Here is a 62,970-nt window from a genome sequence, read left to right on the forward strand (position 1 = left end):
TACCCTCAAGAAGAATTTGCACTTGTACTACAGTTGTCTGTTAACTATTAACTTTCTGGCTTACAAGGACAGCTTTTCAATTTTCTTTTTATTTATCAGCTTTTAGCTTGTATTGCATATGGTGTTTATATACATTATGTGTAGCGCTACTGGTGTCTGAGAGATGATTATCTGTTTGTGTTGTCGTATCAAAATCATAGTGTGAAGTATGAACTTCTAACAAATTAATATTTGAAACGGAGAGAATGCCAGCATCATTGGGACGTCCTGAGGTCTATACTAAGTTGCTGAAATTGATCTGTCATTGACAGCCATAAACTCATAATATGATTTGCACAATTAGATGTTTAAAGAGTTAGCGTCAGCGCATTCATGAAATCAGGACCACATTTCTCCTGTTGGAAGAACAGGGCTGGGCTCAAAAGCTATAGTGAATTTGCTAGCCTTCTTGGGTTTCTATCAGGTAAGGAAGCTTCTCACAGTAGAATGGTAAGTTGCAGAAATGATTGTATCTCTATTGTTCCATGTTTGCTTCATAATTGTAATCTATGTTGCAAGTTTGCAACCCATATCTGGTGTAAGATTGTTGTCAAAATTTTTGGCAAGACCTGCACTTTGCACTCACTCACTGTTGGACCGTTCCATTGGGCCCATCAAGCACGTTGGCCCGCCATGATCAACGAACGACGGGGGGGACGGACTGAATTCCAGCCAAAGTGGGCCGTTACCCGTTATTGTAATCCCCACCTAGGATTGATAGAGAGATTTGGGGTGTCGGGGGGCCGAAAGAACTTCGAACGGCTGCCACTGCCGCTGCACGCTGCCTGCTGCTGCTGCAGCTGCAGCTGCGCTGCTCTCACCCGAGCAGCAGCAAGCAGCTGCAAAGCAGCGCCCCGAACACGCTGCCGGTCAGCTTGGAAGTTGGAACTCTGCCAAAAGCACGACGTGGAAGTCTTGTGAAGGGATCAAGAACGACGGCACTTGCGTTGTGCGCGCGCAGCTTTCCAAGCGCGCGTCGCCGTCGCCGTAGACGACGCCAGTGGAAACGGAGCGCGGACTCGTGCACCCCCGCCCCCGCGGCAGCAGATGATGCGCATGAGGCTCGGAGCTCGCGGCGTGTTCGACCAGCAGGCAAACGATCGAGCGCGCAGCTAGCGTCCACGCACGCCCACACGGACAAACGAACAGTTCGCGCTCCGCCAGTAGGCACTGGCCAGTAGGACAGGACACGGAGGAAGCTAAGGGCGCCGGTACAGTCAGCGTCCGGGCCGGATCGGATTCGGATGGCTGCGCTACGACCGCGCGGCGGCAGCTCTGCTCGCCGAAGTTCTGGATCCGCCCGGGAGAGGGGAGACGTGGCGAGCTGGCAGCGGGGCATTGTGGACTGGCGCAGTGGCGCTGGTGTAATCTCGGGGAAACTTCCGAACCGCTTGGAGCGGCGAAGGCAAACGCGATGCCGCGGCCGATCTGAAGAAATTACCTGCTGGACGGGAGAAAAGTTCGCGTGGTCGCTCTTCGTGCCTTGCCGGAAGCAAAATTCTTACTTAGAGAGGCGGCAAGGGTACCAATCAAAAGCTATTAACGTACTCGGAAGATCTGCTTATTATGTGATAATACGGAGACGCGCGGCTCGACAAGCGGCTTAATCAAATCAGTTCCGTGGCGATGGCGTTCTAGACAACGCCCTGGCCGCCGCCTCCAACGGTAGAACGTCAGCTAGCTCAGAGCTAGCTGACGTCGGATTCCTACCGACGTGGAGGAGAGAAGTGAAAAAATACAAGCGCTAGCGTGGGATGAAGCGGCAATCTCGCACGGATTCCCACATGCATCCTCTGGGTCCACCACGTCAAGCGTCCTCAGCTGCACGCCGGAGGCAGCGAGTGCACAGCTGCGCGCCGGAAGGTGCGGTTCGCTCACGGCGGGCTAGCCCCCCGGCGGCCGGGCGGCGACGAGGCCGCGGCGCTGCGGGCAGCCGGCGTCGGAGCGGCCCGGGGTCGTGGTCGAATGCCGGAGGAGGGGACCGTGCTCGCGGCACCGCCAGAGGAGAGGAGCCCAAGCTCGCGGTGCCACCGGAGGAGAGGTGCCCCAGTCTCGCGCCGTCGGAGCAGAAAAGAGAGAGCGGCGCTGAGCGCTCCAGGCAAGAGGATGGCCCGGATGGGCACTCTCCACTCTGTTCGTGCGGCAGGAAACGAACGAGAGGACTCAAGATGAAAGGGATAGATGTAATAAAAAAAATCTTACATGCGGGTCCCACGAAAAAAATTGCGTGGGAACGGTCCCATAGTCATCGCTGCGCGGCCCCTCTCAGGATTTCTGTCACGTGTTCACTCCAGCGATCGTGCGTGTGGGACTCCGCCTTGGAACAATCGTGCACTCAGCAGCTCAGCTGCCAGCTGCGCTCAGGCTCTCAGCTCAGCTCCAGGCATTCTCGGCTCGCCTCCATCTTCTCATCCGTCGCAACTTCACTTCCAGAAATGCCTTATCCATTCGTCCGCCGCCACCGTCCTCTATCGTCCGTCGCCTCCCTCTCAAGACCACGCTTGAAACCCTTGCGCCCCCGCCTCGGCCACCGCCTCCCCCGACCTGAATCCACCCCGCCGGTTCGTCTTTCCTCTCGATTGCTGCCTCGTTCCTGCGTAGATCACTACCCCCAACTGGATTCCTCGGCTGGTTAGAGTTTTTCCCCGGTGAAAATCGGTCTTGCGTTTGATCTGCATCTGCACGCTTGTAGTTGAGGAGTGTTGCTGCTGCTGCCATGAACACCGATTGACCAGGGCGACATGTAAGTTTTGAATTCCTTGGGCCATAATTATCGGTGCGAGTTTCGTCCGTAGGGGCTTTTGTACCCCATAAATAGTGTCGGTGGTGCTCTAATCTTAAACTTGGTCTGTGTTGTATTAGTTTTGCGGTTGGATGACTGGTAGACTTATGCTAACCATGTGATGATTTATGCATCATATCAGGTGAAGGTTGTGGGTTTAGGGGTCTAGAAGGTAGTTGATTGAATGCATATGCTTGCCTGAATTTTGGGTTCCGAGTTAGAAGGTCAGTTTTCAACCTAATGGGTGTTTTCGGCAGTTGGAAGTCATGACTCTGTTGGGGCATTGCGTGCTCATGCTGATCACACACCTATAGAGCAAAATTGATGAGAAATCGAGGCTGTATGAGGATGAGGCACTGCCGAACATATTTTTTATGAACAATATGCTGTACATTGTGCAGAAGGTGAAGGATTCAGAGCTGAAGATATTGCTTGGTGATAACTGGATTCGCAAGCACCGTGGTCAGATAAGGCAATACTCTACAGGGTATCTTAAGATACTTAGATCCTGACCACTCAGTATTGTTGCAAATATTCAAACTTTTCCCTTAATGCCTCTGAACTAATTTTGTTTGTTGTTCTCTATTCAACTGCAGGAGAACCTTGATGTGATGAAAGCTGCCATCGAGGGTATAAACAGGAGGAAAGTTGTCATCGAGGTCCTCGACGAGATCGAGCTCACCACCTAGTTGGAAGTCATGTTCTTGGAGAAGTCCGGAGTGTAAATATTTGATGTTGTAGTTTGTACTTTATAGTAATCACAGATGTACAGAGATTTTTTGTTGACAACATCAATTGTCCATGTAGGATCTGTGCAATGACATGTAGATGGCTTGACATGATTAATGTATCACCTTTTCTTTTGATATGAAATATATATGGATGTTTCAAATTCTAGAATATGATAGCTATGTTAAAAAAATGATCTCTGACTTCTTGCACAATATAAACACGCATGATAGATTCAAAACAAAGTGCAATATGTTAATCTGGAAAAAAAATAGAAATTGCTAATTCGTTTATGACAAAAGAACAACAATGCAAATGATTGGTTCACGACAAAAATTAATAAATGGCAAATGATATAGATTATATAGTCCCATAAATGGCTGGTTCTTCTAAAACAATATAGATAAGTTCACATGTCCCAACCGACATAGCTTAGATGAAAAATAAGCATTAGTGAAAATAAATTTCTGTTGTAACACAACAAGGTTACATATTTTGTTTATTTGTCGGTCCATCAAAATTTAATTTCCTAGCAGGCAGCTGGAGTGTGGCAGCTTGATCAACCCCAAGTAAGAGACTTGTGTATCCTCCTCTAATATATGGAACACTCATGACAGAATAATTCCCGTGCATATTGAAGTGTGGCATTGTGGCATTAGCAAATCCGTCTTCGATCAATGGAGCAGGCACAGTCCAAGAAATTAGCTATCAGACCATCTTTCTTGTCTATTTGCATGGCATAAAAAATGTTGGATCCTCTATCTGCTTACACTTCAAGTATTCTAGTAGTATTTCTGCGTCATTGGATTCTAAGTACTTCTTGCGCTCACAGCCAATTTCATTGTTGCAATCTATCCGTGAGAATGGTACTTTGTCGGCTCCTCCATAAAACTCCTTCATAAACTCAAAAACCTGGGTTGGCTTCATCCCAGATTCCTTCATCGCCCAATTAGCTTCCTGTCTGCTTCTTGAACATTTCGTTGGGACTTCAGCTTCTCCCTTTTATTTGAACTAGCAAGGTAATGGTTGTGATCAAGTACAACCTTTTGCACCATCCAAATTCCCTCTTTACTAACACTAAAATGAACACGAGCATCGCAATCTGTCCTTGTAGTGTGCCTTGATGACTCAGTTTCTTGATGACCTTTGTTGCTGCAAACCAAATATTCTGATGTAGAGTCCCATCTCCTCGTTGTTTTGTATGGCTCTTTCTCATACTAAACCCAATCTTGCAAGCATAGGTATTGTACATCTCATAAGCTTTATCCTCTGATTCGAAAGCCATTCCAACTTCTGGAACAATCATAGGTTGCACAACTTGATTAGCCATTTTGTTGTGTAACACAGTCAAACATGAAAACTCATGATGATCAAAGAATGTGAAAAAAAATATGTACCTGCGTTGGCTGCATTCCGTTGTGTGCTATGGCAGGCACAGACGACACCATAGGCAACGAGTCGAGAACATTGTTCTTCTCCTAGCTTCCTACCGCCATTGCAGCTGCGATATCTGGGAAGGCTTCTCCTGCCGTGGAGTGCAGACTGCTATCCTCCTAGCCTCCTTCCATAACGGCTGCTACGGCTGCGATGCTCGTTAAAGATTTCTATGACGGCTGTCCTTCCTTACGGCGGCGGACGACGGAGGCGACAGAACGGATACAAGCGTGTTTCTCCGAGCTGCGGTGCTCATCTAGGGGTTCTGGGAACCGAGCCACGCGTTGGGCTGTTAGGCCTGAGCGCACGAATACCGTAGCTGAGCAGGCCATTCCCACGCGCACGATCGCCTGGAGCTTAGCTGAGAGCCTGAGCGCAGCTAGCAGCCGAGCTGCTAAGCGCACGATCGTTCCCAGACGGAGTCCAACGCGCACGATCACTGGAGTGATCACGCGGCAGAAATCCAGAGAGGGGCCGCACAGCGATGACTATGGGCCGTTCCCACGTAATTTTTTTCCGGTCCCACGGGCATCTCGAGAAACGTGCAAAGAGTTAAACCGATGGGCGTGCTATCTCTCGTACCTACGTGGAAGCGCCACGTCTGGCTTAAGAGCCAGCTGCTGGTTCAACCTTTGGACAAGGCCTTATTCAACTCAACGGAAGGGAACCGTACCCATCATTTGAGAATGCTGGATTTCAACCATCCATCACGTAAGCCCCTGTAGACTCGACACAGACGTGCGAGGCGTCATCTCAGGACCTCCAGTTTAGTATATTTGCTTACCAGAGTTGCTAGATAATTAAGACCGGAATGTAACGTCTGCGATGATATACACATATACAACCGGCCCTAGTCAAACCCTGCGCGTAAGCTGATGCTCCGGCTACATCACTTTGTCAAAGGATTCTACAACTTTCTTCATTGTTTTTCTCATGCTTCGATCGATATTCCAGAACGTACAATCCTGTCAAGCTGAAAGCTCGTACTCCTAGCCCGCTATGCGATGAAAAAACAGCTATGCGTGCCTTTGTCAAAGGCTGAAAGCTGCAAGCATTCATCGATCTCGGGATCACGGCAGCGATGACCAGAGAAAACACGCGACGAATACTGTACGCTGCGGTCAAGCTGGCCCGTCTTGAAAAGGGTTAGCAGCCGTGCCCGTGCGCGTGATCTGAATTCCGGAATCCAGTCCTGTTCAGGATCGGAGGAGAAACGGCATAATCATTGGCATCTTCCACGGATCGGCTTCTTCTTTTCGGCACCCAGCACGTCGTCTGATTCCATTTTTTTTCTCCATGCGTGCGTGGGTTCCCAAGTCAATCGGTACGGTTTGAACAACGAAAGGCCATCGGCCAATGGCGTGCACCCGAACCGCACCCTGCGTCGCTCTCACGCGACAGGGACCAGCTGGCAGCAGGCCCGTCAAGGTAATAAGCCGTCAGGCACGGGGCATGACATGTAGTCCAACTTATAAGATTATAAATCGCTTATCTAGCTTTACCTGGTCCACGTTTCTTTCAAACTTGTACAGCTAGAATGGAGAAGCTGGGCGTTGGAATTCTCTAGTGACTTGCATCGATACGCACATCAGTAGTGCATGTTATGTTTGTTGACGGTGTTTTTTCCTTGCGGAATTATGGGTGGTCCGTGCTTTGTCGGGTTGAGCGAGATTGATCGCTGAATCGCAGCGAGCTGACGATTCAGCCACTATGCTGCAAGAACGTAGTCCTACCATCAGATTTCTTCTTGCTACGGTAGCATCAACTTGAAATGTGTGGCCAGTTCATTCGCAAGGCGCTGGAGGAATCATGGATGATCTCAGAGGTGTAAAGGTATCAACTATCAAGGCAGGGTTCCTGTCTGCAAATCTTTCCTAGTTGATAATTGTTCGGAGATCACAAAACTAGAATTAAATATCAGAGTCATTAAGATATAAAATATAGAGACAGCATCTGCTTCTGCCAGCTACTAGTGCCAAACAATAGCAGAACTAATTTAAGCTCCATCTATAAATACAACTGTAATTGCAAGCTTGCTCAGCTCCTTTTGTCTGCTTGTATATTTTCGATAGAACCAAAGCTACTTGTATCATTTGTTCTTTTTTTTTTTGAGAAGAAGCTACTTGTATCATTTAGTATTAGACGTTGCCGAGGAATCCTGCAGCAGAAACCACCATGCCTTGCCGAGGAACAGCACCTACAAAAGCTAAACAACTCCTCTTAACTCTCACTATCCCTACTGCAAGGACCCCTAAAATAGAAATGAAAAGGGAATCAAACACTAGGCCAAATCATGGGACGGGGCTTGGCGTAAACAAATCGAGGCGCCGTATATGTGACACAGTTATAGGTCAAGTTGAGATAGTATGAAATAGTAGGAGCACTAGGCATTATTAGGCCTTGACAGAGTGCTCCTCCACTCCCACTCGCTTAATAATCAAACCATATCCCGCCGTACGGGCCACAAACCTAACCCCCAAAACCAAAACCAAAACCGGACACTGTCACACGGCGCGATAGCCGGATCGGCGGCCACGCACGTACGGCACGGCCTATACAGCTATAGCCACGTCCACAGATCAAACGTCCGGGCTCGCCGTCCCCTTCCGTCCCGTCACCGTCGTGAAAAGCACGGGGACGGGGCCGCTGCCAGCCACAGGGGCGAGGTGGTCATTTCCGTGGCCGCGGGCCGGGCGCGCCGCGCTGCGCCCCCGCGATTAGCCGTGCGCTGCCGGGGACAGCCACGCGCTGCTCCCCGATTGGTGGACGCGCGCGGCCGTACTTTGGCCGTCCGGAAAGGCCCCTGGGGGCCGAAGCGCTCTCCGAAGAGGCGTTAAAGGGACGTTAAGTTTGGCGGGGCTCAGGGCGGGGCTCAGGGCGCGGCTGCTTATCACGGGCCGACGGAATTGAAAGGCCGTCTGCGTCGAGGTGGCGTCCGTGATGCGCGCCCCCCATCATGCACCGCGACTGATTGAGAAGGGCTACAGATCAGACTACGATCAAGTGGCTGATAAACAGGCTTGCTTTTTGTTAGCAGAGAACAATGTCTTTAGCTACCTAATCGGGTTATTTCCAGCTCTAAAGCTAACGGCTCATGGGCTCCTCCAGTCCATAGGATATCCTTATCCTCAGAAGGCCGCGATACTTGTTTAGAGCCAGAGGTCTTGATATTTTGTTGCTTCATTTTTTAAATAAAAAAAGAGCTATAGAAAATAATATTTCAATGAAAATGCTATACGGTTACAGTTTCGTTGCATTATTATCGAGCTGGTAATTTGGTAAGTACACCTATTAAGTTTCATGGGATGAAACTCCTATCTCATCTGATGAAACTCCCTCTCATAATGATCCTGCCAAATCAGCAATTTAGCTGATATGGTTATGCTCATAAAACTTTTATGAAACCCCTATTAAAACTAATTTAAGTTATGGCATCGCTTTGAATCGTTGAGAATACATGGAGATGAGCTGCTTTTTGCTGGGATGTGAATGTATTTCCACGCACCGCAACGATGTTTGGTCTTTATTCACGGAATCGTCTTTTTGTGAATCAGACGGCACCGGGTTATTTGGAAACCCCCGATTACTTTGCGTTATCCGAACTTATGGGGGATGCATAATTGGTGCTAGTGGTTGCCCACAAATCAGAGAAAACACTGGCTGTCCATCGAATTCCTCCGTTGGAGCATCAGCACTCGATAGCCTCCCATTGATGAAAGCAGCCCCACAAACAAATGGTGATATTGCTACTAGTGACAAGGGACGTTGGGCCACTTGTTTAATTATTTTTCGTGCCGCATAATCTATTTTTTCCCGTCCATAAACCTCACTTCCAGCCAAAAAGAGGGTCCAGAGGGTCCTAAACTCCTAATTGCAATATTATGTTTTTGTTTTTTTTTCTGGCTATGAAAGAAACAGAGTAAAAAATCTATTCGCGGAACATGGAATCCAGCCTAACTAAAACCACCTCGGTCCAACCAAAGTTAACAATCCACCCCCCCGCCCCCCTTCCCCCAAAAAGAGCACGCATTCCAAAGCAAACGCTCTTGAGAATAATTCCCATCGTACCCCCAATTCGGAATATGCGAGCATCGGGTAGTCAGGTCATCGTGTAAGTACAGTACAAACCTTTTTTTTTTCTTTTGGAGACCAGGTCATCCTCTGCAAACTTGGAGGTACTCGTTTATAGAAATCTAACGATAGTCTTTTGCGTGATAAATCTCTTAATCTGCTTATATCAAAGAGGGAAATTGTTTACACTGAAAACTCATTGTTTTGCGATGTCTTCCCAAAATTGAAATTGATTAATTGCAGCTGCTAATCTCATCATTTCCTAGCATTTTAGATATCCCTTTCGAGGTGTGTAATTTCTTCTCTAAATTATTTCTGGGTATGAAACTTGACCCATCTGTATAAGATATATAAAAATAACTAAATTTTCGTAAAGCCATTCGTGCTGAAAACTTTTTGCTAAGGTGCCCACATGAGGGCATAATCGGAAGAGAGAAAACCCCTGTTCCCTCCGGGCCCCGGTCGGGCAGGATCCGAATATTCCGCGCGGCCGTAGCTCCCGCTCTGTCTTTAAATAGGCCACCGTCGTCCTCCCATCGAGGTAACCCGAAAAATCAGAGAAATTACTGGAGTATCAAGCATGAGTGCAGAGCTGAAGAGGGACTACGAGATCGGCGAGGAGCTCGGTCGCGGCCGCTTCGGTGTGGTCCACCGCTGCACGTCCCGCGCCACCGGCGAGGCCTTCGCCGTCAAGTCCGTGGACCGTTCGCAGCTGGCCGACGACCTCGACCGCGAGCTCGCGCAGGTGGAGCCCAAGCTGGCCCAGCTCGCCGGCGCGGGCAACCCCGGCGTGGTGCAGGTGCACGCGGTGTACGAGGACGAGGCGTGGACGCACACGGTGATGGACCTGTGCACGGGCCCGGACCTGCTCGGCTGGATGGGCCTCCGCCGCGGCGCGCCCGTGCCGGAGCCCGTGGCGGCCGCCATCGTCGCGCAGCTCGCCCAGGCGCTGGCGCTCTGCCACCGCCGCGGGGTGGCGCACCGCGACGTCAAGCCCGACAACATCCTCATCGACGCCGCCGAGGAGGACGACGAGGAGGACGGCGCCGAGGGCGAGGGCGAGGGCGAGGCGGCGCCGCGCGCACGCCTGGCGGACTTCGGGTCCGCGGCGTGGGTGGGCGTGGGGGGCCTTGGCCGCGCGGAGGGGCTGGTGGGGACGCCCCACTACGTGGCGCCCGAGGTGGTGTCCGGCGGCGAGTACGGCGCCAAGGCCGACGTGTGGAGCGCCGGGGTGGTGATGTACACGCTGCTCTCCGGCGGCGCGCTCCCCTTCGGCGGCGAGAGCGGCGCGGAGGTGCTGGCGGCCGTGATGCGGGGCAGCGTGCGGTTCCCGCCCAGGCTGTTCGGCGGCGTGTCCCCGGCCGCCAAGGACCTGATGAGGCGCATGATCTGCCGTGACGAGTGGAGGAGGTTCACCGCTGAGCAAGTCCTCGGTGAGTAATCCCCTCAAATCCCCTCTCTCTGCTGCTCGGTTTCCCCATCAATCTCCGCTTGTTTTTTGCGTCGACCCCGAGTTCGATCCAGGAATCTAACAAATCTTCCGTTGTTAATAATGCAGCTCACCCGTGGATCGTGAGCGGCGGCGGAGCCCGCGCTGTGGGGCAGCCAACCTGAAGCGACACACACCAGCAGACCATGGCGAACGGGGCGTGTATCGCCGTAGAGATACGGCCACGAACACCGACGTTGTGTATACGGTTTTGTAAGTACGGAGCAGGGACCAAGGAGAGTGACGAAAGAGTTTGTAGCGGTAGAATTGTACGCTGCTGCCGGCTGCAGCGTAGCATCGAGCGGTGCCGTCGCAGCAGAGCAGGTCGATCGGCGACGAAGCTTTTAGCCGGTTTCAGGGATGCTCTTTACCTAACAGAGCGCCCTTTCGGCTTTCTTTTTTTTTTTTTTGAGGTGCCGGTAGCTGGTTGTATATACACCGAGTCACTGACCGTCTTGTACAAATGGAGCTCAATGATAAATAAATCCGGCCTTCGTGCATCCTTTATGTTACAATCCTGTTGACTTGTTATATTCTTTCTTTCACGCGGTTCTGAAAGTACGAGAAGTGAAAAACACTGGTATTTCAGTGAACACATCCGCTGCACCTCCCAGCTGGGAGCAATATTCTGTTCGAGACTCGAGAAAGAAGAACGAGAAAGATTCTAGAACCCGGAGAGCGCACCACTGCACCAGTGTGAGCTGTGCTCTTACGTACCCACCACCGTGCGAGCTCGTGTGGAGCCATCTGATTCGTTGTAGCAGTTTCAGGCTGAGACTGGTCCGCCAGCTCTAATCAGACCGTAGCATCTGAATCGTACCGCTCCTATGCTTCACGCTCCTACACTCCTGAGTAGTTAGTTGTGGCTCTAAAACGAGATGGGTGTGGGTGGCTCGGGTGTGCTTCCGACGCTTTCGAATTATCCACGGAGCTTTTTCGTACGCCCAAGTGTCCAATTTCAGAATTTCTTCTTTCTCCCGATGACTAACCGAGGAAAAGATCTCATCGGCGCACCGTCATCATACAGCTCCCACGCTCCAGGTCCGCAAGCTCTAACGAGGGGCGTCGCATCTGAATGATACCGCTCCCACACTCCAGGCCGTTGCATCTGAATGATACCGCTCCTAGACTCCTTGTTAGTTGTGGCTGTAAAATACGGAGCTTTTTCGTACGTCCAAGTGTACAATTTCTTCTTTCCCCTGATGAGATGAAAAGATTTTTCTTCTAGACTCCTAGTTAGTTGTGGCTCTAAAATATGGAGCTTTTTCGTACGCCCAAGTGTATAAGTTCTTCTTTCCCCGGATGAGTGATCGTAGAAAAGATCCCATCAGCGCGCAATTTCCTCACCTTTTTCTCTGCTCCTCCCGGCTCCACGACTCACCCTTTTCTCCTTTTGCTTGAAGCAAAAGTACGTTTCTGTAGCTATTGAACTAATGCGGTTATTTCGTAATTCAAATGCAGGAGTTCTAAAAGTTATAACCTTAGCGTTTCTTAATATTCCTAGTCAGACTCTACCTCTTCTTTTCTTAATTTGTCAGCTTAATATATTGCAGGAACTAATTTTTATTTGCAAATAAGTAATTTGACTAATTTAGAAGTAAAATTTTTCACTTCAAGCTCAGTTCTGTTACGTGCTCTGTTTGAACTAATTTAGAAGAATTCCACTTAGCAATGTGCTCAGTTCTGTTTCTCTTACCAGATGATAGGTGGTGGAATAAGATAAGATGTTTGTATCTCCAGAGTTGAGCTGAATTTCACCTGTTGCAGAACTCGTCGAGCGGATGATGCAAGTGATGAAGACCTAAGGGTGTTGAACATGCTTCCTATCTTCAGTTTGGAGGATCCCATTTTTCTCTATGTTTTGCAATTTGTTTTATCAAATTTCAGCTTGTGCTGAGTTCTCTATGATATGGTTACTCTGAAGTGATGAACGGTCGGGGTCCGAAGTGATGAAGACTCAATTTGTTTTATCAAGTTCTCTATGATATGCTTATTCTGGAGGTTTGCAATACACCTGATCGATTTGGTTAAAATCTTGTTATGCAATGGAGTTTCTATATGCCAGATTTCGTTTAGTTGAACCTATCATGTAATGGTGGTATGGTTAGCAAAAGTCATTGTACCTGAGTTCTCTTTTTATCTTCACATTACTTTTTTGGATGTTCCTATCATGTTCTTACAAGCGTGTATGTCATGTGTGAGGTCTCATATTTATTCAAAGGTGAAGACGGATACCTGACCTTCAAAACAAACGCCTGTAATGTTATTTAATAATTAATACCATTACCATGTGCAATTAAAGAAAGTCAGTATATTTTCATTTTCATTAGCGGTATCAGGTTGCCAACCAAACAGCACCCTAGTTAGTTGTGGCTCTAAAACGAGATGGGTCTGGGTGGCTCGGGTGTGCTTCTGACGCTCTCAATTATCCACGGATCTTTTTCATACTCCCTTCCAATTCCAAGTGTACAATTTCTTCTTCCCTCGATGAGTGACCTATGAAAAGATCCCAATGAGTGTACGCTCCAGTCTGTCACATCTGAAACATACCGCTCCCACGCTTGACTCCTAGTTAGTTGTGGTTCTAAACCACGGAGCTTTTTCGTATGTCCAAGTGCACAATTTCTTCTTCCTCCCCTGATGAGATTAAAAGATTTTTTGCTTAGACTTCTACTCCCTCCGTCCATGAAAAAATATAACTCTAGCATCCTTCACACAATTCACACAAACCAATAAATAGGTGAAAAAGCACATATACCCCTACTAACTTATGAATGTTACTAGAAGACACGTTGCCAATAGTAGATCACTACAAGAAGTTAGTAGAAAATGCTGGATGGTGCATGCTAGAGTTGCATTCTTTGTTGGACAACTTTTAAATTCTAGAACTAGTTTCCCTGGAGTGTTTGGATTCTTGTGTTAAAATTTAGCCGAGTCACATCAGATGTTTGGATGGTAATTAGGAGTATTAAATATAAGGTAATAATAAAAATAATTGCATAATGAGGGCTAATCATGGATTAATTAGGTTTAATAGATTCGTCTCGCGAATTAGCCCTCATTATTTTTATCATTAGCCTATATATAATACTCCTAATTAGCCTCCAACATCTTAAATCGGGTTAAACTTTAGCTAAGAATTTCTAAAACACGGAGCTTTTTGGTATGCTCATGTGTACGATTTCTTCATTCCCCACCGATGAAAAGATCCCATTGGCCCTTTTTCTCTTTTCCTGGGCACCTTTTTCTCTGCTCGTCCCGGCTCCACGACGCACCCTTTTCTCCCTTTGCTTGAAGCAGAAGTACGTTGTGGTCGGAAGCGCGTCGTCCGTTTGCAGATGCAGCAGCGTCGACCTGTCACGCTTTGCGCGCGCGCTGCACCTCGTCCAGTCGAGGCATATTCGTCGGCTTATTCCCCCGTCCTCTCGCCTCGCTCTCGGCGGGCAGCTGTCCCGTCGCGTCGCGTCGCGCGGGGCACCTGTCCCGTCCCCCCCCCCCCCCCCCCCCCCCCCCCCCCCCGGAGCTCGTTTTGGCTTGGTTCGCAAGGAAAATTCGACGGGTGCCGCCGAACCCGAACCCCGCGGGGCGAGACCCCCGTCGGGGCACGCGAAAACGGCAGATCATCGAAGGGAGACGTTGGCCGTTTGACTGGTGGTGCGCCTATAAGCAGTTGGCCCGTCCTGATAGGCCCCTCGCCTTATTTTCTCTGGACCGCACGGTCGGCCTCCGGGCAGGGGCAGGCTCGCGTGCTTGGCGGACGGAACATGGAGAGCACTCAACTGCCGTCCACCTCCACGCCCATCCATTATCGTCAATAATGGAACGGAAGATAGTGAGGTAGGGGAGTGTCAGGTCAAACCGGGAACAGTGAATAATCAGGGACGACCGAGCCGTGCCGGCACCAACAGCTCGCAGCCTGGCCCAGCGACGACCCTGACCACCTAAATATTTTGAACCTTGCTACCAGCCTAACCTTGCGTATCTTAGCTTTAACAAACCTTGCTAGTATTATTTCGAACTGTGTGTAGGAATCTTTGAATCTCAGAATGATGCAACCGTCCGATGATTCTTCAAGGATTACTATTGCCCCACACCCCTACGGGACAGGACCCGCTTTGCATTGGTGGCATCACACCTGGGTCAGTGCCCACAGGGAGGGAAAAGATATCTGTAACCTGTTTGTTGCTTTGATTAGTGCTCCCAAGTTTGATTTGTTCAGCCGAGCCCACGTGCTTACCGTCAGATCGCATGTTACCACCATGGTGCGCTTGGATGCTGCAACAGTGCAATATCACTGCAGATCGAGCTGTGCTTTTAATTTCCAGTCTCCCGTATGCCTCTGTTTGCAAGTACGATCGAAACGCCAGACAGTTTCTACAAACGGATCCAATAAGTGGTTGTTAGGTCAGCGATCCCTTTCGCGGAACCAATAATTTAACAGATAATGTTGCATTCGCTACGCACATCGTTAAGGGGCCTCGGAGCTGTTCGGAGACGCTGTGCCACTATCAATCGAGAGCAGCATCTATCGATGTCACGCCGTGTCATTATGTGTGGGGTAATCATCGATCATCACCGGCCACATCCTCCCCGTCGATCGTAGCAGAATACCTCGGCAGCTCTGGATTAGCCAGTGAACCTTCGCGGCGAAGTCAGAGTAGTGCTGGTGTGATCGATTGGATTAAAGAGCGCCTTCTGCCTTGATACCATTCGCCTGGACTGTCAGCGGGAGCTTTAGCACCCTACCGTGTGGAATTGTGATAATGCCGATTGAGACCGTTCCAGCGTGTCGATCAGTGTTCGGAGAGGGACATGCGGCGAGATTGCGTGCGGTTAATTACGGCGAAAACAATTGCTCGGCTAGCACGTCGCCACTTGGGGCGTACTAGCGCGATGAGGTTTGGCGTAGGGCTTTTGATAAGCTGATAAGAGCATCCAGCAAGGCTTCCTGATTTGAAAAGGAAGAAAAAAAGAAGCAAAACCCCTCATCGTCATCCCTGGGGCGGAACGGAGCAGGCGGAGCCGCAGAGAGAGGCGCCATGTGACCGGCGCGAACGCGGATGCCCACCCGCCGGACACGCCACGTTGCGTTCGCGTGCGCGGGCCACCGGCCGGCCGGCCGGCGACCGCTTGCGGCCGGGCACGTGGTGCGGTCGCTCGCCGAGGTGGATAGGATCGAATCTGGCTGGGGCTCGAGCTCGAGTGCGCGCCGGACGAGCTACCTGTACGGTGGTGCGTTTCGCTTTCCGTTGGGCGCTTTCCGGTAGGCGGTCGGGTCCAGTGTCTTGGGCTGTCTTTCATTTGTTCCCCCGTCAGGCCATCACCCATCAGCTTATCCTCCCAACACGATCGTGGTGTTGCATCATTATCTAAAGAAACCATGTCATGGTTATCATGCTACTAACGGAAAAACCAAGGGATAGAACTCGTATCTGATGGCCCCTCTGCCTAGCTCTAAAGTCTATAGCTTAGGGGTCGCCGTCGGTGTTGCGTTTGCGTGCAATGCATACAGTGGCCGCTGCTGGCCAGGTGGACCAGCACTGGCCGCTGTCCTCGAGCATGGGCGCACGATGTCGAACTCACCAACTAAATGCAAGAGGAAGGAGGAGATCCAGATTACAAGTTCGCTTGTGCGAAAAGGAGTGAGGAAGCGAAACTCAAACTGCCTAGCCCTCGCGATGGCGATCGACTGGCCTACGGAGTATCACTGTAGTCGATGGAACTCGCACGCACCACAAGTGCGTGCGTACCTGGAAGGAGGCCCCGTACGTTACCACGTACGTACGTGGCCTGTACGAACAGCGGGCGTGCCGTGTGCAGGTGTCGATCCCCTCGGACCAAAAATGCGTGGTGCTCTGCAGTCCTCGGCGCTGCGGTGCACACAAGCAAGCAAAAACGTCCCGACAAGAACTTGCAGATCTCGGAGCAAGCAGAATCTTCTTCTTCCTCCCACCCCTCGTTCGCTCGAGCCAGGCGACTCGAGCGGCCGGCGCACCTCCCCGCTGCTAGGCCCGCCTCCACCACTCCCTGCCTCCGCCGCCGCAAGTGCCGCGAGCCGGAAGTCTGGCGAGCGACAAGGAAGGTGATAGTGGAGCCACCTCTGTCTCTCCCGAGTCCCACTCCTAACCCTAGATCCTATGGCCGCCGCCGCTGTCACTGGGGCTCGGAGCGTCGCTCCCCCCTCCGCCGCGCCTTCAGCTCTTTGTGCTCCACCGCGCCATCGGCCTCGCGTGGGTGACCCGGTGCGGCGGCGTGGGGCACCGCGTGAGGGTGCCACCGCGTGTCACAAGGAGGACGCGGATGGGGGGGGGGGTTTGGCTCGGGCGGCCACGGTCAGGTCCGCCTCCCGAGGGCAGGTTAACTCTCCGCATACCATACCAGCAATACAATCCAGCAAAACACAGGACGTAGGGTTTTACTATCCGGAGGTCCGAACCTGTCTAAACCTTCGTATTCTCACGATTACCTTCGAGCTCTTGGTCTCGTAATTCTCCCTGCCTACAAATCAACCACTTGGTTAACCCTCCTGCTCCCCACCTCCGCCACCACCGCCGCTGTGGGGTGGCTCGTGGGCACGGGAACCGCCTGCCCCTCCTTCGCTGCCATGCCTGGTGCCAGTGGCGGTCCATGGGACACGTGCGTGGCGCGCTGCGGGTTCGGGAACCCGTACACCATCGTGGCCGTCTCCGCAAGGCTCGGCCTTTTCTTGGGCGCGTTGTTGGATGGTCGCGGGGGTTGCCGCTGGTGGAGGTTGCGGGCATCGTCGGGCGACCGCACGTGGGCGTGGAGGCAGCGCCCTTGGTGGGGTCATGCTCCGCTCCTGGATCTGGTGCGGCGGGGCTCGTGGGCATGGTTAACCAGGGTGGTGTGCTCATCGGTAGAAGACATTCCCTCGCCCCACACCATGGTCACTAGTCGCTCTTCGCCAACTTGGGCTCCTACATGCCACGCACGATCCTGACCCCTTCCCCGTACCCTTCCCTTCCTTTTCCCCCTCCCTTCACCCTAGTCGTGCTACGGTCGCCCTTCATGGATGGCCCGTGGATGACCCACTTGCCGCCGGAGCCTCCCGCCCTACCGCAGTGGGTCACTTGCTCTTGAGTTGCTCGCTCTTCTGCCGATGGTTGTTGTCGAGATGGTGGTCGTTGACCTGCAGATGTTTCCTATTGTCGTCGCTGTGGACTGCTCGCTGCCATCCCATCGATTTGCCTCTCATTCAGGCCTTGGCGATCGGCTGCGTGGAGTTGGTTTTGGGGGGCCTTAGCGAAAGCATTGCCTGGAATTCGCTGGTGCCGATAACGGTTGCATTCCTTAATGTAGCTCACCTCGTTGGGGGCGTTGTTGTGGCCGACAAATCCATTTGGTTTTACCAGGTGAAGACTTGGTCTGCTCCTCCGTGGGCAAACGGACGATGGTGGTGTTGGTGTTGCTTCCTCCTTTGGAGGCACCGTCTTACATGATATTCTCGCTCTACCTTCACTAGCTCCGTGTTGTTAGGCTATCGTTGATGTGCGTGTGTTCATGGTGTCCTTATCTCCTACAGGTTTCAATCGTCTCAGGTCGCGTTTAGTGTGGTGGCGGTGTTGTGGTTTCCTTTTAGTATTGTTGTGCTTCTGTTGTTGGTCGCATATGGTGGTTCTTGTAACTCTAAGCTTTAGGGTCTCTCCTTAAGTTGCATCGTTGTAATTCTCTTCTTCTTAATAAAAAACTTGCTACGCATATCTTAAAAATGAAAAACAAGAAAATAAGAACTTGCAAAGGCGCTGCTTGTGCCGGACGTAAATGGATTAGTGGTGTCCCATGTGCCATAACGGCCTGTCTGTCTATCCTATCCACCCATAAGCACGTGCGGCATGTCAGGGACCAAAGGACTCGTTCGCACTTGCTGCATGTGCAGTGGAAACGTGGAACGCAACTGGGCTCTCTCTCTCCCTGTGAAGAAGGCTAAACAGAGAAGTAATGCACGGTAACCATTTCCCACAACCGTAGTAATGCTAGCTACTCCATCCATTTCAAATTACAGATCGTTTTGACATTCCTAAATTCCTAAATCGTGTCTTATCCTTCTGCTCGCGTCGCCCCTAGGGGTGGCACGGGCGGACCACCGCCGTGACCCTACAGCGCCTCCCCTCTACCATCCCTCCACCTCGCTACCGCCGGAGCGTGTTGCCGGAAGCCCGCGCGGGCGAAAGGACTGCGGCGGCAAGGCCTCCTTCCACGCGTGCAACCCCTCCCTCGAGTCTTTCCTCCCCCAAAAATCTAGATCATGTTGTTGTCGCCGCCGGCGACAAGAGCGGCGGTGGTAGCTTTTTAGGGGGCGAGGGCGGCCACGGCGCTCCGGCAAGTTGGGGGACGCCACGGTGGCCTCTACGCGCGGGCCTCATTGCCGACGCCAGAGACAGGATCCGTGTTCACCCGACTGGATCTGCTTCTCCCATCGTCGGATGTGCAGCTCGGGTGAGGACTCGTCTTCTCCCTTCGCCGTTGCCTTCCGGTTAGTGTCGGGGGAGGGATGCGCTGCCGTCGCGCCACTGGCTGGAGGGCCGGCCAGGTTGAGGCTTCTCTTAGCTGGCCGCACCCCTCTAACCGGCTGTCGCCTTGCTGCTCCGACTGCTCTGGGCCGGTAGTGTGCTGTAGGAAATAGGGTGCAGGCGAAAGCTTGGGCCTATTTGCAGGCTGATGAGGCGACGCCCGAGGGCACCGTTTACCTTCTTGAAGGCGTCGTCCGCGGCTCCTATTCCCTCCTCTCCGGCGAGCTTTTCAGGTGAAGACCTTGACCAGTTTGGTCGGATGATGGCGGCGCAGTGGTGTCATCCCCTCCCTTGAGGCGTCGTCTTGGGAGCTCTGCCGGTTGCCACTGCCACGGTGGTTGGTGGATGTTTTTCATCGGGTGTGATGTGAGATTGCTTGAGGCCATGATCGATATCGACTCAGTTCGGTTCCTCCACGATATGGTTTGACAAGCATCAAGTGGCCATTTTACTGCAGGACGCTTCTGACATCAAGAATTTCTAAGTAGACGAGTGATTGAAGATTTATTGATGCATGAGTACAAAATAAGGTTGAAGCAAGTACGTAGAAAAAGTTCGAAACTTAGTCTTTCTAACTTTCTTTCATAGTCTTGTGTTTTTCTCTTGTTTGTTAGGTTTCTCAGTTTTGAGAATTGAAGTCTAAGAACTCTTATAATTTTTTGGATGTATATATCTAAGTGTGGATATAGAGATCGGATGTTATCTCCTATTAAAAAATAAATATTATTATGCATTTAGACGTACACTTAATCTAAGTAGAAAAATCGGAGCGAGTACCTCACGCGACCCCCGCTCGGCCGGGCCTTTTTTTTGGACGGGAGAACAGAAAGGTAGTTTGGTGACTGCACCTCAGCCACGTCCGCCGTTTTTGTTTCGGCGCGGTGCTTCTCCTGATCGATACCCATTGCGTTTCTTGTCATCTCGGCACCATTCTTCCGTGTAACCACCTGAGCGTCAGGCAGATCAGGAAAAAAGGAGCACGAGCAGGTCACCCCAGTGCCCTTTTGATGCGTGAACGATGTGACTGCTATTGCCGGCCAACAAAATTTCAGAAGTGTGTTAGAGGCTGCCAAGGAAAGTAAAGTTAGGTTAATGTAACGATCCTCCAGGTTGTCAGCGAATCACTACTGGTTCCACATCGCTGTCACTTTGGCGAACACCCTGAAATGCAGAAATGCAGCCGAGAGCCGACTACCGAATTGCGGCCGGCCACCCTGAGCAGTGAGCTCGCACCAAAAGCAGCCGATAACGACACAGGAATTCCAGTGACCGAAAGACCGGCACCCCACGATGCAAGTATGAATTGCACATTTGATGCTTGGCTTGGCAGCCGGCCTTGATTCTCTCGAGGCCAGAAGAAGTGATGCGTTGCGCGGTGGCGGGTGATTTTCTTGCTTGCTCTACTGCCAGTTTTTATTTTTTTTTTCCCCTATGTGTGAGTTTATTGCTAAAAAGAATCTTCGCTTCAAAAAAAAAGTATTCTTGCAAAGTGTACTAGTGAGAAAATATTGCATTATGTACCATTTGGATACGCTCGATGACTGCGTCAAAAACAATTTAGGCGCAGCTTCATTGGGCCATTTTCCCCTCAGAGTGCGATAGGGCCGTTATTTCCTGTTCGGTTGGGCTGGGCTGCAATCAGTTCAGCACGATCTCTCCTCTCGTCTTCCTGTCTCACTAACCCTTAGCTTTGTTACATTTTTCCAGATGATTGGAATTCTTGACGCTCGGCGAGTCTCGTGCTGCACCTGCATGGTCAGTGGCTCACATGTAAGCCACGTGGGAGAGCAGGTCCACATCTCAGCCTCTCTCGATGCAGATGCAGTACTGCAATGCAAAAGAAGGATACGAGTCGACACCCAGCATGCTCAACCAAACATCACCCCAGAGAGAAGCCAATCAAGCTGTTGATCAAACATGGACCTTCTGCCAGGTGCACCTATTTGGACAATAACGGTTACAGCCTGCTAGGAAGAGGGATTGGCAAGGCAGAAACAGAGCAATACAATACAACAAAATGAGCACACACATATCGCTTGACACCCATTCTCGTAGCATTGCAAGCATCAGCGAAGCAACACAGGAGACACGAAGCTGGCAGATCCTGCCTTATACAACGACAACGTCGACGTTTATAGTTGTGCAACAAATATCACGGCAAAAATATTGGCCGGATAGGAAGAAAAAGCCTCGGAAGAATACAGGTCGAACGCACCAAACCACTCAGCGGCGGTTAAGAATAAGTGCCTATAACGGTCCCTCGCTCTAGTTGAAGTCAGGCTTCTCAGGGTACGTGCAGCCAGGGCGCTGGATGATCACGTTGGCGGCGTAGCAACCAGCCTTCACGGAGTCTTCGATGCTCTTGCCCTGAACCAACTGAGAGAGGAAACCTCCAACGAACGCGTCACCTGCCAAACATCAAGGACGATTACTTATTAGGAGCAGCAGACAAAATTTACACAACCCTCAAACCAAACCCATTTGCTGGCATTTATCCAAATTTGAGTTGCAGTACTGTTGTAGTAGGTTTGTACCACACAATTTTATTGCAGGTTACGAGAACACATACACTGAGTCATATGGACTATGGAGTATTTCGAATTGATTTATCACAGAGCACACAAAAAAGACTGGTCATTAGCTTGTGTGAGAAATCACCTAAGTTATCCTAGAAGGCATCTATAGATATACTGATGATAAAACACTAAAACATTGTTAAGAAGCCTTCCTAGAAAACACACCAATTTTACCAGAACATACTGATTCATAACATGACAATTGAATATATGGACTATGGAGCATTTGGAATTAATTCACACAGAATAAGAAAGAAGACCGATGATTAGCTTGTTTGAAAAAATCATCCTAAGTTATCCTAGAAGGCATCTTTAGACATACTGATGATAAACATTCTTAAGAAGCCTTCTTAGAAAACACACCAACTAGCATTCCAGAGAAAGGCCAGAAGCAGAGATCAACCCTTTGAACCAAGCACACAAATCAATCCTCAAGACTAAAGAAACATGTACCTGCACCGTTGGTGTCAACAAGCTTCTCCTTGGGCAATAGGATCACAGGGAATGTTTTCACCTATTATCAACACAATAATTAGTTCATCATATTAACCAGCTTGGATGAAAACACTCAATATGGCAGATATCAACTCATATTAACCATCACTTAATGAGCAAGATATCAAATTTCATGTTATATCGTTAAGCATTGAACTGACAAGAACAAGTACCTTTCCATCCTCAGCAACAACCACTGGATCAGCACCCTGAGTGATGACGGCAATCCTCTTTTGCTTGCCAGAAGCCAAAGGAAGTTGGGAGATCTTCAAAGCAATCTCCTCAATATTCTCAGTCTACATTTTATCATAGGTAATTAATCAGTATCACAATCACCAAAGACAAATATTATTCGAGTAAAGAATACTATTCAGTAATTACCTCCCATCCACGGACTTTGGCAAAGATCTTTGCCTCAGTTTCATTTCCGAAGATGTAGTCAACATACCTATATTGATAATAAGTAGCAAACATATCTTCAAACATGACTTAATCCATAAAAAATGCATTGGCAACAAAGTACAAAGTAAGGCCCTCCATGTCAGGACAGAAGGTTAATTAAGACAGGAAGATTAGCATGGGCCAAACATAAGAAAATGTCTTCACAAGAATGAACATTGCTTTACATATTTTTGCTTGGGTTTCATTATGCAATCTCAGATGAAATTCAAAACATTGAACGTTGTGGTATAGAAGATAACACTTACGGGAGAACCTTCTCTTGGGCATCACGGAAAAACTCACAGATGAAGGGAGCAGAAAGGTTCATCAGGAACACCTGAAAATAACAGATCAATTAACCTCTAGCGACAATTTTAAAGGGATAATTCCATAATAAACATTTACCTTGTTATTTGCTGCAGCATGCTCAGCAACTAGCTGAATCGAATCGGGTGACACCGTAAGGAAAAAACCAGCAATGTAGATGTATTTTGCCTTCTCAACTGTCATCAATAATGGTATAGTTCAGGTAAAAGAACTAGCAAAGTTTCAGATAATAGAGCACAAAATAAGGAACTCAGTCAACGGCAACGCATTATGTGCTAAAAATTTTGTTGGCCACAAATCAAATATGTTCATGCAAATTACTTTAACTCGCAAAACAATGTAACGATTCACTTCAATAGTGCAACTTGAAATAAATAAGAGTACAAACCATTTTGGCATCCTATCCGCAATAAATGGACAACAGTAGTAGTTGACTAGCAAAATTACACAATTTGCATAGCATTGAGCAACTTCGGAATTTCAAATTTGACATATAAAAATTCCCCCAACAAACTGATGAGCATGGTTTTAGCTAAAATCAACCTGAGCTCAATAGATGTGTTGAGTATTATACCTAGTGCCCAGTTCTCTGGTCTCTTTAGATGCTCAGATTTGTAACAGTTTGCCGCCGACAGATTTGCAATCAGTGACCTGGTTACAGAATGAAATAACTGATATTCTTGAAGAAGAAAGTACTGGCAATCAAAATCTTGTGAAATGGAAAAGCAAAACATTTTGAATTCCTTGGCACAAACAGATGATACTAGGATAGAATTTTGCCTAACTACAAAGATTAAATGTTTTATAGCATTAAGACATGTTTCTGGCAAAAAGAAACATGGAACAAGAATCCTACACCTTTCTAAAATTTACATATTTCGTGTATGTCATAGCACAGAACACTCGTATGGACAGAGCTGGAAGATGCCTAGCTGTAGCATGCAATACAAAAGGGCAAAAAAAAACAGGTACCTCAGATCTAATTTGATGTGTAAAGAAGGGCCAGAATGAACAAAAGAGACAACAACACAGCAAGCGAGCAATATGTTTACATTAAACAATATCAACTTATTTCTGCAAATGTTAGCATGATCTTCAAAGATACAGAATGCAATTACTGCTCCAACATTGTTGGCACTGCCAAAATTGTAAGCCTCAAATTATGCATGCTAGTGATAACGCAATGATGGCCAATACACAGCAACTTGTGCGCTGATCTTACAGAGGATCGAGGAAAGGATAATGATACGAATATATATTATCAGAATCATGCAATGGTTCAATTTAATGTAATAGAAATTAAATGTAATGTAAAGGAATCACTACCAACAATTAAAGCTAAGCATCAAAACCACAAAAATGACTTTTGGACAACAAACCTTTCACCGCCAACAACACATACAGCACATGTGCCGGTAGGAGCTGTCTCATCCTCGTAGTAGTGAGCCTGAGTATGCGAGTATGTGACAAGATCAAGGCCACATTAGTCAATTAACCGGCAAAGAAGAAAATTACCGTTTCAAATGTCATGAAGAAAAAGAGGTTAAGAACTAACAGTAACTCCTGCAGCTTGAGCATTCTTCTTCATCTCCTCACCAAACTTGTCCTTTCCGATGCATCCCATGTAACTCGTTGCACCAGGAGTTTGAAGCATCCACTGAAAACCATGGCATACCATCAACAAACTGATGCAGCTGCAGTTTTCTATTGTTCACATTTTAGCAGACTAACAGCTTACTTGGGCAACCCTGATAGAGTTCTGGGTGGCTCCTGTAACAATGAAAAGAATGAAGATACAGACAATCAGAAGAGTCACCAAGCTGCAACAATTTATGGACCAGATTACTGCATATACATATTACGAAGCATTACCTCCAGCAATGTATTCAACATTGCTCTTGCTGGCCAACTCATCGTACCTGTCAAAAACCACCTTATTAAACAACAGCATACAATCGTACACAGTAGAAGAGTGCTTACATGTCTTCTAGATAAATTGAAGTGTTCAGTTTGCAGATTAAACAAATAGCTTGTAACAGCTTGACAAAATACATCCAAAAATAACAAAATCAGTATATATAACAGGATCAGCGATAGAAATACTTACATAGGCAAGTGCTTCTCCTCGGCCAGAATGGCATTGTTCAGCTTGATATCATACCTAAAACAGCAGTTGTGATGTAGGTCAGTATTGCATCATGATTAAAACACGTATCTGGCAAATTAGTACTAATAATCAAGCAGCATGGCATTGTCGCCGCCAACAAAAAAAGAAGAGGCAATCTTACATCCCCCAAAAAATTTCGAGATCTAGCCTAAAATTAGACGTGCAACAGCAACACCCATGTGACGATGAATTTCAGTGCAGCACTGCAGCGACAGCGCCCGCTGATCGCTATTGTGTTTAGTCAATGATAAACAATTTCGGATCAGTGCCCCATGAGATGCGTGTCTTGTGCAGCACGTGCATGCATCTAAGATTAAGTTGCACGCAAAACGGCATCGTTCCCGACGCGGATCTGATGAGACTACGCTGCGAAACCACCAAAACAACGACCAAACCACTCGGACTGGGAGTAACTAAATTCCTAAAAACAGATCAGACGGGGAGAAGGCGAGGCGAGTGCTTACTTTGAGAGGAAGGCGTCGTCGACGACGGCGGAGATGTCGAGGAGGGGGTTGCCCATCCCCAGGAGCACGCCCTCGCTCACCGCCATTTCCTCCACACGAACGAAGCGGCGGCGCCGGAGGCTGAGATCTGAGGCTTTCTGATGGGCGGGCGAGGGCTCGGGTTCGTGTGGGCGAGGTGCGGGGGGAGGGAAGAAGTGGTGATGGGTGCGGGGTTTTAGTTGGGCTCTCCCAAACCCAGGTTGGCCCACCTGTCAGCCTCCTCGAGTTCGGCGGGGGTTGGTGGACGTCACAGGTGTGTGGAACACGAGCACGCCCCTCCAACCCCTCGCGAGCTACCCGCACGCGACGTGATGCTAAGGATGTCTCTGACATGTGGGTCCGCACCCTCTAGGTTGATTGGTTTGGAGCGTTGGTGAGCAGAGTTGGTGCACGATGCCCGGGTCCTTTTCGCCCACCAGCCACCAACCACATTGACGCAACTTGAGATCGGTCGGTTCTCGGGAGTGAGTGGTGCGCTGCTGCCCATACCGCCTTTACACAGAGAAAGCTGGAAAGGCTCCCAGCTTTGCCAGCCCAGTCACGTAGTATGTTGGGCCGCATCTGACTGCCGGGATCCGAATTTTGTCGGGCCGAATGAGCAGCTATGGCGGGAGCCCAGAAAGAAATCCCCGCCCCGCCCGCCGCCGCGTAGTGGAAAAAAGAAGTTCAGGAGTGGCGGCCTAGAAGCCACGCCGTGGCCCATGAACTAGCCCAAATGGCCCGACAAAAGAGCATATATCACATGAAGTAGCATGTTTGTCCATCACAGCACAGGTACACAAACTAAATAGGTCCTAAAGTCACGTGAAATAACCATCCATACCATATTAAATAACATAACACAATAATTTGTTTTCAATTGGAGCATTTAGTTAGGAGTGCAGAGTGAAAATATTGCAATGGGTAATCATTGTAGAAAGCTTTCTCTCGAGGCCATAGACAACCATTCACTACCGGAAACCTTAAATTTGTCGAGTATTTTTTTTCGAGTGTTTTTTTCGGACACTCGGCAAACAAGCTCTTTGCCGAGTGCCAAGCCAAAAACACTCGGCAAATCGTGTCTTTGCCGAGTGTCAAAAAAAAACACTCGGCAAATCGTGTCTTTGCCGAGTGTCAAAAAAAAACACTCGGCAAACCACCCTCTTTGCCGAGTGTCAAAAAAAACACTCGGCAAAGAGGGGGCTTTGCCGAGTGTCAAAAAAAGACACTCGGCAAAGGGGGGGCTTTGCCGAGTGTTTTTTTTACACTAGGCAAAAAAATATTTTTTTTTCCTCTTTTCACCTTGAAATTTTTTCTACTCCCCACATACAACATGTGGTACTCCATGTTAAAATTTGGTATATTTTTGAATTTATTTGCTATATTTATTTAATTAATTGCATTTCAAGGAAATTTTTGGTATAAGTCAAATTTGAACTGCAAGTGATTCAAATTATGGAACAAAATGAGTAGAAAAATGATATTCATGTTATTTGGCCCAATTTGAGACCTGACCTATAAAATAAAAAACAAATTTTGAACATCTTGTTCAGGAAACACGACCATGAACGTGTGACAGTAGTATTTTTAAATTGTAAAAAAAAAAAAGCAAAGTCTGAAAATCATGAGATTTGTAATTATGTGATGATATAATACGTGGAAGCTGTGGAAAAAATTTGAGAAGGTTTTGCACATTTCATCATGTACGATGATTACAAACCGAAGCATCTCAGAAGAAGAATAGTAACTTTGAGAAGGATTCGATAAAATTTAGAGTCGAAGTGACGGTCGAGTTCGGTTTGACTACAAAACTTTTTGTATAGTCAGTAGAGAACATATCTTATTTCGTGCGAAAATTTGGTATTTTTTTGAAACTGTTGGATATTTTTTATTTTTTAAAAAAAAAACTTTGCCGAGTGTCCTAGGGTAGACACTCGGCAAAGAAAAACTTTACCGAGTGCCCACCTAGGACACTCCGCGACCCTTTTATTAACCCTACCGGCCGAGGACCGGCCCACAAACCCCCCTTCCCCCCGCGCCTTCCTCACGCCGCCCCCTCCTCCTCCCCTAGCTCCCTCCCCCGGCGGCCCTCCCTCCCCCGACGCACATCCTCCACTCCACTCCCCTCTCGGCGCACATCGTCCCCTTCCCTCCCCTCCCCTCCCCTCTCCCTCCCCCGGCCGGATCTGGCGCCCCTAGGCCCCTTTCTTCCCCGGCCAGATCTGGCGCCCTCCCTTCTTCCCCGGCCGTGGGGCGGCGGCGGCGGCGGGTCGTGGCGACCGGCGGGGGCGGGTCGTGGCGGCGGATATGGCGCCCTCCCCTTCTTCCCCGGCTGCGGGTCGTGGCTGCGACGGGGGTGGGTCATGGCGGCGGCAGATCTGGCGCCCTCCTTTCTTCCCCGGCGGCGGCGCCGCCAAGTCGAGGCGGCGGCGCCCTCCCCTTCTTCCCCGAGTACTCTACTTCCCCGGTCGCGGGGCGAGGGCGGGGGCGTGTCAAGGCGGCAGCGGGTCGTGGCGGCCGGCGGGGGTGGGTCGTGGCGCGGCGGCAGATCTGGCGCCCTCCTTTCTTCCCCGGCTGCGGGGCGGCGGCGGCGGCGGGTCGAGGCGGCGGCGGTGCGTGGCGGCCGGCCGGTGGTGGTGGCTGGCCGGAGGTTGTTTTTTTTTTAATTTTTTGCAAAAAATGTTGCCGAGTGTTTTCTGGCCACTCGGCAAAGACTTTGCCGAGTGCGCGACTCAAAACACTCGGCAAATTCGTGTTTGCCGACTCAAAATTTGCCGTGTGCCATTTGCCAAGTGTTACACTCGGCAAACGGTTCGCCGAGTGTTTTTAGCCCTTCGCCGAGTGCCCTGGCACTCGGCAATTTTTCTGTTTCCCGTAGTGATTATAGAATATCGGGAATAACAAGCTTTTTGTGTCTGTTGTGCTTTGGGGCCTTGTGGGTAGGGTGCGAATACAAACAACAATCTGCCAACTCCAAACGCATCGGGTGCTATGATTTTTTATAAGGAATTTTCTAGCCTATGCATGAATTAGGCCTGCAACCAGGTAAACTAGGCGCCAAGTGAAACTCTACACCAATTCCTAGCGAAACACGTTGAGGGGTACGCACCCATATCATTATAGGTTGCTGGGAGGTGCAGAAAGAGAGGATCGGAGGAGTATTTGAACACAAGGAATTGATGGACACGAGGTTCTTCAAAAAAACTAAGGACGAGTCATCCCTCTGGATCATGGCAGGAACTAAGCACCTCTGTGACTATCTCAATTGAGTTTCTTTGCAGAATTGTTAATTCCATATAAAGTGTATTGCGGCTGCGGGTGAAAGCCGTTTTTGTTGTTTAGCATGTTTATCTAGGCTCTTATTATTATTATTATTATTATTATTATTATTATTATTATTATTATTATTATTATTATTATTATTATTATATTAGACAGCTTTCCCTGCTGGTTCTTTAAAAAAACAGAACCATTATAGCGATGTCTCCTTGATGATAAAAACGAATCCATGATAACGATGCTTTTTGTTTATAATGTTTCTTTTAAGAGTGTGTTTAAAATGTTTCAAATCACCCGGCGAATCATTTCATGGAAACCCATAATACATATATGTGTGGATATGTTAAAACCTAAATACTAAATATCTTGGTTTCATATGTCTATATCGTATAACAGGTTCTTCTTCTAGGCTAACATTTTTTTTATCCAAGGGAATCAACTTCTCTTGATTAAGGGGGCGTTTTCTTCCACTGACTTATTTTTAGCACGTGTCACATCGAATGTTTAGATACTAATTAGGAGTATTAAACGTAGACTATTTAGAAAATCCATTACATAAGTGGAGGCTAAACGGCGAGACGAATCTATTAAGCCTAATTAAGCCTAATTAATCCATCATTAGCAAATGTTTACTGTAGCAACATATTGTCAAATCATGGACTAATTAGGCTTAATAGATTCGTCTCGCCATTTAGATTCGTCTTATGTAATGGGTTTTGTAAATAGTCTACGTTTAATACTCCTAATTAGTATCTAAACATTCGATATGACGGGTGCTAAAAATAAGTCAGTGGAAGAAAACGGAGCCTAAGTGTGACTGTAAAAACTTATATCGAGCATCTTGTAGCTTTTCGGCTTTTTTTGCATCATCATGCTAACTTTCTAAGGGTACATGTACACATTGTTTTTTAAAAACAATTACAAATACATTTGTCGCAAACATGCATGTATTCTCAGGATATGAATGCATGTGCATACTTCCCATGTAAGCATCCCCGAGAAATTTTGGTTTGCAGCCACAACTTTTGCCACATCTAAGGTTTGTCAGGTTTGACTAGCATAGGCAGTTGTTTGATTGCAGCCACAGTTGTGGCAAGATTCCTTGCCAGCAATCTAGGTCCCGCGTGTTAATAACTCAGAAAAATATGGAATTTTTTTTGAGCATCTAAACTTTGCCATTTGCGGTAAAGTGGTAATCTTACTCTATGTTGACAATGATTAGTACGCCAATTTGTGAATCGCAAGCGCACGGATTAGTTGTAGCTTTTTCCTTAGAGATTTTCCCGAGGTTTATCAATCCATGGAACAAGAGATTTGCATACTTAACTAAGCACTAATTGATATAACCGAAAGCTTTTTTATAAGATATGATTATATATGCTAATAAAAGAACTAAGCAGTCAAGATCAAGCAGATAGAGAATAGAGGGTGTGAACAAGATGGATTAAACGCTTATCCTAGGAATCTAGGATCACCTGCGGATGTAATCGCCAAGCATGAAAGAACTAGATCTAAGTGTTATCGTGAATGGATGTGAACCATGCCCAACACTTTCCTTCCCGCAATACTATCGCTACACAGGGGTACTCAACTGTTGGAACATAAGAACACGGCATGATGATCGTTCTAAGTAAGCAATAAAGCAACCACAAGTAGTGTTGACCAGCGAGCATCGTCAAGATATGAATGATAACAAAACAAATCTTAACCAAAGGTTCGGCGATTACAAATCAAGATCTCCATACAATTCCGAGAAGAAACAAAGGTATTACCCCATGATATTACACATGTTGACGCAAAAGGGGGTAAAGGACATCCTGTAGATCAACTGGATTGAAGACGACGAGGAACAGAGGTAGGAAAGCCCCAGGCCGATCGACCTGGGCACCTCCAAGCCGATCAGCTTGAGGAGTTTTCACCTCTCCTGGTGCTCCTCTTCGCGTGGTCTTCTGTAGATCCAATCTTCTCTCCGTTTTCTGATCTTGTGGCGGCGGTGGAGAGGATATTAATAGTCTTTTATAGGCAGCAGTTCTGGGTCGATGTTGGTGAAAAAATCCTAAACAATGTCGGAGACTTCACGCTGAAGAAATGGAAGGTCGACCGGATCCCGGAATGGGCCAGGCCGATCGGCCCAGAGGATCCCAGGCTGATTGGCTTAGGCCCTTTTTGTTCCTTTTGGTCCTCTCCTTCCTCATGCTGGTTTCCCTCGATGACCCATGTCCAAATACCCATTACGCTCTTTATAAAAACCCCTTGTCGTATTTCCTACCAAAATACAATATGCTTCAAAATACAACACATGCAATAATGAGATTATTTCAAGTGCCAAGTGTCGGGTTAGTATAAGAATATGAATGAAAACACTAGTTAAATGGCACAAAAAGTATGCCAATAATAAGCATCAACACTCTATGAAACAAGCATACTGTCAGGACCCCGGGTACGCAAATACCCAAGTTCCAGTTGTGCTTACTATACTTGTCCCATGATCAGTCCGCAAGTACGCACAACAGCACCTGTATCACAACTGCACACGAAATTTGTTAGTAATAAGATTTGATCAGAGCTAAATTATAATCTACAGCAGAAGCAAACAGAAATATAGGACTTCCATTCTACAGTAGCGTGCCTCACCATCCCACAGGCAATTGACTGGGAGTTAGTCCTAGAAAGAACCAACGTTGCAAAATCCGCATCCGGAACTGAACAGAGACGATTCTCCTTCGAACTTTGGATTTTTAATTTAAGCAACAAGGGTGAGTACAATTTTGTACTCGCAAGACTTCGAGTGTATAGAAAAATCCTATCATACATGCAAGGTAAACAAGGAAGGCTGAAAAATTCAACTAGCAGTAGGCTGCATTTTATTTAAATTCATCATTTTACGCATATTTTATAAATTAGTTTAGTATATTTAAAATAGATTGACATTACCAATCATGACTCATCATTTCCCATACCGCGTGCGTTAGGTCCTCTGACCAACTATATCGGTACAAAATATTTGAACCGGTGCATGTGATATCATTCAAGCCCATCTCCAAGTTTACAAAACAAAACTCTATAACTGGCGACCAGTCCAAGTTGCTCCAAGTTGCTCATAACCGTGAGCATGGCTATTTGAATAGTTTTTAACACTATGTAGAGTTTGTACACTTTACCCACACGACATGCTCCACTTTGATGCCATCGCGGATTGATACATTTCCAAAATGTGCCGACAAGTGAGCATGACAAAGCTGTTACCTCAGTCGGACTCGACATATGCTACACGACAGACTATAGGAGCGCCTTTATACATCTGCCCGGGTTAGCTACCCCGACACCGACATGCATCTCGTGCACTCGGGCAGTAACACCACCTCGAGGCCAACTGACTTATTAAGCTAAGGTTGTACCCATTTAAGCACATGTGTACCCATTTAAGTACATGTGGTTGTAATGTAATACTTCAACTAGAAGATGCCAATTTCCGGTCCTTAATTTGACACGGGTGAGAATCCCTAAAATGCACCGGAAACGCATATAGGACCAAATCATATCCACCATTCATTTTATCATCCATCTTTTTTTATCCTCGTATCATCATGACCTCTAGACCATATTATCACCCGCGTGTACCATAGATTTTTTATTTTTCGAATATAAACCATATTTATCTTTCAAATCATCCCTCCCAAGTGATGCTATTTAAGTGACCGCGTATTAGGTCTAAGCAAACTAAGCATATGACACCGAACTGAACGAATAACCCATAACCTTATGGCGACAATGCATAAAAGGTTTAAAATAACAAGGCAGGTATATGCATTAAAGTAGGACATGTCTACGCGACACAAAATGACATTTGAACTCATAAAATCATCATCGCATGCATATAAATCACAGGCTTAGGCATTTAAATAGGAGCAAAGATGAAGGGGGTACTTGCCTTGTTGCTGATCATTCATGTTCTCGAGTATTAGGTCAGAGCCTCGCTCAGCATCCGGCACAGTATCGAACGGCTCGTCGTCTACTCGAATCGGACGAATGCAAGGTCCATGCAAAAGAACCAAATAAACAGCAATGAACAACCGAATAAACACCATGAGATGATAGAGCATGATTTTTGAAAATTTTAGCAGAAAGAATCGAGTTATTTGAAGTTCATATGAGTGAGATATACAAGTTTGAAGTTTTGATATGAGATTAAAAAGAAAACAGAACTGTTCGACTAACTTCGATTTTTCCATCATTTTTGTCATTTATTTTTACGCCGTAAACTCATATGAAGAGGTTCTATTTCATTGACATGACATGTATTCTTCATGTATTTCTCTTTTTATTGTCCAACAGGAAAATGGGTCAGGTGACGTCATGCTTAAGTCAGCATGATGTCACTGCCCTTTTTAACTGAGCAGAGCAACGCGAGCGCGCGGGGCGGCTTGGGCTGGCGGCACCACGCGGGCTGAGCGCGGGACGGCCAGCGACGCAAGGTTGCGGGGCGGAGCGGGCGGCTCGAGCCAGGCGGAGGTGGCGCGGGCACTGCGGGAGGCAGAACGCCCTGCGCACGCGGCTGGGCGCTCGCGGCAGCGACTAGCGGCGGGAGACGACTGTGGTGGCGTAGTGCGTCGGCTGGGAGCACGGCCAGTCGAGCAAGCTCGTGGCCGTGGCACAGAGCCGCGGCAGCCCTTTGTCGTGTTGCGCGCTCGAACGTGTGCCCGAGTGCGAGTGCGTGCGCACACGGTGCCGGTCGTGACAAGCAAGTGGTCGTGGCCAGGCGCGTGCCGGCTTGGCCGTGCCATGGAAACGGCCGGTGGTTCGGTGCGCTCGGTCTTGCGACACGTCAAGGCCATGACGGGGCCAGGTGCGCCGTAGCGTGCGACCGGGCATGGAGAGGCCAAGCCTCGTGCTTGTGCGGTCGGTGCTCGCTAGCGCGATGGTGACGTGGTGTCCCACAGCCGCGACACGGCTGTGGCAGTGTGCGGGCACTCGACTACGCGAGTCCGCGGCGGATCAGGGTGGCCGGACAATGCGGCCGCGCGGTGCGTGGTCTCGCCATGTCCGCGGGCGTGTGCACGTGCTGCTTGTGGCATCTCGGCATCCCGAGGCCACGGCCGAGCGTGAACGACGCGGTGGTGTTGTCGTCCTGCAGGAGACAGCCAGCTCGAAGGAACGGCAACACAGGCAGGCTGGCAAGGGAGGACGTCTCGGGACTTGGCTCACCGTGGGGCTTGGAGAGGACAGGGTGGCGACGCCTCGGCGAGGCGTGGCCGTGACGGCTCGGTGCGGTGCAGGCAGGCCTGTGCTCGCGGTACCCGGCAACGGCGTCGAAGGCGTAGGGATGGTCCGACTCGTGGTTATGGATGGCGGGCTTTCGGTTCCGGACGTCGGCGAGGTCAGGTGGAGCGCCAGGGGGGTCGTCGTCACCGTAGACGCGCAGCACCGGCTTCGAGCTCATCGGCGTCTTCTCCACCTCAGTTCCTCGTCCTTGCGGCCGCGCGGCGTCGTCGTCGTTCCCGGCGTGACTTCGGCTTCACCTCGCGGACGTCGTCCGAGCATTTCGTCGAACACGTGTAGGGCAGTAGCTTCAGGAGGCCGTTGAGGCACTTTGCCGAACACTTGCGGGGCAAGGATGACGTCGCGGTCCACCGCCAGCGCCGGGGCTGACATCGGCGCGCTGGCGACGATGCTGCTTGGCCGCACCGGCCGCGCGTCATTCCTGGCCGCGCCGCCGTTGCCTCGTGGCCGCTGGCCCGGTCGCCCGGAGCCTGGCTGCTGCCAGCCGTTGGCCTGGCCGCGCGAGCCCTGCCACAGGCTTGGGCGCCTGGCCGCCGGCCGCCGCTGGGGCCTGGCCCGCTGCTGTGAGGAGGATGGCTCTGGAGAGAGGGAGGTGGAGCTGAGGGGAGAGGGTGCTGCCGCCGGCTTGTGTTGCTAGGGAGAAACGGAGTAGAGTTGTGGCGCTGCTGCCTGCTAGAGCTGAGAGGAGGATGTGGCTGCCGTGCTTGCTCGACTGGAGTGGACAGCAAAGGAAAAGGAGGAGAGTGAGAACGGATGCAGCGCTGGGTGTTGCTGCCTGCTGGTTTGCTCGGTAGAGAGGGAAAAGCAGAGCGGAGAGAAGCTGTGTGTTGGTGGTGGCTGCCGACAGAGAGAGAAGAGGTGAGTTGGACAGGAAAAACAGGACAGTCATGTCTTCTAGCTCGGTCAGAAGCTTGTTCTGTGGAGCTGTTGATATATTTTTTTTGTATTACCATTTTTATGACATTTTAAATATGCTCAAGGAGGGTTAAATAAAAGCCAAAACAAATTTGATTTATCTTGATTTTATTTCGTTCGAATTTTGGGCTGCCCTAAATCCACCAATTTTGAGATTAACAAAACCACGTAGATGTCTCATTTGTCGATAAATACATTACTTGTTATCATAAGATACTCGGATAACACGTAGGTTCCACCGTAAGAAACCTCGTCAATTCAGCTGACAACAATTTAATTATCTTAAATAGGAGATGCATGCACACTAAGAATTAGCACACAAAATTACGTTTACAGCCAAACCAACTACATGATAGATGATGCTACAGTGACAATTTCGGGCAATTAGCATGTGTGCTCTAGGCCTCTAGATTACGCAATGCGATACTTGATTTTTTTTAATGGTTAACGGATCGGGATATTAGGACTCACTAGCAATTACTGATTGAACACCTCGCGTGGAGTATGAAACAAACTCGTGTTTGGATCAGAGTTTATAGACTAAGGGGGTGTTTGGTTCCCTTTGCTTATTTTTAGCACGTGTCACATCGAATGTTAACATACTAATTAGGAGTATTAAATGTAGACTATTTACAAAATCCATTATATAAGTGGAGACTAAACGGCGATACGATCCTATTAAACCTAATTGATCCATCATTAGCAAATGTTTACTGTAGCAACACATTGTCAAATCATGGACTAATTAGGCTTAATAGATTCGTCTCGCCGTTTAACCCCCACTTATATAATGAGTTTTGTAAATAGTCTACGTTTAATACTTCTGATTAGTATCTAAACATTCGATATGATGGGTGCTAAAAATAAATCGGAGGAACCAAACAGGCCCTAAAAGAATGTTGTGCTAGTGATGCCATCCATAGTAACGGATCAAATGGTGTGAAGCAACTGGTGATGGTACGTTCGACAAAAAACGACAAAGAATATAAGAGAGACTAGATAAATCTTGAAATTAACAACGCCATCATAGACATCTTATTATCGACGAATGCATCAATTACTACTTAAGCGAATTGAGAAAAATACGAGCGACATATTAAGTTGTGAATTCGTATATGAAGAGATAGGTTTCAACGTAAGAAATTTAAAGGTGCGTATCGCATGTCTTAGGTACTAAACTTTAGGAGGGTAACATCGGATGTTCGGACGCTAATTAGGAGGACTAAACATGAGCTAATTATAAAACTAACTGTAGAACCCCTATACTAATTCACGAGATGAATCTATTAAGCCTAATTAATCCATCATTAGCAAATGGTTACCGTAGCACCACATTGTCAAATCATGGACTAATTAGGCTTAATAGATTCGTCTCGCGAATTAGACTCTATCTGTGCAATTAGTTTTATAATTAGATTATATTTAATACTTCTAATTAGTATCAAACATCGACAGGTACTAAAGTTTAGGAGTGGGTCGCCAAATAGGACCTTATTTCTAATAAGAGCAGCATTTTCATAAAACTTTTTCTAGATGTCCGGTGTCATAATAAACTTGCACGTGTCAGAGTACTGCCATACTCCTAGGCCCGTAGGACGCCGAGCTAAGCCGTTCTAGCCCTTGTTTAGTTCACCCAACTCCCAACTTTAACACTATGCAAAAAGAAGATTCCCCATCACATCAAACTTGCGGTACATGCATGGAGTATTAAATGTAGACGAAATTAAAAACTAATTGCACAGTTTTGTTGTACTTTGCGAGACGAATCTTTTGAGCCTAATTAGTCAATGCTTGGACAATAATTCACAAATACAAACGAAACGCTACAGTGTGCTACAGTGCTGCAACAGTAGTTTGTCACCTCCAAACTTTAGCGTGCGCGCTGCGCGCGGTTCTAGTGCGTGCATATAGCGACATCCCACCCCATTCGATGGCTCCCACCCGTATCGTGCAAGACGTGCATTCGTAGCAATGCCTGGAGCTAGCCCTTGTTTACTTCACCCTCTACTCCCAACTTTGGCACTATAAAAAAGAAGATTTCCCATCACATCAAACTTATGCTACATGCATGGAGTACTAAATGTAGACGAAATCAAAAACTAATTGCACAGTTTTGTTGTACTTTGCGAGACGAATTTTTTAAGCCTAATTATTCAATATTTAGACAATAATTCACAAATACAAACGAAACGCTACAGTGTCGTATTTATGGCAAAATGCCAATTTTACCACTTCCAGATTAGGAACTAAACAAGGCCCTATTTTGCCGCTCAAGGCTTCCCCTCTACGCCTAGTTTTTGCGCCTCAAGGCTTCCCCTCTACACCAGCGCCAGCTAGGATGAGTTACTGCCCCACGGCTGGCCCCCACCACAGCTAGGTGACCTGACAGTTGGCAGCCGAGCCGTCCACGCCACCCCGCGAGTCCGCCATCTGGCAGCTGACTTGTGCAATAAAGCAACCGCAAAGGACAAAAATGTCACCATGGGCCCCGGCGGCCAGCGACCCAGCACGGCGCCCTGACCCCCAGACCCCAGGGGCAGTTCTGGAACTTCGCGTCGACGTGACCGATCACGCTATAAATCAAATCCCGACGACTTCGGGGCCACTCCGGTACAGGCTCCGAACCGCACGACGCTCGCGTTTCCCTTTTGGGTTCACGCGCCCTGAACACGCCGCCCCCGGTACCCACTGCTTCTACTCAACTCACCCCCCTGCTAAAGCAGCGCCGCCGCTCGCTCCGCGTCGTCTCCGTCGAAAGCCCTCGTTTCGATCCCCGGCATCTCGCCGCACCGCACGGGACCATTCTCCTCGCGCGGCGACGCCGGATTCGGATTCATCCGGGCGCGGCAATGCTCCGTCTGTAGGTGAGCTAGCAAGCTTGTTCTAATCTTCTCTGCATGAACGAGAGTTTTTTTTTTATATGGAACTATGTTGATTTTCGTCTGAGTAGTGGAGTGGCGGCCCGCGGGGATAGCGTTTGGGGTACCGAAATTTCGAGCGATCGGTGCGGCGAGGATTTTGGGTGGCGGGGTTTTGCCGACTCGGGCGCGGTTTAGATGGGGTTTACGCGGTTGGTGCCGGCATCCAGGGATATTTAGCAGGAGTACTCGCTGGATGTAAATGAAGCCCACTCGGTTCTGAAATGTGGATCATTTACTTGACCGTTGCGCTTTTCAATTTATAGGTGATAACCTTTTGTTTACTGTTGTAGTCACGGGCTCCTTGATTTTAGAGGGAGTTTAATTTCTTTCCAATTACTTTTAGGCAGTGAGCCTTCCGTGGCTAACCTAGGTTTATTGAGTGATTGCTCTGCTTGATAAGGCATTGCCAGTGGTGGATGCTGCACATGTATGTCTTATATTCCCCTGTTGGAGTATACAAAACGTATTTTATTTTAACCCGGTCTTTGATCTTTATGTTCTGGCAACATAATGACATATATATCATTTGTAGGTACAGAACCAAAGTAGCTAGTTTGAAAGCATTTTTGAAAAATATGTATCTTGTTGTATAGTTTTTTTACACTAAACGTACTTATAATTTGACAAATTATTGGCCAAAACCATACAACCTCTTACCTTTGCAAAAAATGTACACTCAATATTTTTGAATGGAGGGACAAGAGTATCTATGACCTGCCCATTACGTAGAAAATACATGTGGACCCTAACAATAAATGATCTTCTCACACAAGCCGCTGTTTAATGCCACGGACACTTTTATACATGCAATGCAAATTTTTCATTGCTTCTTGATTAGATTTCGTGCCCAATCAGTGTATGCATGTCATTGCTTCAATGTATCGGTTTCAACCCCCTTTAACTGAGCACTAATCCTAGTTGTCATGTTAATAAAAGCTATGCACATCGTTTACTAGGATCCATTGAATTTGCAATATTGCGGAGTAGCAACTGCATTACACTTCGGTCTCATTCACCTTCTTCTCACATTAAATATAATTCAACTATTTTGATCCTTCACACCACCAGTTCATGTAAATTGCTCGATCTTGCGATGTTCTTTGATTACCTGTATCTAATTTCATGTAGAACTTGGCAATTGGCATCCTCACATCAATGTTTGCGGAAAGTTGGCCCGCAATTGTCAAAATGCTCATATAGTTGGTCAGATGTTATAGTCTAAACGGCTTCTGTTTTGTGTTTCTGTATGTGGTCCTTGTGTTGCAAATGTTTGTTTTGGTGCATTCCATGCCTTTGCTTTGGCATCAACAATCTTATGTTGCATCAACTCACTGGCCACATGGTTGATTTCTAGTTTCTACCATGTTTTGTTATTTCGTTGACATCAAGAGCATGGACAAATTAAAGATACATCATTTTTAGTTATGTAATGTTATCTCTGTGGGGCAATTTGTTGATTAAGTTGTCATAGTTATGCTTTTGATGTTAAAGTACTCAAAATGTAATTGTGATTATTATATTCTTGTTACCCCTTGTCTACAACTATGATAATATATGCTTTATTATGTTCATAGTTTTTTGGCCTTGTTACTTTGTTAGAACAAAATGATTTTTCTTTTTGTTTATTTGTACCACAGAGGTTACTCTCCTTGGGTATTGAATTGTGAAACAGCGTGTTATAATTTTCTTCTGTACTCTGGAGCTATGGATCCGCAATAACACCATCTACACATGAAATCTCTAGGGAATTTTCCATGCAAAGCATTTTTTTAAATAAATAAGCAATTATATTTGCACGGACCGTAAGGTGGTGCAGAATTGATTGAAGTAGTTAGTTTGTTTAGCATAAACACTAATGTTAGTTTTCTACTTTTCTCATGAGTTTCAGTCAAGGAATCGAGGGTCTGCTATTTTCTTTAAGTGCCTTAAATATTAAAGTTCTGTAATTATTTGTGTATTAAATTCTTTCTGACATTTCATGTTAAGCAATATTGCTAGCACATTTTCTTAATTAGTGTAACTTGATCTGAAATGTGTCTTCTACCGTTGATATCTATGCTGTGTGCATTTATTTTCTGTTTAGTTTAACTATGCGCCAGTTTACCAGTGCTTATATTTTGAAGTGAGATGCATACCTAAACAGAGTGAACTAATATTGTGAACTAATATTGTCACCTTCTTATGGTCAGTTCCAAGGGGGGCTCTTGTTCATAGCAACGGCATAGTTTCCAATTGTGCCACCTGCTATTTTGGGCTGAGGTATTATGGACAATAATGAAACCTGCAAGAAATCACACGAGGGTGAGAAACTTGAGATTGGCAGGAGAGGAGAAGATAAAGCATTTTATAACCCTGAACTAGAAGAAGGTAAGTTCAGGAAGGATGGACCATCTGGATTGAAAAACCTTGTTTGCAAGGATAAGGTTGCAAGTGTTATAAAGCTGAGTTTATCTGCCCAAGTGGCAGTTAAAAAAGGGCAGGTCAATACAAGGCAATCAACTTCACCTGAAAGAGGTTCCCATCAAGGAGGCATTGCAAACACTACTGCTATGCAGTCCAAGTGTAGTTCAATAAGGGATCATCCTGTTAATGTGAGCCAGTCAACTTCTCATAGACTATATTCTAAGAAACACCGTCAGAGTTATTCTCCGTCTTTCCATATTAGCTCAAAAGAAAGGCATGAGCAAAGGATGCGGAACTGTTTTAGTTACCATGATTATCACCATGCCCTGAAAAAGATTGAGGAAGTTTGTTCAGAAAGGCTCAATAAACTATTCTTACATCAGAATAAAGATCGCAAGGAATTCAATATTTTACTAAAGAAACAGGAGTTCAAATTCTTCCAAGAACAAGTTTGCTCTTATAGAGTCCATTATGAGCGTGTCATACCAACAGCACGATGTCACAGGATGAAACTACCGAAGCCATCTTTCTGCATTTTACGTAAGGTTTTCCGAAAATATATGCAGTCCCAGCTTATAAAATTTGTGAAACGACAAATAAATGATAGAAACAAAGAGAAGAGAATAAAAGAACGGTGGATATTTGAGGCTACAGCTGGCTACCTTAAGAAATGTTTTGATGAAACTTCCTTGACATATTCTGGACTTGAGATGGAGAAATCAAATTGGCATTTGCACGCTTATTCTGAAGGTGAACAACAGTTCAAATTTTTGGACATGCAATCACTAACTACTGAAATTGAAGCAATAGCCTCTAGTAGAGAGCTTGAAGAAAGCCATACAATTAAGGAAAATGATATGTTTCAGCCAGAGCCAGTTATAGAAAACTTGCAATCACCACTAGAAACAAATGGAGGCGCAGAGCATGGTTTATCTGTTGATGCACCAGAAGAAACTGCCACTGTAGATAGAATGTCTTCTCAGTCCAACCATGCACCCACTATGGAGTTCAGTGAAAAAAATGGGACACAAGTTGCCTTCTCGTCACCACCACAAAACGAGAGGGAAAATGTAGAAAGATCCTGTTCTCGGTTTGTCACCGATGAAGCATCGGTACTTGATAAGAGAGCTGATTCAGAAAATGCTCCTCCATCCTTCGGAGAGAAGCGAAGGTGCATAAGTCCTGGTGATAATGCGTTGGAAGGCTCTTGTTCTAGATCCCAGAGTCCACCTGGGTCTGACTCTAATATTCATGAAACATCATTGCGTCACGAGGTATTTTAGCTAATACTCATTTTTATTAATGTATTAAAAATCAAAATTAAGTATTGAGTTGTTTTTTGGGCTAGACGATTTCTTCAGTTAGATGGAAAATCTGTGGGCAAGAGCTTAACCTTTTGTTTTGCGCGCAAACATTTTGTTTTGATTATAGCTTGATTGAGAAGCCATAGTCATGTGTCCATTATAGTTTGATTGACAAGTCATGCTTACAAAGCTGATTTCGGGTCCTGTATTAAGAAGCCATCAGGAAAGACCTCGATGCTATTTTGATTTTTTTCCCCAAATGGTATTGCAGTGAAGGCACAAATTATTAGTAGGGTCTGACTGTTACAGTCATTATTGCAAATGAACTTTTCCAGCTTAATACCAATGGAAGATCATAATCTAACATTCGTGGACATAATTTCTCTGCAGGAACCTCAAGCGGAAAGGCTGCTTTCAGTTAATGTGAATCAAATGGAACAAGCTGATATTGCAGGTAGCAAGGAAGTATCCAGTGATGACACCTCTTCCTTTGGCCAAGTCACTGAACAGCGAAACACCATTGCAACTTTATCAACATTAGTTCAACCTTCAACACAACTGCAATTTTGTGATCCAACTTGTCAAAGTGCTACTCATCCGTATCAACCATCTGTTGTGAATACTTGTTCCGTAAGCACTGGGTTAGACAGGCATGGGGCATTGAATGCTCAGCAACAATCAGCCAACCAGCCAACGACAAGCTCCATGGTTGAGCATATACCTGAAAGTGGGCTCCAGTCAGATTCAGTTACCAATGAGTTTAGTCAACTGCTTATGTCACTTGGCAATCGCACCTCTTCTTCTGCCCAAGTTACTGAGCAGCAAATTGCCTCTAATTCATTCTCATTGACTCAACATGTAACACAACAATATGGTGACCATACGTGTCAAACTTCTGCTCATCAGTATCAACCATCTGGCTGGAATAATTATTCAGAACAAGCTAGGTTAAACAGCCCTAGGGCACCAAATGTTCAGCACCAGACAACAACAGGATCCACTTCTGGACAATACATGCCTGAAAGTCGTATTCAATCAGATCCATTAACAATTGAAATGAGTCGACTGCGTAATTTGCAATATCTGATGACCAAGAGGCATCTATCTGAGGTTACCTTCTTAAACTCCTATATTTTTTTTCTCATTTCTCCTGTGCTCTCAACTCTCAAATGGCACATTGACATCTCACTCTTTGTGGTGTTATCATCTAATCAATGTCTCTGCTTGGATTTGCTCAGCGGGAAAAAATTATCTCGGATTGCAAAATGGAGATTGCTGAATGCAAAAGGAAGTTTGAGGAGATGTCCCATAATTTAGAGATGGAAACACTGCACAAAATGAAGGATATTGAGATACTTCATGACAAAATACGTAAGCAACAGATATTAGCAGAGACATTCCAGGTTGTACATAAGGTCTCTCTTGGAGTTGCTTCATGCAATCAGAGAGGTACACATTATTTATTGATCATTAGCCTTTTCTTAACATAACAAAATAGCATGCATACTATTTTACATGAATTGGGGCCTTAATCTGCTTCGATTGTACATTCCTTCAGAGATTGCATAACCTCGCAGTTGCACCATCCACCCATAAACATATAATTATGATTTATCAATTGATCTTTTTATAACCAAGTCTTAATCACGGGATTCTATTGAGGAATACGATCAAGTGTATTTTTCACTAAGATTTATTGATATGATCAGTAATGATGGATGCTCAAAAGTTAGAGGAAGCTTACGTGCGTTTGCTTGGGAACATACAATTGGTTTGGTGGCAACCCTGCATCTCAGTGAAATAATCAAATCTGGCTATTGCTACCACATATTGGTAGAGTTAGAGGAGCGAAACACCTTTTGCAGAGTAACACAGGCATACACAACACATGATTAGCTTAAAGTATCTCCAGAAGGTTACTATGAAATGTTTTACAGATAAACTAAAATTACAAATTAGTCTCTGAGGATCTGTTATCCTCTAATGTGAGCTATGCATATTAAGGATGCTGTGTTGTTTATGTTTGGTTTTGCTAATGATTATAGGGCTATCATTTAATAAAGTAATTTAGTGATACTTGAGGATTTCAAGCTGTTTTTTGCTTATGAACTATGGGAAATCCAGAACTCGTACCGTTTAAATCTTTGTTCTATAATTTGGCATTTGTAGCAAGGATAAGATAAAACATCTGAATTTGTTCAATGGCATATAAATACTTTCTGTAAATCACATGTCTTGTGCTTGGCTGGATTATTGGACGAACAAAACTTAGCCAACCTGAATTTGGAGTCAACCTTCAGCACCTCCAATTGCTTGAATTTGTTGCCGAACTGCTCTAGCCACTCTATATGCCTCTCCATACCACTATTTTTCTTTATCAAATCAAAAGAATAGAACAGAAATTTGCACCTTTTCCTTTTAGCAGTGTGGCTCTTAAAAAAAACTATTGAATCATCTTGGAGGGGGCGGGGGGGGGGGGGGGGGGGGGGCGGGGCAATTTATAGTCGCACCTTCATGGCACTAGCGAAGTGCACCACAGGAAACCCACTTGGAGCCAAAGGGTGTTGTTGGGATTCTGGTCATTCTTTTGGTATACGTTTTTTTTTATGGATTAGAAACTTCCTTTAGAGCTATTACAGGATGTTTTGGTTGAAATATTCTTGATCATGAATTAGACTCCTCTGCAGAGCAAAATACTATTGTGAATCATATCTTCTTTTCACTGATTGTTCACGCATGCATCATATGATAATATCATGTTTCTCATCCTACTCAGGAAGTGCCTGGTTTCAGTAACAGATCAATTTTGTCCACTCCTATTGATGTGCTCTCCCTTTGTGTTAGGTGCACCCAGGAGAACCACGAGAGAGCCTAATCAGCCATCAGGGCAACAAGTTTCGCTGTTTCCTTCATCAGCAACCATGTACCAGTCACCGCAACCTTCTGCGCAACCATCCACAAACAACTTCCTTAGACAGCCTGTTATGACCACACCGCAGGCTATAGCTAACACATTGGGCAGACCTGCCACTAACTTAACGCATGCTCCAAGTCGTCTCATGGGTGCTGGAATTGCATACAATGCACCTCCACCTCATCTCCGAAACTTTGTAAATCTGCTGCAACCTTCTCGTGGTGGTGCTGCAGGCTTCGACAGGCAGCTGCAGTTATGATAGCATCCATCGCGCATGCAACCTGCCTGTCTACATGGACTTCAGCTGACTTAGAAAGCTAGAAGTCGTGTTTCCTTTTGGATCTTGACCAGAGAGCAGTCTAACTGTGTAGTTAGGTTTGTTCCCTGCCCATCAGATTAACATGTCTGTTGATTCAGTACTTTGTTTTTCATTAGTTGCTGCCTGGCTAGTAGCTGCGACTCGCGACTGTTTCTGGTTAAACTCTGCATTGTGAAATCACAATTTTGCAGCTGACCCTGGTTACCTGTTCTCCGGACTGGAATTCAGTTTAACTCGTGCAACTAGATGTCTCATGTCTGTAAATGTACCTTAATAATAGTTCGGACTCAGGAGAAGAAACATTGGGTTGAAACTTGCAGATCCTTATCAGAAGTATCCTCATCCCTTGCTGCCATGGTACAGACAGCATCTTAGAAGTTTTGGCCGTCAAATATTGCAGATTGATCTACCTCCATTGCCCATTCGTTGAGAATTTGAGATGCGGAAGGGCAGTGCAAAAGAGGGGGGAAATGGAGAACCAAAGGTAGTATCTGACAATCTGTTGTGCCATAACTACACGAGCTCTGGAAGCACGAATTGGCCAAACCTTCCAGATTTTTTGACAATTCCGTTGCGCCAGTGAAGTACAGTACTCTGCATCACAGATTCCTTCCAGAAACAAACAGCTCCCAGGGAGGCAGGTGTCCTGAAAGCCCGTCTCTATCAGACTATCAGGCATACCATGGTCATAACTCATAACATAGAAATCATATACCAACCAGGAGTGCGATCTCGGCTCGTCCTTTTCCTTTTGTTTACGGTAGAGCGGGGGGAGAAAAGGGTGGCTCCAAGGCGACTGAGAGTTCCGCCGGCGATTTCGCTGGCTCTCTTCCTCTCCAGCGGCTGCTCCAGCACCGGAGAGGGAGGGGAGCCAGTGAATCGTCGGACGGCGGTGTGTAGCAGTAGATGTAGGGCTACGTCTTCGCGCTTGTATCTCCCGGCGGCGACTTTTATATCGACGTCTAAGGTTAGAATTCCTCTTCTTTTCTCCAGTGGCAGCAGCGGTGATGGCGTTGGCTCTGGAGAAGTTCGAAGGAGGAGGTTAGTATTCCTATATCTTCTTGCATTTGGGGTGGAGCTATTGTATATCCCCTTGGGGTTTGTTTTCTGCGTAGGGGACCTTGTTGCAAGCGGCGGAATTGTCTTCTGGTTGGCATGTGCTGGTTCTTCCTTGGCTGCCCAACGCGGATCTTCTGCTGGGTCCTTGCTATTGGTTGATGGCAGAGGCGCCAGCTTGCTCTCCTCGTGGCCTCCGGCGAGGTGGTGACAGACGTTCTTTCAGTGGTTTAGATAAGTCTTGTGGGTGCCAAGGCGTTGGATCTTGCGGCTTCGTACGTGCTTTGGAGCCTCTTTGCGGAGCTGCGGTGGGGAAATCTCCGGTGCTTGCTATCCTGCGCGACGGCGGTGAACGGAGCTACAGTTGGGGAACGAAAAGATCCCGGTGGACTTCCTTGTAATTCTTAGTTTCTTTGGGGTCTCAGTCATATCTTGGGATGTTTCAATCCTTTAATATATATATGTCCATCCCTTCGGGGAAAAAAACTCATAACGTACATTTCCATCGGGTGGTCCCGCACGCACAAGGCACAACACAAGCATGAAATGGTATCCGTCCACTTCGGATCGCGGTCTTGCACGGGCACGTCGCGGTCACTGTACCACAGCCCCTCTGTACTGTCAGATGTTGGTCGTTATAAGCCGTCAGATGTTGGTCGTTATAAGTAGGAAAGTACCGAATAGCCGTTCGTCGATAGAGTTAACTAACGGACCATCGGCATTGCAAGTTATACCAAGCAACTATCCGTCGGTATATCAGTTTGGACGTATCGTTGAACGGTCGGTCGGTACTACCTAATATATGCCTCGAACCGTCCTCGGTATACATGGACCAGGCCCAATTCGCTCGTCGCGCGCTGTCGGCCCACACTCGCGCGCAAAAATTTCGTAAGAGGCTCCGCTTATCTGTTTTCATTCCCCGCCGGCCGCCGCCACCCCGAGCGCGCCCTTCTCCGCCAAATCGCCACCGCGCGCTCCGAGAATCCAATCTCCTCCGCGCGCCCTCCCAATCGCCTCTGCACGCGGGCTGTCAAAACCTCATACCGGCACACCGCATCTCCCCGAAATCCTCACGCCTCTCCTCTGCCAAATCTTGAGCCGCCTCCACCAGCTTGACCATGCGTCCCTCCTCAGCCAAATCTTGAGCCGCCTTCACCTGCCTGCCCATCCACCGAGCAGGACGCGGCCACCCTGCTCCGGCGGCATCCACGCCCCAAGGAGGACGCCACCCCGACCTGCAGGAAGCCGCCACCCCTGCTCCGGCGGCATCCAAGGAGGACGCCGCCCCGACCAGCAGGACGCCGCCACCGCTGCTCCGCCGGCAGTCACGCCCCGAGGAGGACGACGCTGCGGCCCCTGCATCAACGCGCCCGTATTCAACCCCTAGAAGGACGCCCCCGAGCAGGACGCCGCTGATTCGCCCTCTACGACGCGCCCCCGACCAGGACTCCAAAATTGCCAGCAACCTAGTCCACCGCCTGGACACATCCACCAGCACTTCAATTTATTGCTGCTCTACATCAATATCTACCAGGTAATCTCGAGACTTATATTTTGGTTGATTCGTTGTACAGAGCCATCCATTGTAGTATTTCTATTTCAACCATGCAATCTTTAGTCTCACATGGATGAACTGAAAAGTTGAGGGCGCTTAGCTATTTTGTCGATTTACTTGCTGCATATTGGACGAACTGAAAAGTGGAGGGCGCTTAACTATTTTGTTGATTTTACTTGCTGCATATTGTCGACAATTAATATCATAAGTGCGTATTTTCTGGTTAAACTCACTAGCATTTTGTCTAGTCTTGCATTTTCTCTGTCGAAAAGCTCATTTAATTTGCATCTTGCTAAATGCATTAGAGATGATTGCCTAACTTTTTTCTTTGCACAGCTGCCTCCTTGCCGCTTTGCTGGCTCACTGAAGGTCAAGGTAAAATATCCTACTTTAGCTACTGTCTTATTAATGATGCAAATATTGGCTTTTGTTACATACTGAATTGGCTCTTCTTAGGGTAAAGGACCTGGTGACCATATCGTAAGAAATTGGGAAATTTTTGAACGTCCACAACATCAACATTTCACAATACCTGACCTTGTGCAATGGTAGGATTCGCCATCTTATCACTGGAATTGAGCATTTCCATTAAGCAATCTGAAATGTAAATTAGTTAATTTTATGAAATCCACAGATATTGTACTCACTAGGCTCATGTACTCAATTTTTTGAAACTAATGGTGACATTATGATAATTAGTCTCCTTTGCCATGTCTTTGTTGGTTCAAGTGGGGATACTGTCTTGTTAAAGGTGATTAGTTGCTTAGGTTCTTGGGAAGTTTCCTTGTACAGATATATGGCACACCAGTTCTCACTTTTGAGCTTATGTTCTTACTTGAATGCTACAGTTGAGAAATATATTAGGTGCCTTGTCTTTTTAATATACAGTATTGCAAGGTGCAGAATATTTATTTGTTATACTTTTATGGCACCATAATTGGATTTGGAAACAGTTTAATTTTCAATTGATTATCCAACAAGTTCCATATTTGGGTTTCATGGACAGTTTTATTTTGGGATATTCTGAAATAGCAGTACGAAACAACAATAATTAAATGTTTAGCAACAGCATTTCTGACACACCTAAGTATCCTTATTTATTGTTGTGCTTACTTTCTAGGCAAGTCTTTGATCTCCTACTATGTTCTGATTTTTTTCTCACCTTGCAGTACTGAAACAGGAGTTGTCATTTGCAAAGTTTAGAGAAACATCAAGTATCTTCTCTTTGACAGAAGAATAACTCAATACCACAGGTAGTTTATGAGGTCCTTGTTCTCATATAACCATCAACCAGGGAGACATGGATGTATTGCTAAACAAAATTAAATGACATTTCCATTCTTCAGGATTGGAGTTCATTGCATGGTAACTTTTGGAAAGCAAAAAAAAAATGCATTATCTTCAGTCATGTAATAAGAATTGGCTGTTTAATCTGTGAACTATAGAGTTTGTGAGTTGATTATATGATATAAATGTTTAGGTTTAACTTCAATATTCGGAGCAACTACCTTGTAGCTACGAAGTATCCTGGGAAGGAGCTTGTGCAACGGTATGGTTCTGCTTCTCTATGCCTTACTGTCATTGCCTTCTCTTAAGCTTCTGATGTGTTGTGGTTGCACTCTGTGGAAAAAGGCATAATCTGAAATCCACTTGATCTCCTCATGGATAAAACATGGATTTTCTGAATTATTTATATTTCTGACAGTTGAAGGTTACCAAGGCATCACAATCTTCCCAGAATTTTACTTTGAGCAAACAGTCAAGTCTTGAATTTTACTTTGACCGAATAGCCTAGTCTTCTCCAATTTCTTTTTTATCTCCAACATGTTCAAAAGTCATTGAGCTGCTATCAGTGAAGTCATTGGGGTACTAGTCCTTGCTGTTTTTGCTAACAGTATACCTCTGTTTAACATAAATCTATTGAAATTGATGATGTCTGTGTATGTTTCATTTTCTGCAGCATTTTACAACCTGTTTCTGTTGTAATGCCCATATAAGCTGTGAACCACTTTTTGATTTGAAGACCCAGTTGTTGATTCATTTTGTAAGAATTAGTAAACTTCCTAGTGACAAAACAGTGAGCTTGCTAGTACTTCTGACAAAACAGTGAGCTTGCTAGTGACAAAACAGTAAACTCCCAGTTTGAGCTGATTGTCTTTCAGTTAGTGATGGTTTTGTTGTATAAACTGCACAGTTGTGATTAGTAACTTTAGGCTTGGATTTGGTTGCTTGTGTGTTGTTAATGTGCTTGCGCATTTGGTAGTTCCTTGAGAGTAGGGACACTGCAAGTCCATTTTAACTTGCAGCCCTGGCTGTTATTATTTTTAACTTGCAGCCCACAATTGATAGTTCTGCAGTTGACTAATCACAACCATAATGTTGCTAAAGTGATAAATACTTTTTTTTTAACAATTTACACTTTTCACTTTGTTCAGGTGGGAGGTCCTAGCTAGAGGTAGCGTGATGCTCGATCGTGTCGGCAGCAGGACCAGTGCTCGCTAATGCTATTTTGTTTTGGACAGATTTGAGCCTTTTGTATGTGTCATGTGAATTTGTGTAGCCAAACATCATGTGTGTTGTGATAAGCCAAACTTATGGCTGTGTAGAGACTAGAGACTGATTTGTCTAGCTGGGCTACCTCCTACTTTTTGTATATGGTTGTCTGCTTGAACTGTGAGTTGTGACAAGCCAAACATATGAACTGTTAGGTTGACTGAACTCACTCAGTGACAAGACAAATGTTGATGTCTTCAATGACAACTAAGTTATATATGTTCACTTGTGTGTTTGATATCTGTTGGCTTCAATTAAAAGTTATGTGCTATGTTTAGCCAATTGCTTGACATGTAATGTTCAAAAGATTAATATCGGACTGTCAATGTGAGGTTATTATATATATGATTTTCTAGTTTCATATGAATGATTAGCATTTATTGTTAGTTGGTACATAAAACTGTTAGTCGGTACAAACCTGTAACCAACAGTCTGTCGTTGTTTCTGTGTCTGTCGGTACATCTCCAGTGGGCATCTAACAATCAGTCGGTATAGTTCTCGGTCGGTATAACTCTACCGACGCTACTTACAGGGAACGATACAAGGAGTCGGTACAACTGTATACCAACTGATAGTGTGTCGGTACATAGGCTTATACCGAACTCTATACCAACCGATGGTGTGTCGGTACATAGGTCCAATGTAGTTGGTATAGAGGGGCTGTGGTATAGTGGGTTGGAGAGCCAAAGCTTCTTTATCTGCCAGAACGACCCGCTGCAGGGAATATATCTCTGCGACTCCACCCCCCGCGGTTTGGTAGCTTGGTTGGCCGATGGCCGTGGCCGGCCGGGCCCGGGCGGCACTGAATGCTCCTGATGCACGCGCCGAGAGATCACGGGCGGAAGGCGACCCGGAGCAGTGGTGCGTGGGCGTCGCGGCAGAGGAGGCGGTGGAGCGGTCGCGTTCGCGTCGGTGCCGGGGTGCTTCCATTTGCCACGGCGAGTCGCGACTTGAATGCTTGACGCAGGCATGCAGCCTACTAAACGGAGATGCTTTCGATCCCCCTGATTCGTAGCCAGGGGACGTTTAAGCTCGTGCAGTCGTGCCTTCTGGTAAGAGTGCAGCCACTACGTGATTCCTGGAACTGTTGCCATGGGATCGGATCCTAGACCCTGCAAATGCTTTGTCCTTTCAGTGTCAGCTATCCACCCACAGGTTAGCGCGCCAAAACGGGAAGAAACCTCGGAAGTCTCTTGTGAAGGCTAACTAACTAATCTCCTTCTTGGGCCAAAACTCAGCCCAAGGCCGAACAGCAAGCAAATACATAGCGTGCGAAGTGGCCAGGCCAGGCGGCTTCGTTCTTCGTTGTCAGCTATCCGGGAGCGCAGGGCGCACGTCGTCGTCGTCGTCGTCCAAGGTGAACAAACCCTCCAGCACGCCGAGGTCGATCCGACGGGCGACGGGCGACGTCCGCCAGCGCCCCGATCAATTGCCGCTGCATCGCCACTACCCGGAGCCACTCCACTACTCCAGCGCGTACAGCGAGCAGTTCAGTGGGTAGGTAGGGCGTAAGGCATGCAGGTAGCTGAGAGCCTGATCAGGTTCTGCTCCGCAGACCCCAACTAACCCCCAGGAATTCAAGGCAGCTTTCCAGACGTCGTCACGAGGACCAGCGATTACAAACGTGTTGATGTTAAAAGTGGGGCTCTTCGTCATCTCGGATTGTATTTCCATGCCACTTCACGGGCAGCCGATGGGGATTGGGTTGGTGGCCATCAACGCAATGAGTACACTGGGCCTGGACACTCTACTGTACCACACTATACCACTACGTACTTAATAGTAGTAACAACTAGGACAGGGGCAGGATCCACAGGTTGCTTTGAAAATGGTGGCCGGAAAGAATCGTTATCCCGATCGGCAAATCTCCTCAAGATGGTCAAAATTTCGCACGGCATCCACCGAGACTTCTTCACACCTCACAGCAGCAGTCAACCGCAGATGCTGAGCTTAATTACGTCTTTACGACCCAGCTCCATTGCTTAATCAGGAGGCCAAGCTCCGCCTCGGCAACTTTCCTTGGCATGGCATCACCAACGTAAACGTGCACGCGTAAATCCATAGCCAAGTTGCATCTCCCGACCGAGTTCCTCCAAACGCGTACAGAAATTTTTCCGGACGACGAAGCCGTAGTCGAAAGGATAATTCTCTGGCTACTCTGCACGTAGTCCAATCCCTGCATGTGTTTTTTTTTTGTCTCTCCAGATGACCAGATCAGTACTACTGTACAACTACAACCATCTCCTCCCATAGTCTTCCACCGCGTGGGTGCGTAGTACGATTGCCTTCACTGACGCTGGCAGGGGGTCCCTGAATTCTGTTGCTCGGTCTGTTCATCGTCATCAATTGCCTTCACTTTCATGGGCGCTCGGCTCCATCAGAAAGCGATGCGCAGGCTGCTTGATGTCTCGACTCATCATTGTATGTGTTTTGTCGTCTCTGGTTGCACGCAAAATCTGTAATAAAGGGGCTTCTGTTTCTCTGCAACTTGATGATACTTCCAAGTTAGTTCCACACCAACCGTTCTGCAGCTACTCTTTTCCCCCCTTTTATGCAACCAATCGCTGAACAATGCATTTACGACAGATAGCCAAGAAACTGAAGATAATTGAGATGAGACCCTAGATAATTTTGTACAATTTTTAGACCAACTAGTTTAGTAGGGTTCAAAGGGCTAGATCAAGGGTTGTTCTTGGTCAAACTTCATTCCTTGCTTAAAACTGTAAACAATCAAAGTTGAAGTTAGCTGGAATTTTTGGGTCTGTCCAATTCAACGCAGATGGGGTCAAGACTTCCTGCGGAATTGTTCTTGTGATCCTATCTGAATTTTTTGTGGGAAGGGAATGGAGCATGTACGCACGCACGCACGGTTGGGACGGACAATAATGTGTAGGCTGGCTACTCCTCTCTCTGTCGTAGTGGAGTTGTTGGAACCAACCTTCAACAGCAGGTCAGCGATAGCAATCTGATCGATTGTTAGTTCATATGGGGGATTATCATCCAGCCTTGCGGCGAGATCAAAGGCATAATGATGCATGTTACCAGCACGATTGTTAGTTCATATGGCAAGGGCACATGCATGGTGTTGGTGTACCAAACATATGTAGGAACATATGCATGATAGAAGTCACGAGTAACCACCACTTTGTATTTTGTATGCACATCTCTCTATCACAAGAAGAGCCTGTTTGAAAATGGAGGATTTCTCTCCCTCCCTCTTTTCAAACAAAGATTCAATGGTAAATAGCAAAATCATATAATACAATTTGCACAGATCTCATGAAAATATCTTCTCACATAAAAAATTCTGGTATAGCTATTTTATGTACAGATACTGATAGTTCTGTTCTTTTTAAAAAGAAAAAAAAACAGGTAGGATGATTGCGTATTAATATCACTGCACTCTGCTGTCTGTTCACATTACCAACAATATAATGGTTGTCCTAGTAAACTTAATTCCATAGACATATTCACATCCTGTCAGATCTGTCTTCCTCTTAGAAAGAAAAGAAAGAGGGGATATACGCGCACAAGGTTGGTAGTGTTATACCCCTTCTTTGCCGGCTCACATGATTGAACTGACAATTTGTTAGTCAAAACATAAACAAAAGCGCACGTACATGTTGTATTACCCTGTTTGGACCGTACAATCTATAATTCTTCCGCCAGCCTTCTTTTCCTTAGTAAAAGCTAATTCAATTTCTTTTCAATCAGACAAAAATATTTTTTATTTTGGAGCCACAGTTGGTCGTAGGGATCCTGCAGATGGATCATGGATCCACAATTACACATGCTTCTCTTAGTTGACCTGAAAAAGAAAAAGAAATGCACATGCTTCTCTTCAGCCTGCACCTGTTCCAGAGTTTCAAGAACATCAACAGGTGGTCGTCTTACTGTCCTGCATCAAACCATTAGCTGTCTTCCATCAATTAGCAACTCTCACTAGCACCAATCTGCAGAGAGAACTTTGACATGCCAATCACTTTGTCTGTTGCACATGATTAAATACTAGCATTTGCCTTACCTGTTGAAGCCTCCAAAGTCCAAACGAATCAGTTCGTAGCTGGTCAGAGTATTATTATGTTACTGAAGCCCAGCTGGAAGTGTCTACCTCAAACAAAGCCCGGTCAGAAGAAAGAGCCATGCTGGCTAAGGCAACACTGATCGCCAAACAGTATGCTGTTTGGCGGCTTGCCTGAGTTCGTTCACTGACCTGATCCTTTTTTCATCTCTGCAAGGAAAGTTGCTGGGGGTTTGGTAGGCTCTGTAGTTTACAGTTTGTGTTGCTATCCGAGTGTTTCTTGCAGAGTAGAATGGAGTTCGTGGTCCGAGTTGAACGAATTCAGCTGTACGATTCACTCCCATGTTTATCAAATTTGCTCGTGATGACACCTCGCATTCGCTTCGCCACCGCGGTAGGTAAGCGGAAAGGTGTCGAGCTGTGTTAGGTAGAAGCTCTCATCTGTTCTAGTTTTCTGGGATATATTTTTTGGCTTCAGAAAGCTACTTGTTCTGGCCACTGCAACAACAGACAGACCGGGACAATGGAACATCAGAAACAGTGCCATTTCTGGCCTAGTCGTCTTTGTTTAGACGGCTGTTTAGCCTGTTTAAGTACCGTCTAAATGGTTGTTTCCTTTTAAATAGCCGTTTAGCCCAATATTTAACTATAAATGATGGATGACTGCTTGTTTACGTTGAGCGTTTAGGTGAACTATGTTTCTTCTGCAGCGTCAAATGAATAGATTGCAACATTAGCACACCACTAATATAAAATATGAAACTTTGTAAGACAGGTCAGATATGAATTAAACAGCAACCTAATTGAAATATAATTTCATGAGAAGCTCAGAGAAAATAGCACACTGGGCCCTGATCTCCCATGCCATCATTTTAGTATGCCCAGTGACTAAAATGATTAGCAGAACAGGGCAGGGCATCATTTTCCCGGTCAAGTTGCTGGCATTGATTACAGCCCAGGAGCCAACTCCAGAGCGATTTGGACATTGCCCTAATCCTTTCTCTCCACTTTTGTCCCATGCGGTAGGTGGGAGTGGTGGCCGGTCACGCCGCCACGGGCAGAGCAATCGGCCGTGCGCTCTGCTCCCCCACTAGGCCACTAGTAAGCTATCATCAGCACAAAGCCAACTTCTTTTAAGTATGTGGACCTTTTGCCGCTCTTGCAAGTTAACAACAATATAATAGCCACCATATAGAAAGAACTTTTGCAGTTTTTCTCATTGATTTTGTTTATTGAAAAGTATCATCCTACTTCACCTGAGATAGCAAAAAGTAAAACAAATAAAAATGGGGCTCCTCTGAATAGCTTATACAAGATCAACACAGAAACATGAGACCTTATAGCAACCGATCAACGGAAGAAACATGAGCCGTTACAGTATATACTATATAGGAGCAAAACATTCTATTAGGTTATTCAGAAGAAGGAATTGAGTACAGTATCATTGGTTCACCCCAAAATACAACGTACAGGACCTTAGAAAACGCTGTCCGCCATGGCATGCACATCGCCGCTGGTGGCAGAGCAGCTACACAAAAAGAACAATGCCACACACGCACACTATTATGCTGCTTGGTTTGCCGGACCAGTCCGTCCGGGTCGGCGTGGCTCCGGACGACGTCGTCCGATGCTTTTTTTGACGGACGAGTTGGTTTACGTGTAGTTTTATTCTTTCCATGTACTTTTTCTCTCTTCCTCTTCACCTCCTCCGGCCATGCACGGCTGCATGGATGATGGCGGCGGCACCTGGCGTCCTTAGTTGATGGGCAGGGGCTTGCCGTCCCACTCCTTGAGGCACTCGAGCATGGGGTCGATGAGCTTGCCCTGGCTGATGCCGATGAAGACCTTGTTGCACTCCTCGCCCGGGGACTTGAGCTTCTCGCCGGTCAGGAACACGCAGCCGAGCTCCTCGCGGACGAAGCGGTACAGCGGGAACGACCGGCTGTCCTTGATCCGGTTCTCCACGGCGGCGGTGCCCTCGGCGACGGCGACGCGGGCGGCCTCCACCTCCTGGGGCAGCACCGCGCGCAGCTCCTCCTCGAACTTGGTGATCTTGGAGAACATGGAGGGCTCGTCGCCGCTGCTGAAGGCGTGGTCCACCAGCACGGCACGCAGCTTCTGCATCAGCGGGAGGCTGGCGCTGGCCGCGTCCTCGGCGTAGGTGAACACGCCCTCGCGGTCGATGGCGGTGATGAGGTCCTTCTCGCTGAAGCGCGCGCTGGAGAGGTCGCCGGTGGGGTTCATGGTCAGCACCTTCTTGGCCACCTGGGTTACGGTGTTCTTCACGGAGGTCTTGATGTTCTCCTCGAGGTGGCGCAGGTCGATGGCCTGGCAGAGCGCGACCATGTAGGTGGAGGACATGAGCTTGAGGATGTCGATGGCCTCGGCGGTCTTCCTGGCCGAGACGAGGCCGAGGGAGTTCACGTCCTGGTTGTGCTGCTCCGCGCTCTGCACGTGGTTGGTGATGGGGTTGCCGAGGTACTGGAGCTCGGAGCAGTAGGAGGCCATGGCGATCTCGGTGCCCTTGAAGCCGTAGTCAAGACTGGGGTTGCGGCTGCCGGCCAGGTTGGAGGTGAGGCCGTTGTTGTAGAACTCGTTCACGAGCTCGGAGAACTGCGCGAACATGAGCTTCCCGATGTTGGCGATGGCGAGGCGGGCGTTGTCCATGGACACGCCGATGGGGGTGCCCTGGAAGTTGCCTCCGTGAAGCGCCTTGCCACGGTGGACGTCGATGACCGGATTGTCGTTGACCGAGTTGACCTCGCGCTCGATGGACTTGGTGGCGGCGCGGATGACCTCGATCTGCGGGCCGAGCCACTGCGGCGACGTGCGGAGCGCGTACCTGTCCTGCTTGGGCTTGAGCAGCGGGTCCAGCTCGTTGACCTTCTTGGCGTGCTTCATGAACTCGCTGCCCTCCAGGATGTGCTCCATGATGGCGGCGGCCTCGATGGAGCCCGGGTGGTGCTTGAGCTTGTGGGTGAGGTGGTCGGTGTACTCGGGCTTGCCGTTCATGACCTCGCAGAACACGGCGGACAGGACCTCAGAGAGGACGGCGAGGACGTTGGCGTCGTACAGCACGGTGGCCGCGAGCGCGGAGCCGACGGAGGTGCCGTTGACGATGGCGAGGCCCTCCTTGGGGTTGAGCTTGAAGAAGCCCCCCTCGATGCCCGCGATCTTGAACGCCTCGGCGGCGTCCACCTTCCTCCCGTCGGCGGTGACGGCCTGCGCGTTGGGGCGGCCCGTGATGAGGCCGGCGATGTATGAGAGCGGGACGAGGTCGCCCGACGCGGTGATGGTGCCCCGGAGCGGCAGGCACGGGCTGACGCCGGAGTTGAGCAGCTTGGTGATGGCCTCGAGGATCTCGAAGCGGATGCCGGAGTAGCCCTGGAGGAGGGTGTTGATGCGCACCAGCATCGCCGCGCGGGTGACCTCCGACGGCAGCGTGTGGCCGTCGCTGCCGGTGCCGAAGATCCCGGCGTTGAGATGCCTGCATGGGGGACCGGAGCGCACATGGTCAGTCGTCGTCTCAGATTCAGTCCCGGCCACCGCGGGCGCCGCGCGCGCACCGATCGCGACGAAAATCCGTTAATTAGCCAATTGCCAAGTTGCAGGACACCAAAAGAGTCCGGCTGACATTTTTTTTAAAAAAAAGAAAGAATCCGGTCGAACAATGAACACGGCCTGTTCTAGTGCTCTTTCTTTTTTTTGTATCGGTATCCATGGGCTGAGAAAAGAAAACTTATTCAAAATTCTGACTTCCCCCCACACTTCCTCCCACAACCCACAAAAACCCGGCCGGACAATTCCAAACTCCCTGCTGACTTGACTTGTCCCACGCATTTCTATGAACAACTCCCTGCAGAGCCGTGGCCGGCGGCCACGCTTTCCCGGGGGTGCATGCCGGCGGCATGCATGCATGCGTGCGCCGCGCCCCTGTCGTCGGTTGGGTTCCGTCCGGGTGAGTGCAGGGCACGCAAGGCCTGCGCGCCAGTTGGGGTTTTGGGAGCTGGGACTCAGTTGGGAAAGAGGATGTCGCACTCCGCAATGTTGAGTCTGCGGACGCGCGAGGCGGAGGGCGGGTCCCACGCGGCCCCCCCATGCGCTGGCCCGCGCGTGTTTTTTTTCTCTTTTCAATTATTTTTTCTATACCAAGTAAATATTGTATATATATATATATACATAACATAAATTTTTTTAACAACATTATCTCAAAAGTTATGACAAATGTTATGCGTATAAGTTATGTATATCATGAAAGTTGTACTACAAATTTTATCATCTAAATTGTTGTTAGGGAAAAAGTTATGCGCACAAATTGTACACGTAGGTTACACCTTTCAAAAAATAAAATTCGAAGTTATTCTTACAAATTGTACCTAAAGTTGTATACATAAGTTCTACATGCTATTGAAATTGTGCTAAAAAAATTATCTTATAAAAAATTATATTATAAAGTTATGAAGTTATGATATTCTGGAAATGAAAAGTTGCGGGATTTAATTTTTTTTTAAAATGAAAAAGTTCGGGGAAAGGAAGGTGCTGTCCAGATTCCACTCTGCCTCGTCGCACTCGCATCGCACCCAACCAGTAGGATTTGTCCAGATTTGGAACCCTTCGTCACCGTTTTCCTCGGCGGCACGATCGTTTTTAGTTTTGTTATGGTGGTGAAGCCTATCTTATTGCTATCTACGGTGAGGTGCTGATCTGTTGCCAACTTGCCACTACAGATTGTGAGTACACTGCTACTTCAGTGCTACACTTCATGAGGTCATGACTCATGAGGTGTCTGCTTCAGTACTGACAGCAAGGATTGCTGGTGGTCGGTGGATGAGCGTGCATTGATTTGCTCCCGTTTTTGCATGGATAGCTGCAGCCTCGCAGCACATGAATCTCAGGAAGAAAACGAAAAAGCACCGTGACAAAAAAAGAATCCTAGTACTTTAACAGGCGTGTGGGCCCCCGGTGGAGTCAGGGGCCGTTCGTGAGTCGTAATCGTAGCTGCCTGCCAGTCCCAGCGTGGAGGGGAGGCAAGGAACCGGGATCAGATCATTACCAACAGATCTGATCTACTCCAGCCAGCAGCCATGATCGAGTTAAATAATTGGCCATGGTGATTTGATTCAGGGTAAACACAAAACCACGGGAGCGCGAGCTAGAGCTAACGACGGTTTGTTCGTTTGTTTACCTGAGCAGCTCGACCTGGAGGGCCGGCCCGTCCTTGGTGCGGCGGTGGGAGGTGCCGCCGAACCCCGTGGTGACGCCGTAGATGTCGCCACCGTGGGCGATGCAGTCGAGGATCCACTCGCTGCTGGCCTTGACGCGGGGGCGGGCCTCCTCGTCGAGCTCGACGGCGACGCCGGACGCGTCCCTGGCGGAGGCGACGGCGGCCACCTGGCCCACGCGGAGGGTGGAGCCCTCGATCTTGACCACGGGCTGCCGGGCCTGCGCCACCATCCGCTTCACCTCGTCCAGGTGGCTCCCGGCCAGCTCCGCCGCCGCCGCGCCCCAGTTGAGCGGGTCGTTCTCCACGATCAGGCCGTTGCCCGCCATTGCTAGCTAGTGGTGGTGCGGTGGAGGAGGAGGGAGGGGGGTGGTGCTGGTGCCTGGTGGAGAAGAAGAGCCGGAGGAGGTGGCGTGCTCTTCTTGGAGGGAAACGGCGGGGGAGGCCGCGCTTAAATAGGGGGCCGGGCACGCCGGGTGGGCGGGTTTAGGTGAGCCGAGCGGAGCCCAGCTCTCCTCCCTCACTCTCTCTGCTCTTCTTTCCTCGTGGCATGGTTGGTGAATGATGGGGTGGATCTCAAAGTAAAAAAAAAGCTTTCTAATTTCAATCTTAATCATATTTTTTTATATAATATTCCAGTGCCTTTCTCTTGGATTTCTACCTCTCCTCCTCCTCCTACCAATGATCTCTCCTCTCTTGGGAAAGGTTTATTTGATGGGCACTGGACCGGGCCGGAAGGTGGAGGCCGGACAAACAAACGCCACCAACCCTGAAAACGAAAACAGGGCCGCTCGCCGGTGGAGAAACCGGGGTGGTTGGCCGCGGCCAATTATTGCGTGTGCCACTCGTAAGAAATCACCCGTTCCAGTCCAGTTCAGGCGCCCCACTTCTCCTCTTCGTCGTCCCCGTCTCTGTGTGCGCCGGTTGTTTACTACGTGCGCGGACCGTCAGGCTCAGGCGCTCGACGCTCGGTCTCCGGCTCAGCTTCCTGTCCCCTCTCCCTGTAGCTGTTGCTGGGCTGGCAACTCCAGCCGGCGTGGCGTGGGATATGTTAATCCGTTCCGGCAGTTGGGTTGTCTGCTGACCGCGCTGATGACAGGGCGACAGCAGGCAGCGCGATTTTGTTTTATGATCCACTGAGTGCTGACCGTCATCGTGTCAGCCAGACAGGCCGCGCACGGGCGCCGTCCTTCCGCTCGTGAGGTCGTCCTTTATGGGAGAACGCGAACAGAGACAGATACAGCTCTGATGATCACCACCAGGCACCAGAATGCTGCGAGACAACAACGCTATCCAGACAAAATTCTGGTCAGCATTCAGCTGTGGTGATCATTCTTTTTCTTATCTTTGTCCCTTTTTTTTTTAAAAAAGACACTAACTAGTGTTTCAAATATGATATTTTAAAAGGCGACACTAACTAGTGTTTCAAATATGATATATAATGAAGAAATAAGAATTTGACAAGTCATTTTGATTTTTTTCATACATAGAAAAAGATTATATATCTAGAAAAGTTAAAACAATTTGCGATTTAGAATGGAGTGAGTATTGTGTTGCATCACATTGGATCCAGAACGAATCCTCATCAGTTTCTAGTTCCAAAAGAGAGGCACGTGAAAATCTTCAAACTCACTTGAATTGAATATAGTATATATTTCTGTTGGAAGACTCACTCCAGAATAGAATTGATCGGTATGCCCAGCTGTTGCAGATTTTCACTTTTCAAAAAATAGCTGTTGCAGATTTTGCACCTATTCCCGAATTATCTTGGGCCACACAAATATTTGAGCCCAATTGGTAAATATGTTCTCGGCCATGTCTGGATGGACCTTGCACACTTCTGGTTCTTATCTCTTTCCCAATAAACGCATCGGCAGCTTGTTCAGCTGGACTTATAAGCCGACTGAAAAGCTGAAACGACTGATTTGTTGTGAGAGAAAAATATTATTTGGTGGCTGATAAGCTGAAGCGAACAGAGCAAAGATTTCTGCTTCTCAGCGTTAACCGTTAAATGCACCTGCTTGTATATCCCTCGCTACTTTCAGCATCATAACCCTATCCAGTGTCCCAGTCGATCCATGGCCTGCACACATAAACCCGTGAACGTACACTCTTCGTTGTTGGTAGTTGGTACACGTGGTCAATTGTTCGCTCTGAAATCTGATACTGCTACAGATTTTCCTTCTGAAGTCAATCCACGACAAACTGTGCTGATTTGGACATTTCGACTTTAGGGAGGGCGAAACTAAACATGCAAGTCCAATGGCACTACCTAGCGAGCCAAAAAAAGGAGCTTTTTTTGACTTGGTTGCATGCTTTTTTGAGATAGAAGGTTGGTTGGACCCCGCCTCCAGTGGTTGGAACAAACATTGCTGGTGACTGGTGAGAGGAGCCACGTCACTCCAAGGTTTAGGTCAATCAGCTAGATGTCCTCGGTCACCAGCTAGAACGTAACGATGCGTTTCGGATTGAGATGTACAGTCTGAACAGTCCTCTCTGAAGAAAAATGGTAGGAGTGGGTGAGCTGTGAGCATGCGTCTTGGTTTGGCTCACGCTTCAGAGAAGGTGGTCGAGACGGCGACACCAAAATGGCTCACGGTTATTGCTAGTCTCTGATCTCTTGTCGCCGTTGAGCTAAGAATTCAAGAATCTACCAAATGCTAGGTAGGGTATGTTTGATTTCGGCCCTGTTTAGTTTCCCCCAAATTTTCAACTTTGACACTATGCAAAAAGAAGATTCCCTATCACATCAAACTTACGGTACATGTATGGAGTACTAAATGTAGACGAAATCAAAAACTAATTGCACAATTTTGTTGTACTTTGCGAGACGAATCTTTTGAGCCTAATTAGTCAATGTTTGGATAATAATTCATAAATACAAACGAAATGCTACAGTTGCACATTTATGGTAAAATGCAAACTTTGCCACTCCGGGAACTAAACAAGGCCTTCCTTGTGCTAGCGAGTACCATGCTGGCACTAGGCAGGTGCAGACTGCACGGCACCAACCAATTCAGAACTAGATAATGTTGTCCTTGTGCCTGTACGTGCAGTTGGCGAATTCAATGGAGCCTTGGACCTTGCGGCAAGATGACGCCATGTTCGGCGAAATCATGCAGAAAAATGGCCAGTCTGGCGCTAATGAGCAACCTGTACTGTTCATCATCCATGGCGCCCATATGAATCATGATCACGCTTCATATAAAATGATTGGAGGCGGCATGAAGGAGTCTTCTGAATGTGATCGCCACACAATGTCACTTAACTAGGAACCGCATTGGGAAAATATTCAGTGCAAACCACCTCCTCGATGGAAATGTAAAAAGTCCTAAAAAATCATACTTAAAAAAATTGAAATGATGCACATCCATAGACACACTGTGTGGTAAAAAGATAGGATGCAAAACCGTTTTGCAAAAATTCATACAAAAATGACAATTTCAAGTGCATATGCATTAGAAGACCAATTTCCAAGAATTTTGTCCTTCATTGCTTATGCACATGGGATTTGTCGTTTTCATTTGAATTTTTCTAATTTGAGTTTGCATCCCAACTTTTATCACAAAGTACATCTATGGATGCACTATGGGTGTGTGTCGTTTCATATTTTTCGAATATGATTTTTGAAGGAATTTTCATGTTTCCACCAAGACGGTGGTTTGC

At 47.4% G+C, this 62,970-nt stretch overlaps 5 protein-coding genes across 9 annotated transcripts; 2 read left to right on the forward strand and 3 right to left on the reverse strand.

The window, feature by feature from the left end:
* The first annotated feature begins 9,582 nt into the window (after positions 1–9,582).
* LOC117836260 (phosphoenolpyruvate carboxylase kinase 2) lies at positions 9,583–11,059 on the forward strand. The gene is made up of 2 exons (XM_034715685.2): positions 9,583–10,488; positions 10,614–11,059. Exons 1-2 carry the CDS (start codon positions 9,636–9,638, stop codon positions 10,667–10,669), a joined length of 909 nt encoding a protein of 302 aa, XP_034571576.1. The 5' UTR covers positions 9,583–9,635; the 3' UTR covers positions 10,670–11,059.
* Positions 11,060–21,160: 10,101 nt separating this feature from the next.
* On the reverse strand, positions 21,161–25,749 carry LOC117862815 (adenosine kinase 2). The gene is made up of 13 exons (XM_034746340.2): positions 25,546–25,749; positions 25,022–25,075; positions 24,787–24,833; positions 24,653–24,684; positions 24,470–24,571; positions 24,294–24,361; positions 23,489–23,565; positions 22,993–23,090; positions 22,854–22,924; positions 22,528–22,594; positions 22,320–22,442; positions 22,105–22,165; positions 21,161–21,483 (listed from the first exon to the last, which is right to left on the reverse strand). Exons 1-13 carry the CDS (start codon positions 25,629–25,631, stop codon positions 21,341–21,343), a joined length of 1,029 nt encoding a protein of 342 aa, XP_034602231.1. The 5' UTR covers positions 25,632–25,749; the 3' UTR covers positions 21,161–21,340.
* Positions 25,750–30,512: 4,763 nt separating this feature from the next.
* On the reverse strand, positions 30,513–35,038 carry LOC117846192 (uncharacterized). 2 transcript variants are annotated; one of them, XM_072294135.1, is made up of 4 exons: positions 34,048–35,038; positions 32,774–32,854; positions 31,316–31,369; positions 30,513–31,107 (listed from the first exon to the last, which is right to left on the reverse strand). In XM_072294135.1, the coding sequence occupies exons 1-3, from the start codon at positions 34,280–34,282 to the stop codon at positions 31,332–31,334; spliced, it is 354 nt and encodes a 117-aa protein (XP_072150236.1). In that variant the 5' UTR covers positions 34,283–35,038; the 3' UTR covers positions 30,513–31,107; positions 31,316–31,331. The 2 variants fall into 2 exon arrangements, with proteins under 2 accessions (XP_072150236.1, XP_034583308.1); XM_034727417.2 differs by having other exon boundaries at positions 30,513–31,369; positions 34,048–35,029.
* Positions 35,039–37,660: 2,622 nt separating this feature from the next.
* LOC117862826 (uncharacterized) lies at positions 37,661–50,302 on the forward strand. Of its 4 annotated transcripts, XM_034746366.2 has the most exons (12): positions 37,661–37,901; positions 40,148–41,635; positions 42,056–42,775; positions 42,904–43,114; positions 44,510–45,806; positions 45,892–45,939; positions 46,014–47,488; positions 47,846–47,884; positions 47,966–48,057; positions 48,679–48,762; positions 48,990–49,058; positions 49,945–50,302. In XM_034746366.2, the coding sequence occupies exons 2-5, from the start codon at positions 40,223–40,225 to the stop codon at positions 44,836–44,838; spliced, it is 2,673 nt and encodes an 890-aa protein (XP_034602257.1). In that variant the 5' UTR covers positions 37,661–37,901; positions 40,148–40,222; the 3' UTR covers positions 44,839–45,806; positions 45,892–45,939; positions 46,014–47,488; positions 47,846–47,884; positions 47,966–48,057; positions 48,679–48,762; positions 48,990–49,058; positions 49,945–50,302. The 4 variants fall into 4 exon arrangements, with proteins under 4 accessions (XP_034602257.1, XP_034602241.1, XP_034602265.1 ...); XM_034746350.2 differs by having other exon boundaries at positions 44,510–45,939; XM_034746374.2 differs by having other exon boundaries at positions 44,510–45,939; positions 47,973–48,057.
* Positions 50,303–55,472: 5,170 nt separating this feature from the next.
* Positions 55,473–59,737, reverse strand: LOC117862866 (phenylalanine/tyrosine ammonia-lyase). Its single transcript, XM_034746405.2, has 2 exons — positions 59,269–59,737; positions 55,473–57,570 (listed from the first exon to the last, which is right to left on the reverse strand). The coding sequence occupies exons 1-2, from the start codon at positions 59,631–59,633 to the stop codon at positions 55,839–55,841; spliced, it is 2,097 nt and encodes a 698-aa protein (XP_034602296.1). The 5' UTR covers positions 59,634–59,737; the 3' UTR covers positions 55,473–55,838.
* Between the last annotated feature and the right edge of the window lie 3,233 nt (positions 59,738–62,970).

Source organism: Setaria viridis, chromosome 1, assembly GCF_005286985.2.
Source record: "Setaria viridis chromosome 1, Setaria_viridis_v4.0, whole genome shotgun sequence".
Taxonomy (NCBI): domain Eukaryota; kingdom Viridiplantae; phylum Streptophyta; class Magnoliopsida; order Poales; family Poaceae; genus Setaria; species Setaria viridis.

Coding starts and splice junctions, on each gene's coding strand:
- LOC117836260 (XM_034715685.2), top strand. CDS start 9,636: ATGAGTGCAGAGCTGAAGAGGGACTACGAGATCGGCGAGGAGCTCGGT. Junction 10,489..10,613: donor CACCGCTGAGCAAGTCCTCG/GTGAGTAATCCC, acceptor TTAATAATGCAG/CTCACCCGTGGATCGTGAGC.
- LOC117862815 (XM_034746340.2), bottom strand. CDS start 25,631: ATGGCGGTGAGCGAGGGCGTGCTCCTGGGGATGGGCAACCCCCTCCTC. Junction 24,834..25,021: donor GAGGAGAAGCACTTGCCTAT/GTAAGTATTTCT, acceptor GGTTTTTGACAG/GTACGATGAGTTGGCCAGCA. Junction 23,566..24,293: donor TGTGTTGTTGGCGGTGAAAG/GTTTGTTGTCCA, acceptor TTCTGTAACCAG/GTCACTGATTGCAAATCTGT.
- LOC117846192 (XM_072294135.1), bottom strand. CDS start 34,282: ATGAGCTCGAAGCCGGTGCTGCGCGTCTACGGTGACGACGACCCCCCT. Junction 32,855..34,047: donor TGTCCTCTCCAAGCCCCACG/GTGAGCCAAGTC, acceptor CGATTCGAGTAG/ACGACGAGCCGTTCGATACT. Junction 31,370..32,773: donor CATGAATGATCAGCAACAAG/GCAAGTACCCCC, acceptor TTTCGTGTGCAG/TTGTGATACAGGTGCTGTTG.
- LOC117862826 (XM_034746350.2), top strand. CDS start 40,223: ATGGACAATAATGAAACCTGCAAGAAATCACACGAGGGTGAGAAACTT. Junction 41,636..42,055: donor AAACATCATTGCGTCACGAG/GTATTTTAGCTA, acceptor ATTTCTCTGCAG/GAACCTCAAGCGGAAAGGCT. Junction 42,776..42,903: donor CCAAGAGGCATCTATCTGAG/GTTACCTTCTTA, acceptor GGATTTGCTCAG/CGGGAAAAAATTATCTCGGA.
- LOC117862866 (XM_034746405.2), bottom strand. CDS start 59,633: ATGGCGGGCAACGGCCTGATCGTGGAGAACGACCCGCTCAACTGGGGC. Junction 57,571..59,268: donor CTCCAGGTCGAGCTGCTCAG/GTAAACAAACGA, acceptor TCCCCCATGCAG/GCATCTCAACGCCGGGATCT.